Genomic DNA, 72,089 nt, shown 5'->3' with positions numbered 1-72,089 from the left:
TCTTAATTTAAAGCTCCATGTTTTGTGAACAAGGACAAAACAGAGCCTTCCTGGCTGTCCCTTATTTGCAGGGAGGGAGATCACTGTGTTTCTCTAAACTCCCCAGAGGTTCAACTTCAGCCTCTTCAGCTGAAGTGCTGCAGTGTTTAGTGTTTCTCACTAAGGAATTTTGGAGATGAATTTGTTTAACTTCAGCTGCCAAAAAGTAATTTTATTACACCTCTGACTGACAGATCAAAAAGGCCCTTCCCCCAGTGTCTGATATTCTGCCTATTAAGTCACCTTCCAGCTTTTTCTTAGTAAAAGCAGTAAGTTTTCCTTCGTATTAGTGTTTCAGCCCCTGAATCATTTTGAGGATTTCCTTTGAACTCTGTCCATTATTTCCACTTCATTGTTAAAGTATAGAAAGGAAGAAATGTTCTAGGAACAGCTTTACTGTGTGAGGAAAGATCGCTTCTCTCTTTCTCGGCTAATTATCTGAGATGATACCCAACCTTTCTTGGAAACGATACTTTCTAAAACAGCCTTCCAAACTATAGATATCCTTTCTATTACTTTGCACATAACTATATGAAAATGCATTTCGTAGAACTTAAAATATTTGACTCTGCAATTTAACTTCTATATAACAGAAATTTATTCTTATTATTTACTGCCTTGCCAATTTTTTTGTCATTTGCAAACACATAAGCAGTGATTTTATATCCTCTCAATCATATAAATTGCTTTAGATCAAGAACTGACACTCCATTAGCAACTGTCTGGCTAATGGATACCTCTCCATTAATGATTTATTTTCTGACATCTGTCAATGAGCCTGTTTTTTTATTTATGTGATGCACATTTTGTTAGTTCCACATAATGCAAGCTTTTTTGTTAAAATACTATGTTATAGTAATAAAATTGTCTTGGAGAAATTACTTGATACTCTCTTGTCCTAGTTCTCTTTATCAACCTGTTCCATCAAAAAGGACAAGATTCTTTCATCAGATTTACCTTCTGAGAAGCCATGCTGACTGTTCTGAATTATGTTTTCAGTTTTAATTATTTGTTGATAGATTCCTAAATTACTTATTCCATGGTTTGACCTGTAGTGGCAGTCCTCAATTCTTTTGGAATATCTCCATTTTTCCAATTTTTCTGAAATATAACTTCAGTGCTTCAGAGATCCCCTTCCATCCTGAGGATTTTCAGAAAAGAGAATGGTTCTATTAATTTCTAGAACTTTTCAAAACTTGACTGGGCAAGGCTCTGAGCAACCTGAATCTGAATTGAGTGATTTACCTGACACCTTAAGCATTTTAGTATATTTTTTCCACATGTGCAATAGACTTAACATCCCTTGTAGTCTATCAGAAAGGAAAAGTGAAATAAACTGAGAGCAGCTTAAATTAGCCTCTGAGTTGGAAGAGCACATAAGTATTAGAAACTGTAAGTAAATATGGCAGAAAAAACACACTGCACAGCTCATTCCAGCACTTCAGTTCTACAGGAATACTACTATTCTGGCCATACTGACATAGAGATAGCTCTAGTGCTATCCTGCCTGCCATCAGCTGTACCACCCCCTAGGCTCCATTTCCCCTACATTCAGAATTTCAATTATATATTAAACACAATGAATCAATCAGTTTCACTGCTGCTGTATCTGATCAAAGTACTAGGCCTTCTACTTTTAAATGTAGTAACATCAATTTATTGTAGCTAGTACTAAACACTTTCTGAACTTGCTGATTTCTTGGCTAAAGAAAATAACTCATTTGCTCAGAACATGTAGGAGTGTTAGAGAACAAAGTGCATAAAGCCCTGTCATATACTCAAACTCTGCTTTCATTCCTCTCACTCTGTAGCCTTTTTTATATTGATTTCAAGTCTCAGACTCCAGTTGTGTACATATTTGACTCAAGCAGGAGGAGCTGACATGGAGTTAGCCTCTGCACTACAGTTCATCAAAAAATAAGCAGAGTGTGATTTTTATGATGTTTTCACATTCTGTAAGAATACCAGTGTCCCGTGTTGCAAAAATCTCCCCTATTCTGCTAAGACTTCCCAGAGGAGCTATTTCAGAGAGAGCAATTTCATTCTGCACATAATTAATTGCCTAGTTTACTCTTCTAAGCTAAACTGTGTAGGCATGTTTAGCATGAGTTTATTTACAGAAACCATTATTGACAGATTAATTTAATACTTCATATTTGCTATGCCCATTTGCAAGTTCCTGATGAAATGATCTACTAGAGGGATTTAGGTCACTAGTGATGATATTGAATTAACTCCTCAGGCTCCTACAGATAATGCTGCACTGATGGACATGTGGCATCCCAGCCCTATCAGTGAGCTGTAAGATGGCACAAAGGTCTGTAACCATATAGTGAGTTGATTAAAYTGGGCTTTTGCGCTCTAAAAGGTGTTGAGTGCAAAGGGTTAACTCTCTTTGTTTTTTCTTCTCACAGAGCCCCTAACTCATCTCTTGACCTCTTTATCCTATTGGCCATGTTATTCTCTGCATTATCATGTTATTTTGAAGGCAAGATCAGCCTGCAAGACCAAATCTTTCCCTGTTTTATACATGCAGGAAGATGTCTGAAGATATGTTGATTTTAATGTCAGGCATGATCTTTTTTCTTAAATCTAATCAAGCTCTTTTTTCCTTCTTTTACCTGAGTAGATTTTTAATGGGTTATAGGAAATGATTCTTGGATTTGCTGGCTGTGGTCTTTCCAAACATCTGTGTTAACAGTGGGCAGATTGTGTTAGGTAACAATAATGTTATCACTGTTACAAGCCATTTCTCTCTCTTTTTCCCTACCAGAGCAAAATATTGCCAAATATTGTTGATTTTTTTCCAACCTTGAAAATGCTTGAAAAATGGTTTTTCCTTTTTATCCTTACTGCCAAAACGAACACTGCAGCCTCTTCATTATATCTCATGCCTACTCAGCTTAGCAGCATCAAAATCTTCATTCTCTGTACCTCTGATACTATACCTAGCCATGAAATGTGTCTCTGGCTTCCAGCCGCCACAGAGCTCATTTCTTGTCATCCCATTTGATTGCTGTTCACAGTATAGCTTGAGTTAAGAGACAAACCAGCACTTAGGCAGACTTCAGATACCTACATCATAAGCTGTGAACCACAGATCCCCTTCCTTCCCCCCATCCTTCCCCTCTGCTGAAAAGTGCCCTAGTCCTGAAGACACCTAAGGTGACTATGCAGCACCCAGAGGATTCATTACTCTTTTTCAGTTCTGCAAATGCTCTGAATTGCCCCATCTCAGCAGCTCCAGCCTCAGCTTTTGCCTGTCCCCAAAAGGCAGATATTCTTCTATGTAATTTATTTGGAAGGCCTTTGGGATGCTAACAGACCTGGGTCCCTAAGCAAATGCTTTTTAATGGCCTGGATGAAGGGAATAGGAGGTATATCCATTTCTAACTACCATTAAGAGCTTCCCAAACTTTTCTGCCACAACCTCACTTCCAGTTGCAGTATATGACTCAGCTGCTTGCCTAGGAGAAGGAAGGGCTAATGTTTTCCAGCATTTAAGATGGCTAACAGCAACACCCACCACTTCGCAGGATGTGTCCTAACCACAGCCCTGGGTTAGGGAGTCTTCTGTGAACTCCCTCGTTTGGCCTGTGCAATTCATATTCATCACTGAGGAGTGATACAATTTTCACCAAGAAGAGGAGAAAGCAACTTCAACTCCCCCCCCCCCCCAATCAGACAGTTAGGGGAGGCCCTCTGGAGGTCAGAGAGCTGGATTTGACCCCAAATTGTTTGACCTCCACTAACAGTGAAAACAGGTAAGGAAGAGACTGAATCTTTCATTTGCTGGTCATGGTTCAAGCCATTAAACTATTACCAAAATATGGGGACCAATATCTTTCAGACTGTAGTTTTACAGTTCATCAGTCTGAGGAGCTGAACACTCCCCATACTCTATGTCTGGGACTGAGGTAATTTATATTCCCTTCAGGGGTCAGGTATCAAACTGTGTAATCTTCTGTTACCTACCTCCTTTCTTGAACCTACCCCTTCACCCCAATTTCAGCATCGACAAATTTCTGCTTTGTTTCAACTGATGTAATTTAGGGAGTGGGAAGGAAGAATGGCTTTTACTTCATGTTAAACTGGCATTTCACAAAGGGATATGGCAAAATTCCATTTTCCATTATCTAGTTTAGCCATTATCTGACATTTCAGATGGATATGATTTATTGAAATTATATTAGCTCAGCCCTCAGTGGTTACTCACTGCCTTCAATGGGAAATTGTTCAGATAATCCATTGAGACATCATCTGAAAGGGCTGTTTAGAGCACTCGTGCAAGTAAGGCAGGCAGTATTGGATGAGTATGGCTAATGGCACCAAAAGAGAGGCAAAGTTTAGTTGAAAAGGGGTGACAAAGTAACAATTCATTTGAAAGGATTATCAGAAATGCACTGTAGTGTTTTTGAAACTAATCCTGTTGATCCTCCCTTCTTCTGATCTTTCCTATCTTCCTTACGTAAGGCAAGTTGGAGGAATAAAAATGTGCTTCAGGTTCAGCTCCTTCTTACTTGTTACTTCATTTATCTGTATTCTACTGAGTCTCACATAGGAAAGTTAATCTTTTATTTATCTGAAGAATATTTTACAGGTATTATCCCATAGCAGCCTTTTCTACCACTGCAACAGTGAAAGTTCTATCAGCAGTAGCATTATAAACATATTAGTCTGACTTTTAAAAACGTAGTTGCWAAAATATGCTGTGGGCTGAAACTTGATATACAGCTTCTCAACCAGAGGGCAATTGTTTTTTCTTAACAGTATTTTTATGAGGCTACTTTGAGGGGAAGAGGGGAATCAAGTCATGAAGAATTTCAGAAGTAGTGTCACAAAAGAGGAGCTCATACAATAATGCAGAAGATAACAGAACAGAACAGAGAAATCTATAAATATCTAAAATGGGAGCCAGTAGAAAATGTTTAAAGCATCTTCAGATCTACTGAACACAGTATGTTATTGAACTAATAGGAGCTAAATTTAACTTTGAACTTAGAGATCCTTAATATCACCTTTTAGTCCTTCCATATTTTCAGACTCCATAAGGCAAGTGAAATCAGAATTCTCTACTTCCTAAAAGTTTAAATTTGGTGGTCACAACCCGCACAGAGACTGTCTCAGCTTTGAAGGTCTTGCTAAAACACATGCTTTTGCATGTGCATTTCTCAGACTTTTCAGATTCAGGTTTAGGGTGCATGTTTGTTTGTTTTTGAAAGAGCCTTCATCTCCTTATATCCATTATAGGAATTAAAAAATTGTATCAGTGATATTAATCACAAGACAACTATACAACTCCAAGTCTACACGTACTCTAGGTGAGATTTTCATGGAGAATATTGTGAAGTACACATCCAAAAAATTTCTTTGGTGTATTAATAGTATTGATACCACAATTTAAAAATCTTCATAAGCCCCTTCACTTGTCTTTCAGGAGACCCCTTTGCATTACATCATACCATCTGGGAAATATTGCCATGGGGCCAAAACTATGAGCTCTAGAAGAACTGGTCAGTGGTATGCAGGAGCATCACAGTGGTTTCTTTTTGGTCTTAAAATCTATGAAAATGTATAATCAAAGAATGTTCGGGGAAGATTTGGAGGAAACTCTGTATCAGTCCATACTGAGAAAAGAGGAGAGGACTAAACCTTTAATTTTTACGAAATTCCAAATTGCTGTGCTATGTTAATTACTGTTAACACTTAAACAGAAAGTCGGTCTTAAAAACAATTTTTCCTTTCCCAGAAGAAAAAGCATGGTTTTGTGAGAAATAATTACATTGAGGTACATTATTATAACCATTAAAACTGTATATTTATGATGCAGAATAATTGCTTTTTTATATGCTAGTAAAGTATGGTGTACTAAAATAATGTCACATCTTGTAAAACAAAAATTACCATACTGGCTTAATCAGTTTCCTCAAATTTTCATTGAACCTTCCTAGGATATAACTTCGAGGTGTCTCAAGATATGTGTTTTATAACTGCTGCCACTACAACAGCACTGAAGAGCAAATATTGTCCAAGCTAGTATTCAGCTACAGGGGTAGGCTAGTGTAGACCTCGCTGAGGACTGACTGAGAAGCTAGGTACAGCCACAACGAGGTTGTGTGACTTTATTCTTCAACACAAATATATTCTATGTCAGTTGCCTTTTTGGAATGGGCCTCCCTTTAAGTTGGGAAGAGAAGTTCTCTGGTGAAGAGACTTTGGGTGGAAGAAGCAAAGAGGGGAGACCTGCCCAGCATGGTGTCTTGGCAGGGTGTAGGGAGCAGCCCTGGGAAGGAGAGGTGTGAGCAGGAGGACTGGGAAGCTCTGGTTTAAGAAGATGGGGGAGCTGGGTGCTTTGGGGCTAGAAGCCTCGGATCTGGGATGAGGTTAGAAGTTTCTAGCATGGGAGAGGAGGGAACAAGAAATGCTGAGGGATAAAAGAGTTTAAGAAGTCACCATGGGACAAGGCACCTCTAACAAAGAATACAAATGGTGTGCAAGGGCATAAATTCCAAAATGTTTCTCTTTTCTGCCTCTTGCCCCCATTCTCTTTTTTTTTGTTGTCTGACATATGGAAGTCCTATTTTCAGAGGCCTAAATGGTCTTGGAGTAAAGGRTGAACTGATTCTTATGATGATCCCTTAACTTTCAAAAACCTTTTGATGATAGTCCTCATTGACTCCTAGCCATAATAGGTTCTTACTGGCTTAGAGGGAAGACCAGATTTTGACCTAATTAACGACAAGAACAAATGCTCAGATCACAATTGTGAGGAGAATCCTTTGAGGATCAGTGTTGGATTTTGCACTGTTCAACATGTTCAGAATTAACCTGGGGAAAAGGCACTATGAGGGGAGTGAAGGTTTACAGAGGATACAAAATTATTCAGAAGATTCAAAATTAAAGCTGAGTGCAGAATGATACTGCAGAATATCGCAATATTAAATGACAAAATGACAGATGAAATTCAATGGCAGTAAATACAAAGGAATACACATGGGAAAAATAACAATAACTGTGCATTCATAGTGATGGATTATAAATGAGCTGTTACCTCTCAGAAAAGAAAGTTTGAAGCCATTGGGGCAAGCCCTCCTAAGACATTAGCCCATGCTTAGCTATGATTGTAAAGGCACACTGCATATTAGGCATTATTAGGAAAGAATGAAACAGAAAACTTAACCATGATAGTTCCTATCTTGAATTTTTTTATGCATGTCTGGTCATGCCATCTCAAGAACAAAACAGCAAAATGAGACGCATCTACTTGTTAGATGAGCTTCACTACTCATTTGTTCTGAAGATAACAAACCTCCTAATACTGGGAAGGCTACTGCTCCTCTTGTGCAGATGGAAAGAAGCCCTTCTGTCTCTGTGTCTTATGGGAAGGAAGAGCCCATGCAACCTTACCTCCTAGCTGAAGCAAGACCAGAAGGCTTGTTCATGCCATGGAGTAGACAAATATTGAGATGGAAAGTCCGCCCAGAGTTTGGGAAGTTACATTAAAAGCAAGAAAAGATTTCCTCAGTGATTTAGTGTGGTACAGGGGCTCTTGGGAAGCAGGATCTCTTTTCTTCACAGCACCAATGAACCCCCCCCCCAGCCTTGTCGCTCTCCTCCCTCTTCTAAATGGCAGATGGGCTCCACTGCTGTGTAAAGCTCTCCAGACCCCAGCAACAAGACAGTTTCTGTTGGAACTAGGGATTGCCCTAAAGGAAATAATTAACATGAGAACATCTGTAAAGGGAGCAATCCACATGACACACAGTATGTTTTCCTAGGTTCTCCCCCTCCTTATTTTTAGTTTTGGTAGTCACCTATCAAATATGATACTTGATTAAGGTAAAATACTGCCTATACAAAAAGCATTGGTAAAAGTTACAAAGTATTTTTTAAACTTCACAAAAGTAAAAGTAGAAAGTGTAAGGTATTTTTTAAAGATTCAAATTTTCAAGGTCAGGAAGAACTGTGCAGTAAGAACAGAACTGTCTAAAATAAAAATATAGACAGGTATTTTCAAAGTTGGGTAACCCAAACTTGGAAGCCTGTATTGAAAATGTAAGACCATGTTGTTTGCAGATAAAATAACATAAGAGTATCCCTAAAGAGAAAATTCTAAATTACTCTTTCTTCCAGATGATCTCAGGAAAATATGGATTGGCTACAAATTACCCTCATAGTAAATGTGGTCCTTACAGCTGATTGACCATACTGGATGATTCCTTTGGAGATAAGGTTGAAGGATAAAGAAATTGTGTTAGGTTGGAATATCGTTTTACAAAGATTCTGAAGTCACTCATCCATGGCAACCTTATCTACTTGTTTGTACATGCAGCTGAAGCGCTAACAACTCTTGCAATTTTGTCTCAGCTTTCCTGCTGTTTGATAGCTTTCCTAAACTTCAACCTCAGAAGTCATAGGATTATGAAAAAAAATCAACATTCATTAAAAAATATAAATCTTTAAGACTTATGCCTTAAGAGAAAATCCATAAAATACAATCAAAATGTACTTTAAAAATAGCAGAAGGAAAATAAAAAGACTGCAACAATGTCTTATTTGATAGAAGTCCACTAGTTAAATTGATCTTATTATTTTTTGTGGATGACTTGACTTTTAAAGCTTTGGGACTGACAAAAGTCCAAAAGGACAAATTTTGGAAAAAAAAACAGACTTACCTGACTGATTGAGTGACAGAGACTTTCACCAGAGCAGAACCAATTTGTATAAAACTGATTCCTTATCTTGTAGTGGATGCATGAACTGCGTTGCAGAAAATGTATTGCACATGTCAGAACAACGTTTAGGGGAAAGTAACTGATTGAACATGAGATTTCCTAAAGGCAGCTGGGCTAAAAGTAATGCAAGTATTACCATCTCATGGCTGAGGTAACTCAAATTCTTCCACAGTACTAGAATACATGACTACTGTTTGTAACATTTAAAATAAGTTGAATGGACAAAATTCATCCCTAGTTAAAATTCTTGGAAGTCCACATAATTACAGTAGAGGTGATTTGGTTCACCAAGAACACTAAATTACATGAAATGTACTTGCTACACTTCATCTATATTATATACAGCCTATGCCTTTTATTTTACATGTGTAAAACAAAACTGACCCACAAAGTGCCAATTTTAAATACAAACAAGGTGTAGGTGATTTCACTGCAGAAAGCTCTTGCACAGGCCAGTGCAGTATGGATAATATCTCAGTTCTGCAGATACTCTGCAGAAAGTTCTGCAACCAGTTGTGACTCTAATTCCTCTCCTGGGGCTAAGTTTCTACCTCTTTCTTTGTGTCTTGTGACCAGCTATATTATGGATACCCTCTGGGTGATAAACAAGCTCTCTTTTACACAGCTTTTGGTATTATGACTTATGAATACAAAAAAGGTATCAATTTAATATAATATATTCAGTGTGGGGAAACTTTTCCTTGCCAAATGCTGACTAGGCCTTTCAAACACATTGTTAGGCCAAACATTAACCCGCAACTGTCTACCCAATAATAATATGTAAAAGGCATGCAGTCAAACATCTCGCAAAATGAGGCCATGGGCTGCATTCAGTCCCCCAGGCCACAGGTTTTTCTACTCTTGTAATATTTCAAATTTAATTGGGATTTTGTATCAGGCATATATTTTGGCAGATAGAAATTGAAAGTTTAAATTCCATGTCAGATGTAAATTCTATGGTTATGAACCATGGGTACTCTATAGATTTGCTATAGACATAGGCAATAAAATTTTATTGTGATAATATATATGAAACTTTGTTTCCATATTATCTGTCTCACCTTGAAACTGTAAAAATATGAATAGATTAACTGCAAGATTCATGGAAATACTGAAAAATTATGCTAATTTGTTCCTGGAAGCCAGTCTTGTCCAAGAAGGCAGGATTTAGGTTAGTGTATGGCCTGATATTCACTAGCCAATACTCATTTTAAGAGGACATTTTGGGAAAATGTTTGCAGTATTTTTTTTTTCTTACTTTGGCTTTCTTCTTACCTTTTACTTGTTGCAAGGCAGACTCTGTGTTGCTCAACATACATGAGATGATGTGAAACAAAGACACTGGAAATTACATTGAACAAATCACTACATGTTCCTGTAATGCAAAAAATACATCTCTTAAACAAACAAACAAACAAAAAGTTTGTAAGTTCTGGATTGCTTTGCATGCCACTGATCCAAAATAACTCAGTGGAACTTGCCTGTCTGGCATATGAGAAGAAAATAAAACAAAACAAAACAAAATAAAATAAAATCCCAAGAGCACATAGCATGAGATATAGCTGTAATAGCTGAAACACTACGGAATAAATGGGATTTCAGATTTTGAGCCCTCCATCATTGTGGAATTTGCTGGCATTCAATTGTTTCTTGCAATCAGTCTTCCATTACAAAAGTTAAGAGGATTGCACATATCAGTGTAAATGTTCTGCCTATAAGATAAAGACAGAACTGTTTTCTTCCAGAGGGTTTTTGGGGGGACTGAACAGTTCTTAAAATTCTTTAATCTGTGGAACATGCTAATGGAAAACTGAAGAGTGTTAGAATCTCCCCCAAAGCAAAAAAGAAAAATTCATTCATTCTTGGCAATGCTCCCAAATGGTCTCCTTTCAATTTAATCTGTGCTGTCCTTGAGTCTCGCTAGGAATTAGGGACTCACTGATTCCTGTAGACATTAATATCATGAAGGGAGAAATGCCCTCTCCATAAAAGGAAGGAGAAATTATTGCAGCTGAAATATTTAATGCCAAATTCTGTACTTAGTTACCCTTTGGTAGGGTTATTACAGATTAGAGCTGAAAAATGATATGTGGACAATGGCTCATCTTGATTAAATAATGCTGGCCTGATTTTCACTGCTGCAGAGTGTTTTTCAGCTGCAGGCATTTAGTACTTCTGCAAAAGAACCTCTCAGTTCTTCAAAGTATCCTTTCAGTTGGAAATACATCTTTTCCCTTATATTACATCATATTCATTTTCTTCCAAATTCTCTTTTCCTTTGAAGTTTGTTATATGGAAAAATTAAAGCTGCTTAATGAAGTTTTCATTATCTTGGTGCACTTTGCATGGTGAATTTGCGACTGAAAGGCAAATCTGACTTGTCGCTCTAGCAGTCAAGTGTAAATACAGCACACTGCTGTGCCTTTGATCCCAGAGCATCAGCAGTCTCCAGGTGGTACAGCTGACCTTGCCTATAGAAAGGGAATTAGCTGTGATTTAAGGACCTGGACTCTAGCATTAAATGCACTACCCTACATTCAGTGAAATTACAGCACTGAGAATGCCTAGCTGTAGAGTAAGAGGAACAGTAATACTTGCAAAAGATAGGCAGTGTGTGTGTATTTTTCTTGAAACGATGGAACTATTTAAAGTTCTAGGTTTTGAACAGTATTTCAAAATGATGATTTAATAAGGCTTGATGATTTAATATGGCTGTCAAGTTGAAGAGAAGAGCAGCCACTATGGATGGAAGCAAACTGTAGTTAAGATGGATTGTCTTTTCATAGAAATAGGGTTTTCTCTTTAAATGTGGAGGTGGTGTTTCAAGTTGCTATGAGATTTGCAGTATTACACATTTTTGATTTGTGATTTTTTTGAGATCATTCAATAAATCATAGAATCATAAATCCTTGGCTTGAAAGGAACTTGGTGAGGTCATCTAGTCTATCCCTCTCTCCTCACTGATATCTCTATCAAGCCACCTCTAACCATGCGGGCTCCACAAACCTCCCTGGTAGCCCTCATTACTTTTATCATTTGAAAAAAAAAGATTCTAAACGGTTAACATGATTTTTTTTTTTGCTGCAACTTTAGCACATTATTGCTTGCCCTGCTCACTGTGAGCATGGAGAACAGGTTCTTTTCTTCCTTGAAAAAATTTTTTATATTTTCTCTTCTGTAGACTGAACAAGCCCAAACAGCCCATCTTTTTCTCACAGGTCACAAGTTTCTAGACTTTTCATCATTCTCGCTGCTTTTCTCTGGACTGTCTCCAATGAGGGCACRTCTCCAAGTGCAGCAGTCAAACTTTCAGCACAGTTTTCCAGATGAGCCCTTAACCTGCACTGTATTTTTTAGAGGCAAACCTCCTTTTTCAAGCTAGTGCTTGCTTTTCCTGCAATGGCAAGATGCCACTGTCCCATGTGTGAGCCACTAAAATCTCTGTTCCTTTTCCGCAGAACTGCAACACAGCCACATGCTCCCTAATCTGCATTGGTGTAGCTGGTTATTCCTGCTTCAGTCCAGGACCTGAAATTTGTCTTTTGGGTTTACACACACACTTTTCAGGACGTGTTACTGGTGACCTAGGTTGGCTGCTAGTTTTGCTCTTTCCTGGTAGTATGATTACCAAAGCTGCAGAGTTTTGGACATAGCTTTAAAAAAAATGCTTAACAAAAATGCTGTTGCGGGGCAGAAAAGACTATGACAAAAATGTTATCAGAGCAGTTTTATGCTTTTGCTTTATTCAGTTGGATGCTCAAAATCCTCTCTTAAATATTACTTAGCTCTAACAGTATCTCCTTGTCCCTGATGATATTTTATATGTACCTCAGCATAAAGTGCAGACAAAGCATTTCATCTTAACTCTTTTAGTAGGCTTAAATGGAATATTTACTGTAAGATAACACAGGAAACAACATTGGCGCTAAGATAACTATAAATAGTAGTTTAGCTAGTATGGTCAGCCATTAAAAGCATGTTATGCCATTTATCTTTAGCTGGGTTAACAGGAAGTCAGATGCTACGGGATCTCCATAGGTAAGAGGCAAAATGATCTGGGGCTTTCCATGAGCAAAAAACAGAAAACCAGGATGATCACTGAATAGCCAATATATATAAACTTCTCTTATTTTGATTAACCTAAGATTATATTATCCTATCCAATTACATTACATAGATTAAGATAAATTTATATTACTGTTTAAGACCATAAAAGGAAGGTCTAGGACTGATTTTGCAGCTGTGTTCATATAATTATTATCTGCAGATGTTACAAAACCATGAAGTTACATAAGTGAAGTAATATTTTTTGCCCTGATAACATAACACTCTATTAAAATAACCTTTAATTTTGATTTTAAATATTTTTTTCTTCTCACATTTATTCCCATTTCATTAAATATACACAGAGTAACCAACATTTTATAACACGGTATTCTATGCATTTTCTATGCCCTAGCTATATTGCATTGTTCTTCATTTTTTGATTGCACTACACATTTAAAATATGAAATAAAAAGATTTTTATGTATTACCAGGAAAATGTAGTCTTTTGGGATAGATTCCTTGAACTCTCTTGCTTCCTGAATTACATGCAGGGGGTCAACAAAAGGAGGAAGAATGAAAAAAAAAGACAACGAATGAAAAAACAAGATCAGAACTTGTTCAGTGTTAAAAAATAAATACAAATGTTTTAGTAAGTAAAAGACTGATGGGTTTGGGGGAAGAGCAGAGAGTTTCTATTCATACTGAAGCATCTGTGAGTGGCTGCTATCAGAGAACTGTGCTGTAAATGTGCAATTCCTGCAAATGCTGCGTGATGTTCTTTTCAAATCACTCTCCAGGATTTTGCAGTGTTCACCAGATACTGTTAGCCAGCACATCTTAAGTTTCTCATATAATCTCATTTTCAAATATGTGCACACAAATAATTTTAGGTAATGTAAACACTAATTTTCTTTCTCCTATGATGCCTCTATCCCACCTTAGCACAATTCCCTAGAAACACCCTCAGGCTTATCTCCTTGTTCCTCAGATGCCTCCTTAGTGTTACCACATTTACAAACATTTGACAACATTTAATTGTCAATTAACAGCAGCAGAATATCTGCAGCTAGAGTGCTGAGACCTGCTTGCCTAGTTTTCTCTTCTCCTCCATGGAGATCTCAGAGCTTGTTGCCTCAGACTGGCTTTTTGTTCTGTATGTGTAGAGTACGTAAAGCAGTTGGGGCCAGTTGTGTAATTTAGTTCTTAGCCACTATTACATTACAAAAAATAAATGCTAGTAATAATAATAGTGTGTGCTATGGGAACGATGGCATGAGAGTGGCACAGCAGGATCATGCTTTGTGTGTACTCCTACAGAGCTGATATATGCAGTAAATCTCACAGCTATATGTCTCAGTGGCTTTGATTTCCTATGATACACCCAATGAATGCTTCTTCCCAGTGACAATTTGTTGTATTATTTTCTTTCCATTTGAGACAGACACAATATGAGAACTACATTAAATTGCTCTAATTCTGTCCAGCTAGACCCAGGCTTGTCAGAGACAAACTAAAGGCTTTGCTCCAGTGGTGCGAAATAAGCAGAATCAGAGGCAAGTAAATTACCAGTGAGGGATGAAGAAGAAAAGTTAAAAGAAAGCTAAACTTGTGCCATCCTAGTACCATGAACAGGGCACTTAAGTAGTTGAGACAGCATAACTTCAGTATGATTAAATACACTACATAGAAAGTTGACAGATTTCCTGACCTTGAGAATAAATCCACAGGATTGGGTATTTTTCCTGCCAAAAGGAAGTGCTATTTGACTAGCAGTGAACCTATAGCAGTAACAGCAACACCCACCTTGATTTGCTGGTGGAGCATGTTTCTGGTTTATAGCCTCTCTTCTGTAAGCACAAACCACACTAGATTTTTTTTGCTGTTTTTTGTCCTTACTTGAAATATTAGTGGAATCTCTTCTCCACTTGGGGGGGGAGTTTAACATTTGCAAGTATTTTTCACATTTATAAGGCAAAAAGCCACCTTACTAACACATTTCATGCTATAAAGATCACTCCTTTCTGGGCTGCTTTGGGAGTCCAAGGAAATGCTGGATGTCAATAAGTGTAGATTTATACTGATGTATAGCACATCTTACAGTATCTGCAATGTAAAGGCAGACAATTAGAAATATTATCTGTCAGATTCATCTTTGAAAATCTTCCTCATAGGCCCACTTTTTGTCAAAGGCAGCCTCCTAACTAAAATTCTTGGTATGAAGGAGAGTTCTCTATGGAGAATATACAGATATAACTCCACAGAGAATGTAATTAAAATAGGAGCATATAGCATGTTTTTTTAAAGAAATGTCACCATGAAAGAGTGAGAATGAGAGTGCTGGATAAAACAAGTGTTGAAAACACACTTGAAAAAGAAATGCATTTAATGTATTGCTTTTTTAAGAACTCAAGGAGACAATATTTCTACAGCTATACTGGTAACAGTGCCAAGTAACATTCTCATAAGCAGGAGTGTAATTACCCCTGCTGTTAATTTTTTAGAACAGTCTCTAATATAATTTTGGCCTAAATCAATCAGAACTCTTCCAAATAACTTTCAGAAAGGGTCTGAGAGTTGTCCCAGGCTGGGGACCATTCCCAACAGGCAGCTTGCATGTGCTCATGCTGTTTTGGAGGGAGCAGAAAGTATAGTCACCGGCTGCTCCATATCAGCTGGTTCCAACACCASAGAATGGTCCTGGACATGCTTAATTCACTAGTATAGAGACAGTCTGCATATCTGGGATATAACAGGGTTAAATGTAACAATTTACAAAAGTACCTTGGTTACTGAAATATTTTCTATGATGAGTTATATCCAGTGTGTTGTTTCAGAAATAGCTAAGGAGATGAAAAAAMCATCACATTATAATAGCGTTGAGAATCAATCATCCAGCCATGGCCTTGAAGAGACTGTGTTATACTCACCTAAACAGCACAGTAGGAACAGGCCTTCTCCCATGACCACCACCCTTGAAATGGAGAAGACAAGCCAAGGTGGAAAATAATTCCATAAACAAAAGGAAAAGGAGGGATTTTCAAGGACGGATTTTCAGGAAGCACTTAATACTGGCTTAATTTCATCCCCATAAGGCAGCAAGACTTTTTTTCTGAATTGAAAAGTTGCTGGATCAAGCCCTAGGCAATCTCCAGAAGGAGATGTGAACCACCCAGGAGGTCTGTCACAGAGCTCAGGAGCAAATCCAGCTGTTTCATGCTTCTCATAAGATTCATGCTTGAGCAGGCTGTTAAATACTAATTTTCCTAATTTTCAGTGTGCAATTATTTCACAGGTAAAATGGAAGGCCAAATGCAAAAAATATTTTTGAAAACTACAATTTTCCAGTTGATAGGAATACTTCATATCTCAAGAAAGAAAAGTGCAAGACTGGTGCAAAACTTCGTTGGTTTATATTTAAACCAGCCGTGGTATTTAGTGACATCTAGGGACTATCTCGAAGTATTACATTTTCTGGAAACCACATACATCTCTGTCGATCTCCAAACAGCAATCAGAGGTTTGAACTCTAGACCATTACTTCCAGCTGTGGTCGGAAATATTGCAGCCTGCAGACAGACATTTCCATCTTTACAGTGATCGAGAAACGCAATAGGCCACGGTCTGTGGGAATAAATAAATGATTAGGCATTACCTTATATTTAAATGAAACCTGAGTTACTTAAATACTGAAATTTATGACTGGAGTAGAAAATTTTTGCTGTAACTTTGTTTACACCATTTTTTTTCTCCTGTGAAATTACATGCCATTCACCGTTTGTGGATTATTTTCAAAAAAGTGCCGTGATAGTCTCAGGGCATTTTGACAAAGGTCACAGTAGAAATTTTTTTCATTGTGCTGAACATAAAAGCAAATCACTTCTCATAAAACACTGAACTTCTGTGACTGATGAATTATTTTCTTCTGAAGCTAAAACAGCTACTGGAGATTTTAGAATTGCATGGGTATACTGTGGGGTTAAAAATTCATAACCGTAGGAATGCATTATAGGCAAATGTAGGTAGCCAATGTCACTATGAAAAATAACTTATTAAGCCTTGTTCAAGAAACAAGAGGAGTACTAAATTTAATGGTCCTGAGTAAGTTCTATGTTTATGTGTATAGTAATTAATAATATTTAGTTATTTTTTCATATGAATTAAATGTTATTAACTTAGAAATTGTTGCTATATATACACTGATTTTCACAAAAGGTTTGTGCCAGATTGTAAGGATTAATTAGCATTTAGTCTATATTAAAGCTACACAGTTAGGGATACAGAATCATAGAATCACAGAATCGCTGAGGTTGGAAGGGACCTCTGGAGATCATCTAGTCCAACCCCCCTGCTCAAGCAGGGTCACCTAGAGCACGTTGCACAGGATCGCATCCAGGCGCATTTTGAATATCGCCAGAGAAGGAGACTCCACAACCTCTCTGGGCAACCTGTGCCAGTGCGCTGTCATCCTCACAGTGAAAAAGTTTTTCCTCATGTTCAGATGGAACTGCCTGTGTTTCAGTTTGTGCCCATTGCCTCGCGTCCTGTCGCTCGGCACCACTGAAAAGAGTCTGGCCCCATCCTCTCGACACCCTCCCTTCAGATACTTGTACACATTGATAAGATCCCCTCTCAGCCTTCTCTTCTCCAGGCTAAACAGGCCAAGCTCTCTCAGCCTTTCCTCATAAGAGAGATGCTCCAGTCCCCTCATCATCTTTGTAGCCCTTTGCTGGACTTGCTCCAGTAGTGCCACATCCCTCTTGTACTGGGGAGCCCAGAACTGGACACAGTACTGCAGATGTGGCCTCMCCAGGGCTGAGTGGAGGGGGAGGATCACCTCYCTCGACCTGCTGGCAACACTCTTCCTGATGCACCCCAGGAGACCATTGGCCTTCTTGGCCACAAGGGCACATTGCTGCCTCATGCTTAACTTGGTGTCCACCAGCACTCYCAGGTCCTCCTCAGCAGAGCTGCTTTCCAGCAGGTCAACCCCCAACCTGTACTGGTGCATGGGGTTRTTCCTCCCCAGGTGCAGGACCCTGCACTTGCCTTTGTTGAACTTCAGGAGGTTCCTCTCCACCCACCTCTCCAGYCTGTCCAGGTCCCTCTGAATGGCAGCACAGCCCTCYGGTGTATCAGCCGCTCCTCCCGGTTTTGTATCGTCAGCAAACTTGCTGAGGGTGCACTCTGTCCCTTCATCCAGGTCATTGATGAAGAAGTTGAACAAGACTGGACCCAGTACTGACCCCTGGGGGACACCGCTAGCTACAGGCCTCCAACTRGACTCTGTGCCACTGATCACAACCCTCTGAGCTCTGCCATTCAGCCAGTTCTTAATCCACCTCACTGTCCTCTCATCTAAACCACACTTCCTGAGCTCGTCCAAAGAAACAGATTGTTACTCTTAAAAATACTGTGGTTTTTTAAAACCTTATCATGTATTTCTTGGGACCTGACTCCTGTGCTCTAGGAGTGCCGAGTTCCAGTTTAGGTCTGAATAATCTGCTGCCTCATGCTGTACTGCGAGCTGCTGCAGATGGCATTAAAGGCGTTATAATGGGAATTTCAGGGCACGAGGGAACTGAGAGAAGTGTGCTGCTTACCCTGAGCCGCAGGAGGTTACCCAGGGGCTCTCGGCTGTGCTTGTCACAGGATTGTGGCAGCAAGGCATGGGCAGCACTGGTCATGGAGGCCATTAATGCCTTCTGCGAACAGGCTGTTTGCAAGAACCTACAGGGGAACACGGTGCATTTTTTATGTGGTTTGTCACAAACTAAAAGAACTTTAAGAGTTCTAAAAACATCCCTCCTTTCCCTCCCCCTACCCCCACCAAACTGCTTGGGATTGCAGAAATGAAGTTAAAAGGTAAACATCTTTGGTCAAACTGTTCTACGCAAAAAATACTCTGGAATTTAGACCTCATGATAGGGTTCTTTTAAAATCAGAATTAGCTTTTCTAAGAAGCCAGTGGCATTTTAAATGCAAATGTGTTCCTGCTCAAAGGCAGGCCCTAAAGTCTGTTGTGTGGGTAGGAACACCAGAAGGGATTAAATAGCAGAATGAGCCTTGGTGGCATCAGGGGATTTTGCATTGTCAAAGTCATTTTACTACCAGCACATGCAACCCTGGTAATCATACAAGAGACTATCTCTGCTGTTAAGTTTACCAGTTAAGTAGAAGGAAAGGCACAAAAGAACCTTGTAGACTAAGGTCCATAGTAGGTCATACATAAGAGGCGATAGAACCCATATCTATCCCTTTTCCCAGATTTTGTGAGGAGCTTTGGTCAGAGTGTTTCAGTGGTGTTCAGTTCTCTCAGCTGTGAATAAGAGTCTCCTCCAGAACATGATTCAGGTATTTAGTGGGCAGCCCTTCCTTTGGCTGCCTAGGGAGCTGAGGCAAGATGGTATCTAACTTTTGCATCTCAGTCTACAAGAGTGGCACGAATTTTGAACTACATCTTTGGTGTGGCAATCTCAAGAGCTAGTTCTGCTACCAGTTCATTTTCAGTAAGAGGTTCTTTACTGGGGAGTGATGGGGACCAATGGATATACTTGTTTATTTGCTTTATTTTTAAATTAGACGTATTTTCTGAGTGTCACCTGTAACATTGAGCTTCTGGGAGGGTACCCTTTAATCCCTTGAGATTTTCAGGGCTGTGAGGAACAGTCACTCTGGAAAGCATTTACTGCAGATTTCTGACCTTGCAGCCATTAGCGGTATTATGAGTGTACAGCTGATAAAATAATCATGTTCATTTTGAATCCCATATTGCAAAGCTTCACAGGGATTCTCTACATCTCAGTCCACACCAGACAGATGATAGTAATGCCACTGGCACACAGTTCCCTCTCCTAGATTGCTCACCCTAGTAACGTTTCTGCAGAAGGTATTGGTAGTTTAGCCCGGTTGCCCCTCCACGTGGCCTGGGGTGGCTCAGGAGCTGTGTTCCTGCTGTAGAGCGAGCGGTCCCAGCGGATGGGGACTGCACCCTGCCGGCCACAACTCTGTGCCGGTGCAACTCTTGCACCTTCCAGACCAAAGCAGTTTGTGTTTGGTTGACCTGGAATGCAAGAATGCCTGTACCAATCTATGTGCCCTTGCACTGTTATTTGGCGGTTGCCTGAGGTTCCAGTTCTGCCTTCTGCCATCTGCTTCAAATAATCTTTCTCATGTTAATTACTAACCTACTTATTTGCTTATGAATAGGATAAATTATTTTCCTCCCTGGAGAAACCTGTGCCCAAGCTCAACAGAAATAATTGCCTTTGCCGCAGAGTAATGACAAAGAGATAAGCAATCTTTGCAGCATGGCAGTTTAGTGAGTCTGTCGTCTCTTCCTAATGGCTTGATTACAGGCTTTGTGCTCCCGGGCTCTGGAATAGTTTTTATCTCACAGAGAATACAAATAATTGCTAAGAACAAACCATGCTATCACAATCATCATATATTTCTTGGTTGAGTTACCAGCAATAACTTGTCTATTATCCATGGTTTATTGTTTCAGCACCTTTGGGAAGCATACATGAAGCTCAATGAATATAAATCATGTTGTATTTTGACAATATCTTAAGATGTATGGAGAAACTAAAGAGAAAAAAGGACCATTTGTACATTGTAAAGATCACAAAATTATTGATTCTAAAACACTTAGAATGGCCACAAGCTGGCAAAACAATCTGAGCATAAGTTAACTTAACATCCATGGAGTGATATCAGCAACTTGATAATAGTGAGGGATTTTTAAGCAGCTCCATTGAAGTTAATTGGGGAAAAACCTTATTGATTTCAAAAGTCTGTTAGACCAGCAGAGAATGCTTTTGAAAATCCCACCTGCAATTCATACTGTTTAGAGTACATTAACAGTCACAAGGAAGTCTTTTGCATTTGGTCTTCGAGGAAAAATGATCGCCATCAGAACGGGGGGGAACAGCTAAAACGCAGGGGAGCCAGATTCCACCCATGAATCTGTGTTCAACCCAGAGACCTGAAAGCTATAAGGCCACTGCCATTTTCACTGAAAAATATTTAATTTTCAGTCTTTTTTGTACAGACTATTTCCTCCTAGACCTGCAATATGCTTCTGATCATTAAGGTGATTCGCAGACCATGAAAGCGAGTGATCTCATTCCTTATAAACTTTGTTCAACCTATTTGAGTTCTAAGCAAAGACTTCAGCTTCTAATCAGCAAGCAAATACCTTATGATATAAGTAGCTACTTCTGTTGCCCTAACACAATGAAGACAATTTGGCTGTCCGTCCTGCCCTTGGCTGCCTGATCGGCTAGAGGTTCTGGTCTCATTATACCCATCTCTCATGGGAGCATGAATCTGTGTTCTTAAAAAGACACATCTTATCCTGTGACAATCTGCACAGTGTTGCTCCAGTAAGATGGCACTTAGAATGCCACGTTAGTGCATTTTGATGAATAAAAGTTGTGATTCCAACTGAAAAATGCAATTAAGGTACAACATGGATAGTTTGAAACAAATTAAACTGCTTTGGGTTGGATTCATGCCTAGTTTGACTAAAAGTGGATTTAAAAAAATATGCCAACATTTCTACTTCCAAATTAATAATTACTTCAGGCTGACTGTGAACTTTTGTCAATCTGTATTTCAGAGGTCAGTCACTAAACCAAGTTATTAATTGCATATATAGACATACTTCTTAATTTCTAAAATAGTGACAAATTAACCAGAATTCATAAAAAGGAGCAAAATGAAGAGGGCTTGATTAGGAAATTCCTATAACAACTAAAAAAAAAAAAAAGGAAGGAACAAATGTCTTAACTAGGTGATTATTACAGAAAAACCTAATGAAAAATGACAAGTTCATAAGTAAGCAAGAACACAGCTGGAGAAAAATATCTGCATTAACAGGCATGAAAGATTCTTGTGCTAAAGCTCTAATAAAATATCTTCTCTTTTCTGTTCTTCTTCACAAAAACTGATGATCAACAATAGTAAAAGTAACAACATGGATTTCCAGCTGAGCACGCACAGAAGCACATGCATCTACCAAGTATGGTAGATCAAATTCCAGGACAATAACTTGTCCAAAGGCTTTTACATTGCATGAAACCAACAGTTTAGAGATATAAAACCAATGTTCCTTTGAAAAGAGATGAAGATTAATTGTTTAATTTAACATATGATGCAACCAGATCTTTGAACATCAGTGACAGAAGATGCAAGAATTTTCGTTGCTAGTAAAGGACTGTCTTAAACATAAAACATCATTTTGTCTGCTCAGTTGCAGTTCTGTTTACAACTGAATTTCAGTATTTTTCTGACCTCCTAATTCATTATGCAAAGATTCAGGTTCCAAAAGGGACTGAGATTCTTACAAGTGTGAACAGAGATAACAACAACAGATCCCCTGTATTTCAGTCCTAGTTCAACAGTTATGTCAAGTACAGCATACAGCTCTATGCGTTACAAAAATCTAAACAGCTGAATTTCAAATTAACAAGATTACCTGAAACTGAGAAAACAATCAGTACCAGTGAGCTACTCCTCCCATTATTTTATAATCTTTTTTTTTTTTAACAAAAGAGATGTATTATAGAAACAAACATAGCTTATTCAATTTTTCTCATGCTTTTCTTAAAAGGTCCATTTTATATGTAGTATTAAAAATAATGAGGTCCCTGTGAAAAATGCAAAAGGACTCATGTGGCACTCTGCCTATTCCTACACAGGTGAGACAAGCAAACAGTGCTTGGGATAAATAACCCCTCTTCGGGTCTGAGGTAGAACTAGCAAACTTTAAGATAGGAAAGGCTGAGAACAGAACAACTGCTGAGTTATTTTAATTGTTTTAATGAACTAGACAATTAGAAAGAAAGGGGCAGAGCAGGAGAGAATTTTAGAAGAGGAGAGTCAACAAGGTCATTAGTCCCTATGGAGTAAAATTTCGGTATATCAAAAGATATCAGCTCTTTGTACGGATCTTGCCTCTCCTATATCTTTAGACTTTCAGGGCTGCAACAATACAACAACTAAATGAGAAAAAGCTATTTAGTGCTTTATCTTAAAGAGAGCAAACCCAAATATTTTCATGTACAACCACCAACTTTTTTTCTTTTTGCCTAACATAGGCAAAATGAAATGTGATTCCACCTGCATATTAGACTTTAGCCTTTGCAGTAGTTGCACCAAACTGTAGGAGCTTTCTGGCTTGTTTTGCAGCTTGAAATGCACTTACAGAAATTTCTTCTCATATACAACTTGCATGTTATTAGCATAAGCAGAACTAGGAAATTTGTTTTAAGAGTCTGCTAGTCTTTGAAGACTGTTCAAGATTGCAGCTGCTGAATAAAGCTCAGCAAGATGCTTTAGGAGTGGCCTCATGGGGAGAAACTACTTATTGCCTGGTGCTGAGCTTCTAAAAACTTCTGTGCTGTTTAGATCAGACTGATAGCTCTGTCCACTGGCATCTTTTTTGCACTGAAGTCAATGGCAGGCATTAATGTCCTGAATGGGCGCTTTGTTTGTAAGAAGTCTATCATAGTTGGCTCCTACATCTTAAATTGAGGTTATTTGGTACTGCCAGGCATACATCTATATGTATAAACTTATTAGGAAGGACAGCTGTTAGAGAAAATTTCTGAGTAATTGTTATTTTATACTTGGTACTAACAAGACACATTAAAACACATTTTCTAAAGGTAATCTAAATAATTGTTACTACATTCTAAAATTTTTAGTCCTTTTTTGAGAAATTTAAAGACTCAGGGTTTGGAGCTTTTTGTTTGTTTGTTTTTTGTTTTATATAGCTTGTATTGGCTTTATGTCCTCCATTTATCTACTAAATACCTTACCATCCTTCATTTGCTGAGCTCTTCGCATAAACACTAATCTGAAAACACTCAACAGACAGTTATTAACATCTGTAGTATTATATTCACTTTCTAATTCAGCGATATCTATCCCCAAAGATGAAATTGTGGAGATATGCTTGTTTTGCAGTCACTGATGAGCTAGAGTTTACACAGACATTGCATGARTAGAATGTGCATGAGCTAGCAGAAATGTGGCCATCAACCTGGGCTACGAACCCCTTCAGTGAGACCAAGTCCGTGCTTGGCCCCAGGCTACCAAAGCTCATCATGTGCTAATTTGCCCAGAGACCTCATGAGCTGTGGTTTGCATTAGCACCAGCTGGTGCAGCTCACCTGATGCTGCAGCAGCTGTGCAGCTGTGCAGCTGTGCAATCCTCATCAAGCCCTGGACGTATATGCCAGCTGCGCCTGCACCACTTAATTTATGACAAGCACAGGTACATGTACCCAAGTTGCACTGGCTAATAGTCATTGATGTTTAGGCTACACCTTACTCCTGTCTCCCTAGTCTTTTGTCCCAGGTGCAATATTGTGCAGCTTCCAGCCATTCATTCACTTCTTTTCTTCACCCAGCCCACCCTAGCCATCAGGAACATGGAGAAAAGAAAACAGATGATGTTAGGCTGCCTTTGCCAGGTGTTGTCATCACCTTCAGCACCTCACTGTTTCACCAAAGCATTGCAAAGAGGATACAGGTGGAGTGAGGATTTGGCCTTATACATTTTGTCCATTCTTAGAGAATACAATATTTACAATAATCAAAAAAACAAATCTTAATCTAAGACAATCCCATAGATCCTCTGATTGATTTAGGAGAAAAACATATTTGTAATCCATTTCATCAAGCATTTTAGCTGTAATAGCTGCACAGCTATTCACTGAACTCCACACTGTCTATACATCCCATAGAAACTGCACACTTACTTGAATGACCAAATTTCTCTGTTTTTCCATTAAACAGCATTAGAGATCTATGCTGAATTTGAGATAAATGGATAACAAGCTGCACAAGACAATTACATATTTTTCTCTTCTTCCCTTATATTTTAACAAGAAGAGTTTCTTGGAAGGGAAAAAAAAACCATACAGGCATACCTTGGAGATATCGCGAGTTCGGTTCCAGACCATGACAATAAAGTGAATATTGCAATAAAGCGAATCGCACAAATTTTGTTTCCCAATACATATAAAAGATATGTTTATACTATACTGTAGTCTATTAATTGTGCAATAGCATTATGTCTAAAAAAACAATGTACATACCTTAATTAAAAAATACTTTATTGCTAAAAAATGAGAACCATCATCTGAGCCTTCAGAGAGTCGTAATCTTTTTGCTGATGGAGGGTCTTGCCTCGATGTTGATAGCTGCTGACTGATCAGGGTGGTGGTTGCTGAAGGCTGGGGTGGCTGTGGCAATTTCTTAAAATAAGACAGCAGTGAAGTTTGCTGCATCGATTGACTCTTCCTTTCACAAAGGATTTCTCTGTAGCATGAGATGCTGTTTGATAGCATTTTACCCACAATAGAACTTCTTTCAAAATTGGAGTCAATCCTCTCCAACCCTGCCGCTGCTTTATCAAATAAGTGTATGTAATATTCTAAATCCTTTGTTGTCATTTCAACAATGTTCACAGCATCTTCACCCGGAGTAGATTCCATCTCAAGAAACCACTTTCTTTGCTCACTCATAAGAAGCAACTCCTCATCTGTTAAAGTTTTATCATGAGGTTGCAGCAATTCAGTCACATCTTCAGGCTCCACTTCTAATGCTAGTTTGCTTGTTGTCAGTTCTAGTTCTCTTGCTGTCAGCCTGTCCTTTGAAGCTTTGAAGCCAGGCACTGACTGCTCCTCTCTAGCTATGAAAGTCCCAGATGGCATCTTCTTCCAGTAGAAGGCTGTTTTGTCTACATTGAAGATCTGTTGTTTAGTGTAGCCACCTTCATCAATTCTCTTAGCTAGATCTTCTGGATAACTTGCTGCAGCTTCTACATCAGCACTTGCTGCTTCACCTTGTACTTTTATATTATGGAGACAGCTTCTTTCCTTAAACCTCATGAACCAACCTCTGCTAGCTTCAAACTTTTCTTCTGCAGCTTCCTCACCTCTCTCAGCCTTCATAGAATTGAAGAGAGTTAGGGCCTTGCTCTGGATTCGGCTTTGGCTTAAGGGAAAGTTGTGGCTGGTTTGATCTTCTGTCCAGACCACTAAAACTTGCTCCATATCAGCAATAAGGCTGTTTTGCTTTCTTATCATTCGTGTGTTCACTGGAGTAGCACTTTGAATTTCCTTCAAGACCTTTTCCTTTGCATTCACAACGTGGCTGTTTGGCGCCAGAGGCTGAGCTTTCGGCCTATCTCGGCTTTTGACGTGCCTTCCTCACTAAGCTTCATCGTTTCTAGCTTTTGATTTAAAGTGAGAGAKGTGCAACTCTTCCTTTCACTTGAACGCTTAGAGGCCATTGCAGGGTTATTAATTGCCCTAATTTCAATGTTGTTGTGTCTCAGGGAATAGGGAGGCCCGAGGAGAGGGAGAGAGACGGGGGAACAGCTGTTCAGTGGAGCAGTCAGAACACACACAACATTCACTGATTAAGTTCGCCATCTTATACGGGCGCAGTTCGTGGCGCCCCCAAACAATTACAATAGTAACATCAAAGATCACAGGTCACCATAACAGATAGAATAATAATGCAAAAGTTTGAAATATTGCAAGAATTACCAAAATGTGACACAGAGACACAAAGTGAACACATGCTGTTGGAAAAACGGTGCCGATAGACTTGCTTGACACTTGACGCAAACCTTCAATTTGTAAAAAAGCGCAATAAAATGAGGTATGCCTGTACATAGCATTAGTCTGGGTAGGCTACACTGATCTGACACCAATACTTTGTGCTTTTTTTAATCTTATCATAAGATGCAAATATTGAAAATGACACATTTTTGTAAGTAGTTGAAGCCTTTTATTTTCACTAAGCAAATTTCCTTCTTTTATGGAAGTCTTTCTCACATCTTTATTTTCATTAAACTGTGGTCTCAATTCATTCTCCTTAATTTAACCATCAACTGAATTAAGAACCTAATGGCTCAAAGATGGTGTGAAGCTGAAGAACTGCCCTCTAGAGATGTCCACTTCCCTGTGCAGCTGTGGAGGGAATGTGGATGCTCAAGTAGGATGGCTCTGGTCCAAATGTTTTAGTGCTGGAGTTATAGGGAGGAGAACAGGGGAGAGGCTGGATTTTTTTCCCTCTTCTACAACAAAACCTTTCCTTTGAGACTATTGATTAACCCTGCACTTAAGAGCAGACAGTGCTTTCCTTCCATGGGCAATTAAAGTAGTAGATTTCATGTGGGCAGAAAGAGAGCAACTGATACACAACTATTTGTTTTCCTTCACTAACTTTCTAAAACTTGGATTCCCAGACCCTGATGGAAAGGAACAGGGAATGGGGAGGAAGGGAGGAAATTTCAGTTGAAAGGGCATTCTAAAGACTTTTAATGCTCATTGTAACTTGACTCTCTTCAGATTAAATAAAAGAGCTAGTAATTCTGCAATCTGTAGATAAATGTGTTTGCACACCAGCCTGCAAACTGAATCAGATTATGAAAATTGATGTTCACATAACTAAACATTTTCCAAGCCCAATGCCATCAGTAGCTGCTGCCTGCCTTGGCTTTCTGTGCTGGAGGGATATCCATAGGAAGGACTTCAAGAGAAGTTCCCTGTGGCTGAGGAACAGCAATAAATGAACTTTACAGCCTGAAATGTAACTCTGGTGCCTTAGCTCTTTGAAAGGAGGGAACGATGTGGACTCTTCTTTCTCTGTGACCTGCATTTCCCCAAACCCACAAAAGTGCTCTGAGAACAGGAATGCAAGGGAGCCTTGCCATGGTTTTCCTCCCAGGATGGAAGATTTGGGTCTTGTTGCCCAGAACTTCACATTCGGGTTGAGTGTAACTGTTGCCTGTGCTGCCCTGAGTACCCTCTGCTCTCACGAGCTGTTGGTGAAGCATCACCAGAAATACATGTGATGCAGAGGCCCTCCAACATGGTTCTAATGCTTTGGTCCTTCTCTATTTCTGCTGTTTCAGTATACTCCCCATTTCTGCAATGTTCTTGGTTTACATTCCTTGTCCTCAATGAGGGGGGCAGGATAGAAGAACTCAGTATGCAGCTAAATGTCTGAAACAACTGTGCCTTAAGCTGAGGTCTTTTGAGTTAGAACAAAATAAACAAACTAGCGGAGACTACTACTATCTCCTTTATGTGTTGTTTATTTATTTACTGCGTTCCAGTGGTGTAGCTTACACACTATCAAATCTACTTTTGTCAAATGCAGGAAGAAAAGAAAACCATTCTCTCCTGAACAGAGTGYCTAGAAGCCAAGTTTCTGTCTGGAACAGATCTGAAGGGCTGATCCACAGACATCCAGAAATACAAGTTTATAAAGGAAAGGCAGAGTGACTCAATGGCATACACACAAGTGGGGATTGTTATATTGGATTAAAAAAAGTAGAAACCAAAACAAACCAACCAACCAACCAACCAACCAAAAACTCTTACTATTAACTTTTGTTAATAGTGATAATGAGTTTTTAATCTGTTATCTTTGAAGTGGTTCTTTTATTTAAATGAACAGGAATGAGGGAGACCTCACTGTCTTGCTAGTTATCAAGCTTATTCAACTAAAAAGTATTTTCATAAAACTGTGTTAGGGTTCACATATCCTTACAAGTGTAAATATCTTTTCTCTGAAAAGTGTGGTCTTTGGGTAGCAATCTCATATAATTCAATGAAATGAAGTAAGTCAACATAAATTTAGAATTTTATTTTCCCTTTTCTTCTACTCCTAAAATGAAATAACTCATCAGTTTTCAACGGTAAAATTGTATAGAAAATGGGGAGAGATGATTTATGGATATGAACATTATCATATACAAGATGGCAGACAATCTTAAATAATTTACCACAGTTAAGTCTGGGGGATCAGATGATCCCATAGCACTGAAAAAAAATGGAACATGAAGTTGCAAGTCTAGTAGAAACTGTTATAAATACATCCATCACACTGACTGTAGTAGCTTTTGACTAGAGAATAATAAACTTAGTACCTATATTTAATGAAAGAAAAACATGAAGCTGGCATCCACAGACCCATTAGTCAGCACTCATGATTTTAGAACAATTTTGAAAAAAAAAAAAAAAGAAGTGAAAGAAATGCAACAATACTTACCAAATTTGGATTATGCCAGGCTTTTCTGCTAGCTTTCTTGATAAGCTATTCCTGAGTAAGCGTGATGAACCAGACCAATCTATCTGGACTCTGTTAAAGCACCTGATATAACCTTTGATAATTTTCTACATGGGAATTTAATTAAGATGGTGAAGGAAAGTGGAAAGTGATGATCAGGAAAGAATTGCCTAGTAGGGAGACAGATTAGTTATGAGATGGGTCTGATTTAATATTTTAATTAATGGTCTTGGCACACAAAATGGGTACTTATGAACTTTGCTAAAACCCGAAAAGTTGAGAAGCATTATAAGCATAGAGGACGGTCAAGATCTGAGTGATCTTGAGGCCTGAATTTATAGAAACCATGTGAAAGAATTGCACAGTGTGAAAGTTAGTTACAGCACTAGGGGACTATGGATTAGTTTCAGAGGTAATGTCTTTTAAAGATTAAGCAGAGGAAGGTCCCCAAGGTTCTGACTACCAAATAAAAACTTAAGTTAAAAAGTCTGAAGGTACATTTTCTTTCTCGACAAATTGTACTAAAAAATGTGGTTTTGCTACATAAGCTGGGGTTCCATGATGTATTTACCTGCTATTCCACTTTCCTTTTCCAGCAGTGTATTTTTCTGTTTCTCAGCTTCTGAGTGCTTTGAAGCTATTCTCATGAAAATGACTGGAAAAGAAAATAAAAACCATAAATAAGAGGGAAATGCATTTGTGTCTCAAGATAGAAGCAAAAATGAGTGACCTGATCATTGAATTTTCCTTTTCCTTTTGACAGGAGTCTACAGCAGGCAGAAGAGAAAGATCTTTTTAAGAGGTAAGGCAGAAGTTTACTAAAAAAGTAGCTCCTGTGCAGGGTTTCAGACAGCTCAGCAAGGCCATACATTTTCACTGATGTACTAAAAAAAACCTTCAAGATATTTCAGTAAGAAGGGTACTGAAGGATAACGTAGCCAATGAACACTGCTGTGTATGTTCAATTTATAGCTGGGCTTAAACAGCAGATTGTGCAGAGTGAAGTGGGAGAGAAATGTTCTTGCCACATCTTTCAGGTCTGATGAATAACACAGTTCCTGGACCTTGTCTGTGGGAAAACTAGTTATTGGGGATACCCACAGGCGGTCAGGAGGATTACACTAATCAGTGCAGGTGCATGGGACAGGGTCTGAGTAGCTTATTGAAGAGCATGCTCAGGAAGAATCGAGGGAGGTATATTTTTTTTCTTCTGTGGGGATTTTTTCAATGGCAAACTGCCAAGCATTTCAGCAGCTAATTATGTCAGGAGTTTATTTTTTTTAAGTGTTTATAAGTGATCCAAAAAGAGGGAGGTTTGATTCTTCCACTTGACATATGTCAAATATAATTGGAATGATCACACACTGGTCAATCTGTGAACAAATTGGATTTGCAATTTTGGCAATCACCCGGCTTTTAAAAGGCTCTCTGGAAATCAAGAAGGTTTGTTTCATGCAATGTTGACAGTTTGTGYACAAAAAAAAAGAATAGAAAAATAAGCAATTTCTTTCCAGACAAATAAAATCTAGGATGAAGTCTTACTCTTTTGAAGTTGATGGCAAAATTCYCACTGGCCATGATTTCACCCCAAATCTTTCAGCAGTGCTGAACACCTAGTAGTTCCCATGGAATTCCACTGGACCTGGGGAAAAAAACTGCTGTGAAAAGCAATCTGATAAAGTTACCTCTTTCTTTTCTCCTTGCAGACATTCCCAACTGTGAACACTGTGTATGATCAAGCTGACATTGTTCAATCTGTTAAGCTTCATTTACAGAAAGTAAGAGGGAGGATAGTCAGTACTTCCTTTAGGCTGATACCATAATGGCAGTGGAAATATGTAAAAGGACTTAAAACAAAGGCTGGGGACTTTTTCTGTCCTATCTTCAATAGTATCTTCTTGTCCATCCAGTCCCTTAATTTTATCAGCATGTCATTCTGATAGGCTGGCTCACAGTCACTTGTTCTTGTTCATTTCTTTGCTCATACTCCTTACACATTCTTCTGAACCATTTTTATCCTTCCTGTTTTCATAATTCGTGGGGTTTTTTAAGGACCTAGAAAGAGGAATAGGAAGTAAGTAATGATGTCTTGTTCTAAATTTTGCTATTTCTTCTGTTCTCTCTATTTTCTTCTAAAATTTTCTCCTATTTTATTATTTTCCTCATATTTTAATTACAGCTGAAACAAATGCAAGATCAGAAAATTCTACTTTTTTTTTTTATTTTGAAACTACTTCATTTAGACCTTAGTTTATCAAAACACTTAAGTGCCTATAGAATTTAAGCATTTGCTAGAGTCCAGTGTGACTTAAGCACACATTAAATATACTTCCAGAAAGAAATGGAATTTTTCTATATATCTTTGACCTATACAGAATCAGAGTGAGCTTTTAAGACTAACAGTGCTGCTATCCAGCACCCCTCACTTTAGGTTCTCTTACTCTCAATGGGAATAGTCTCTTTGATGTCAATGGGAGCAAGATACATCTCTTTAATAATTGTTCTCTGTGCCAGATATTTGTTAGGACTCAGGACAAAACCCAAAGTTCAAGAAAGGCCATTGACATTTAAAAACCTGGGAAAAATACAACCATCTCTACTCTCAGTGAACCTTTCTCACTAATACATATCTGACTTTGTGACAAAGAGCAAAAGCTCAACATTTTACTAGTCTTTCTAAAAAATGTCATTTATAAATGGTAGGTTAAAAACTAAAGAAAAATTACAAGTGTTTGTTTAAAGAAAATAAAATGAATCCCAAACCAAATATCCTATTGTAAATACAATATATGAATACACAGTCATGAAGATGCGATATTCCTCTCTAATTTAGACTTTCAATTGCAATGATTTAAAGTTTTTGTCAATATAACACTGAATAAAATGCTTTCAGAACTGTTTATTGACTCAACTGGGTAAAAAGAAGCTCCATTTATCAAAAGACAAGTTAGTTATTGCTCTGCTGGCTGCCACTGAGAGATCATAAAGTTTAGACTGTCTGATAACAGGAATCCCACTGAAATGAACTGAGCTATCAGGATTCTGCATTTTTGACTGGCAGCCAAACTATACACAAAATTTCTTTCTCCTATGAAGACTTTATCCTTTTTGTGTATTATTTCCCTGGTAAATTTTATTCCATCTTTTGAAGAACAGATACTCAGTTAATGAGCTGGTGAAGTTCAGAATTTAGAGGCATATTATTACAGTAACCTCACCATTTTGACATCATACAAATTTACCAGAAGGACTACCAAGTCATGTGAATAAATGAATTATCTCAATTTTCAGTAATTATAGTATTATGCAAAATGTGAACATGCAAGCAAAACTAGTTATCTAGGTATATACTGTGTAACCACAATAGTTTCTTGCTCCAGAATTATATAAGAAGAAAAGTAACAATAACAGATTCTTTCCCTCTCGTCTAAAAGAAATTTTTTGATTGACAGGGTATTTTCCATTGATTCTCCAAGGAAGCAAGCAGGTGTASCAGAAGTGACAAAAAAAGAATTCAGGAAACTGAATGTGAAGAAATCATGTTTTTATTTAGTTCTGATGGGCTTTTGAAATCACAGACACACGAAAGCCACAAAGATAACTGCTTCACGGAGATTTGCATGTTCCACTGCTAACACATTTGTTCACAGCTGAATGCTTTCTACTTACTGCTCATTCCATTCTAGCTGGTAGGATTACTCTAACCAGTGCTTAGGACAGCTACTAATAACCTATAGGAGGGAAAGTTTTGCTATCAAAAATTACAAATATCTTACCTGAGACAACATTTGTCTTGAGAAGGCTTCCAAGTTTTAACTGTGTTCCTGGCTTCACAGAATGCTGCTCAGATTTCTATATGCTTTTGGCTTTATGGGAAGGGGATGTTTGATGTCACTGGGAACTTTATAGACCAACAAATTTATCTCCATTTTATCATTAGTTTATGTGAGAGAAAGGACCATTCAGTTCTCCTTTTAGTGTCTTCCTCCTAAGGCTGGAAAACAAATCCCCAAATGAAATGAGGCTTGTACACCATCTGCAAAACATTGGGACCCTATTAAGAACAAAAATGTGTCCATTTTTAGAGTCTTTAAGATAGACCTATTTCTGTGGCTCCTGTTGGCTTTAGCATAAGCCAGGCAGGTGCTCAGGCAATTGGTGATTTTCCAAATAAAATCAGTATGTACATGACAGAATCTTTCATAGAGTTCAGATTGTTGCAAAGGAGTGTTATTAAGTTCACTGTTCTTCCCCTGTTCATGTTCCCACAGTTCTGATGCTTATTTTAAACTTTTTTTTCCTTTCCCACGTTCTCGCTCTTTTTGATAACATACATATAATTATGAAAATATAAAGGGGCCAAAGGGTTGCTTTTGAAGTGATGGATGCTTAGGACAGCTGGGGTTTACCCGAGATGGCAAGTCTTTTCTAAGATACAGCTTTGATTATTTTGTGGGTGTGTAATAATACTATGACTTTGTTACTTTGAAATTAAGGTCCTTGAAAAAATATGGATATTCCAAATGTTGATATAATTGCTGTAGAGTTTTTCATTGCTCTGGTATTTGGAGTACTCTACACTGTTTAATTTGGGCCATTAACATTCCAAATGAAAGTAGCAAGAACTTCACTTTAAGTTTATCTTTCTTTGACTAATCTTAACATGTACCCAAGTCTCTAGCTAACTTTCCAAGAATCACATGGTACAGTTATATTTCACAAGCAGGGATATATCCACCCTGCCTGCTTTAGACATTTTACTTACTCTGTCTAAGTGGCCCCCCTGGAAGCACTTAACTCTCTCCAGTGACTATATAGGGAGTTCAGTCTTCCAAATTTTCTCTTCTGAATCAGAGCAAAATTAGATCTTACAGTAGACTACAGCAAATGATGCCAATGTCTCCGACAGTGTCAAATTAGAGTCTTGATCCTTCAAGCCCTATTCATGCAAGTAAATCAATGGTACTGCATGTGGAGTGGAAGAGAAGCTGTGTTATTAAAGGTCACAGGGTCAGGACTTCAGAATACTGATGGCTTTTACTCCACTCAGCCTTAACATACTCATGCTCAGGCCCTTCCCTCTTTTGCTGTATTTTAGCCAATTTCTAAGTAATATTCCCAGCACAACATAATCCTGAACTTCAAAGCAGGCTCTTACAGTTTCTTGCAGATGTGGTAAAAGCACAGTTATGAAAATAAACATCAGCTAATAATGTAATAATGATGCAAAGAGCAAGATTCAGTATAATCTGATCCAAGAGGTTCAGTCCAGCATTACCTCCTTATCAAAKACTACATATACATACACACAGACACAAAGGAACTAATGAAAAAATCTACCCTTAGCTTATCCAGTCCCCCTTTTATTATGTACTTATGCAGTAAAGCCTTTTGTTGTTGATTTAATAAATGCAATGAATATTTATAAAAGATAGCAAAGAACATGATTTGAAAGAGTCTTTCTCTGGAACTGCAATTTCAGCTGACTTCAGTGTATTTTCCTTTAACACTCAAATCTGACACATCTGAACAGTGGTGCAGAGGGGAAAGTTTGCAGTCTCTTGACTATAGGCAATTACTTGACTGTTGCACTGTCAGAGAAAGAAAAATGATGCCAGGTAAACAGAAAAGGAAGGAAAATATAAAGAGCATATTTAAAGCTTTCTCTATCTCTGATACACACACTCTACTGTAGGGATTTTGATCCCTTTTTATTTAAAAGTAGTTAAGTTTCTTTGCTCCTAAGGTCCCTGAAAGCATAAACAAAAATCTTACAGCATTATGTATGAAAATTACTGAAAGACTATAGAATGACAAAACTGCTTCATAGATGGGAAGCTAAACTTTAAAATGTCATTGAACTAGAAACTGTAGAAGAAAAGTCTCAGGAACCTGGAATAACTGAAATAATCTTGAAGTAAATTTTCCCCATTTTTTTTGAAATTATCCTTCTATCTTTTTTCTACATTTTTGGAAAAAAAAACCTTGTAAACCTAAATGCTTCCTATTTGAGAGTTTAAAAAATGGACAATTCTTGTGAAAGGGAGCATTTCATTAAAAATTCTATTCTGTTGAAAAATGACTTTTGTCAAAAAGAAAAACCACAGCTCTGATTCAAAATGGCTAGAAAAAGAAAACAGTACTATGTTACCAGGAGAGAACACATCCCATATGAGGACCCAGATACTGGAACACTGGCCTTCATACATTTTTCATACATTTTTCATGCATTGTTCTTAATATTTTCAGTTGATAAGACTCTACCTACCTTTCACTGTACTGTGTAAGCAAGTATAAATACAGGTTGAAAAGGATTACTCTACCATGGAAGGTAAAATCTCTATTCAGTTCTTTAGGAACAAAGAAAATACCTGTGTAGGAAGAATACATTTCTGTGGTTCCCTAAAGTGTGAAACTCACAAGTCTTTGAGCAATGCACACGAAAATTGCAGAAAGAAGGTATACACACCTGAAGATCCATTTCCAGGAGGAAATTTGAAAGAAGTCTTGAGGAGAACCTGAAAAGTTTATTTTCTTCCAGAAAATCAATTAAAAAGCAGTCTCCAGCAAGTATTGGAAATAAATAAACTTTGATGTCTTCTGTTGTCCAAAAACCTATCGTGTTTCCACTGAAGTCAATGGCAATGCTCCTGCACATTGCAGTGGATATAGGATCAAAATGTGACTATTGATACAGAAGGTAGTGCTACATAATTCATTTTATGCTTAGGAACATCAGATCAGATTTTAAAGATGTTATAGTTGCTTAGCTGTCATTGAACTAAATATAGACAGGCACTGTAATAATACTCCTTAGAAAAATCTGAACCAGATTAGAGGTCTTAAATCCTAAAGCCATTCTATAAATCCCTATGACCAACTAATACCTCAGATCACTTAAATTGATAACGTTCATATTTTTAATTCAAGCAGCAGCCTCAAAAATACAGTGATTTTTTCATCTAAGATTATGTGTTCTTTATCTATATTTTCTTCGTTTAGCCTTTGCTACCTGCAGAAAACTTTGAAAAACAAACACAGTGAATCTATTGAAGTTATGTGTTTATTTAGACATGTCAGGATTTTAAAGCTTATTATTCTGCTAATTCTACCAAACTTATGCTTATCTCCTAGTCTATGTTGTTAGATAGAAAACCATCTATTCTGGTTTCCACAGCAGCTTACAAAATACTTCCATTAAAAGCCAGAAAGGAACTCTCCATCTATTATGGAGGTGCATGACTTTCTTTAAAAACAACAGCCTAGGCTTTACTAGGGAAGAATAACTTTTTATCTTTGTGACAGAAATCCTGGTTGACAGCCCTGTTTACACTATAGAAAATAATGACTGCTGACAGTCCAAAGGACCACCCAGCGGGTTATTTACATTTGAAACATTTGAAATCAACTCTGTTTAGATAATGTTTCAGTTCTGCATCTGGCTTGCCTGCACATGTTGCTTGTACACTGTTTTAAAGTTAGTACATCTCATTGGAACTGTAATCAATAATGTCCAAGTTTCATACTGTCAGCCAGTATCTATTAATGTGAAACTGCTGAGTTTAATGTTAAATATTTTGTTCATTTGGATTTTGGAGCCCAGTTGTTAATAGAAAACTCTTATGTTTAAAAAAATGGCATTTTTAAAAAGTAAGTGAATAACATTTAGGCTTTTTATTCTAACATCACCCTCAGGAGAGGAATATAAATGTATTTTCATCATATTATACTATGTAAAAGAAAGATCTTCCAGGCTACCTGAGTTCCTCAGGCTTAGAATGTAGACTGCAACTACACTTCAACAATTTTAAGAAATAACATTTTTTCATATCTGTATTTTCTTCAGGTCAGGAAGTTCTCTTTTCAGGTTACTATTTTCTACTTCTTTGTTTGCCAAGAATATTTCTAAACTGAGTAAAAGAAGAATAACCTGAAGGGTGTTCCATTAATCTGAAAGAAAGGTTTGGACACAATTCTCTGAAAAGAAAGAGTGGCCAGTTGGATTGACTTTTTTTAATCTAGCATTTGTCTTAGTACTCTGAAAAAAAAAAGGCAATGACAAAATAAGCAGGTAGTTTGAAGGTGTCTAAACAAGCAATAAAGACTAATATCCTTTATTAATTACTGTTCCTGAAGTAGATATGAATTTATGTTGCTGTTAATTATATCTTTCCTTTTCTTAGGTTTTCCATTCTTCATTCACAGTGGCAGTGATCCACAGCTCCAGTTCATGTTCTAGTTTGGAAACTCTTGTTAATACAATCTGAAACTGGGTCTCCTTGCTTAATTTAATAGGTCATGGAGAAAAAAAACATGCTTATTTCTGAAATGCAAGAACAGAGCGTTCATGTATGGAGATCATCCTGAAGTATTGCCAGATAACTGACATTAGGATGACAGTCTGAAGAAACAAGTTAATCTTCTCTACTACAAACTCCAGAAGGCATTCTGGAAGGCACTTTATGCAACCTACCTCTCTTGACTGACTACTTGGGAAAAAGAGAAATCTAACTTGGAAGGACTCCTAAACCTACAGATACCTAAAAGTAGATGGCAGAAGTCTAGGTATAAAAGAAAATGCTCTTTGGATGATGTGTTGTTTGGTGCTGAATATTCTTCCCATCTAACATATATATTTTTTAATTTTATCAGCAATACATACTAATCTACAGAAGAAATAAATCAGAAGAAAAAGCCCTGCTACAAGAGGAAAATTCTTGACGTCATAAAGGACTCTGACTTAATCTAAGCTAATGTTCCAAGCTGTCAAGAAGGCAAAACAAGGAAATAGCTATAGGATTTTGCTTTTTATTAAGAAAATTCCTTGTACACTATCTATCTAAAGCATAATTGTGATTAGAAAACATGAAAAAGAAACTCTGTCTCCTTTGGCTGTCATGCTCATGTCTTACTCCAAGGGATTTCTAGGAAAAGATGTGGGTAACCTGCAGAGGAATCTGGGAGGAAGGTCAGGGCTGCTTCATGGCTTCAGTTGTTACGGACTTCAAACATGTGAGAGGTACAGGACAGCTTTCTTCATAACACAAGTAACTGATCAGAAGAACACCTAATATGGTAATATGGTAAAATTAAATCTTTAGCACGAACTGAAGAAAATAAATATCTTTTCCACTATGAGTGTGAGCTACTGGAAAGCTAAATTAAGATTRAGGCTTGAGATTATAATGGCCATGCAGAAAATACTGACTGGATGGTTCTCAGAAACATATAAATACATCAATAATCTCCACATTACATTGTAATTTGAGCAGCAGCCTGGTCCTAGTAAAGTCAACAGAGCAACATAGATTTCAAGTAGATGTGGCATCATTTATGCTTACAGTTTACTTCAAAGCTGCCAAAAGAACCCCACTGATTTAAAATCAGCTGGAACAAGCCCAAGTGTTTTCAGCATTGCCACAAGGAAATGAGGAGTTACATCTGAAAAGAATGAAATCAGATAGGCAAAAGAAGTGATCCAAAACACATCAAATACAATTTTAGGCTGTGAAAACTTAGACAGGTTGTCCTTGTTCATATTTGTAAGACTCTGATGGCTGACAAGAAACCAATTAGAGTAAGAGACTGGTGTTATGAATTTCCGCTTTAACTGCGGCCTTAATTTTGACATCAAATATGAAAGAAGGAAATCGGGAGCATTAAAATATAAGACAAGCTAAAGGGAATACCTTAGGCTGAGACTGGTTTTAAAAGGTAATGGGCAGATCTAGTGTCCACAGAAAATGACCACCACAGCACATATAACTTAAATTAATCCCAATATTTTAACACACTTCACCTCTGCTTAAAAAAAGTTCATTCTGGCCTAATTTTCTGCAGTTGATAAAATCTTATAGAATGGCACCTACTTAAGTGACTTGATACTTTATTAATCAAAAATGTCTCCCAAACAGCTGGAATTGTCAATTTATGAAAATACTTTGGTATTCAGATGCTTTATTTTATTCCCCTCATTAGCATTATCTAAATTTCTTGTTAGGCATAACTCATTTAACTGCTTAACAAGAAGAGTCTAAAATGATTTAAAACCCTGGGAGAAAAGGATTTGACTGGCATTTGGAAAATAAAACTCTGCAAGTATAAAAGGCAATACAAATATTGTGAAAACAGTATGTTTAGAAACTCAGAATTCTAACAGTTTCTTATAAGACCATATATCTGACCTAACAGAACAAAAACTTTCTTCATTCGAACAGGTAGGCTGCCAAAGCTACTTATCTAGTCTTTTTTTTTTTTTTTTTGGCAACTAATTAACTATTTAGTGCAGCAGTTAGCATTACTTAAATATTTAGAAGGAGGCCACAGGAAGGTTAGGCCTAACTGAGCTGGACACTGTCAAGCATTCAGCAAGTCAGATACTAAAAGACCATGCATAAGACAGGAATAATACTTCAACTATGATTATTACTTTTGTGAATGGAATTAATTGTATTAAGTAGTTTATAGAAACCCTTCATATATTTAAAATGACCTTCAGGCTCATATTACCACTACAGGCACTGCCTTCCTCAGATTCAACAAGGAAGCAGTTCTCCAGTCTGGATTCTAGGTTCTTTAGACAAATCTTCCATGCGGCAGCCAGCTACCTATAGCTTCTTTAGCACTGCCTATCATACTTTCTATGCCTTTCACATACACTACAGATTCTCGTATAAAGCAAATTCTCAACCTGAAGGCTAGAAAGATGCATTACTGTGCTAGGAGTATTTGCCTTTTCCATAAGGTTAAATGGAATGTGAACTGTGCCAGGTAAAAGGTTCAAGAACCACTGAAGAGAAATTCAAAATTAGTACTACCTGTAAGTTGTTATAAAGGCAGATGCAAACTCTTATCTTAGTGATACAGATGACAGAATTCCTCTGAAGTCTATCAAGTAACAGGAATTTTTATTTCTACTGTTAAAAAAAGACATAGGTAAAGAATAACAGGATGGATGGCAGATAAAAAAGAACATTTGGATATCAATCCAGCATTAGGATTAGCTTGCACTAGTTCATACACCCCTGACATTTATGTAACTATTTGCACTTAATTTTGGATGAAATGAGCTAAAACCTTTTCCAAAGACTTGAAGCTTGTTATTTCCTTTTATTTACTTTCTTACATTAGTTATGGCATGGGAAAAGCCCAAGAGGTTTTCTTTGCAGTATTTCTAATTCAATTAAGAGCAAGAACCAATTAAAAACTCACAAATGGTTTCCCATGAACTTTTAGACTCAAGTGTTGGATAAATTTAGATTCTCAATACCACCAAATTTGATTTCTAAATGTTCTGGCCAAGTTTTTTTTTTTTTTTTTTTTTAACAGATGTCTATAGGTAGGATGCTGTGTCCATATTTAGACAACACAGAAGAAAAGTCTACTTTTCAAAATTTCTGTGCATCCAAGTACTCCCAGTAAATCCACACAAGAAGCTGTAGTTCAACTCCACTTAGATCAGACAGTTTCTCTAAAGATCAGACTAAACCCTTCTGCAGAGGCTACACAGGCATCACTATATTTCTCCTTCTTATGATCACATAGGCGGAAGTTGTGCATAGACTTGATAGAAATGCATGTGATTTGGATTTAAAACCATAGAGTTTGACAAGTTTGGTAAAACCTGGGGTTGAGATTTGTAAAAACATAATCAGAGCTACTGTTGACATTTATTAAGCTAGTTAAAGGAGAAACTGCCATTTTTTAATGAGATGCCAGTACTTAATCCTGAGGAACTTCCAGTTGTCATCCTACTCCCACCTTAGTAAGGAAAATAGAACAGAACATGACTGGAGAAGGCATTCAGTTAGACTGATCTGGTCCTTATTAAAACATGGATCCAAAATAATCCCAGAATGTGTGTGTGTGTGTGTGTGTGTACACACACATACAGAAAGAGTGAAACAGGATAGATAACCATGAAAGACAGGTCTAAGATTTTTTGTGGAAAGTTCACTTTATTGGAGTATTTGGCTTTATAGGAAAACTGAGAAAGGGATAACATATTTATTTGCTGCTGAAGAACAGGAGATATTAGCCACCTGGAAATTTAGGCCTATGCCTAATAAAAGTATTTTCTGGTCAGCAAGGGCCTTCAAGGAAAAAAAGAAGAGAAGAAGAAACTCAGATCAAAAGTTTTGCAGTTATATTCACTGCCGAAGTTAATTTTTAAAATGATAAAAAGCCTATTGGTAATTTTTTTTAATGTTACTAGTAGCAGATATTGCAAAGAATAGAGTTTGAATGCAATGTAATTATGTTTTTGGTCATATACTTAAACATATTAAAAATCAACATAAATGGACAAAATGATGTTCACAGTAAACTGTTAGAGAAGTGTTAGGAAACTAAATATGGTTTACAAAACATATTTTTGAATTGCTGAAAGCAAAGATGTCATTTTAAATAGTATTACAGTTGCATTAATTAAGAATGGATGTGGAAGAAAGATCTTTCCATAGCAGTTACACGCTATTTTTGTCTTAACAACTAGCTGATTAAATGCCTGCAAGAAAAAAAAAAAAGCTTCTTTTGCAAATTGCCCCTTGCTTTTTGTATCTTTGGCTGGTATCAGGATATCAATTTTCTTTTCTAGTATGGGATACTTACTCACTTGGTCCTTCAAACATCTATTCTCCTAGACCCCTACCTAAAATGACTGGGTGCCAGGAACCTAATAACTGGTCTACAGACATATTTAGTACTTTGTGTGGTTTCTGTAACATCTTCTCCAATACCTTCTCTTTGTTCTGATCTGGGTTAGGCATCCTGTAGCAAAGGAACACCTACATGGACTTTCCTTCATAGAAAACATCTCCTACCAAGACATGAGCCTCTTTTGGGAGTCTGTATATCTCTAGGTTTTTTTCCTAGATCTACCACAGAAAGCCTGTTCCTTACATATCTCTTAGTTTACAGAATTGTGCAGACTGCCTTTTACTGCAAAGTCCATACTAACCAAAAATACTTTTGGAATTAGCCTAAGCCCACTGACACAGGTTGAACCAGCATGCATAAAAGGCATGTAGAATCAGGCAGTAGAGTTTTGTAGTGCCACAAGAAGGCTTGTTTTTGACAACCAATGTCACTTCTTCCATTAGGCTAATTCACTACTTCTCTTTCCCATGTAATATTTAGAGGAAGAAAGGAATTTTCCAAGTATGGAGCATGAATTTATTAGTCACTACTATACTGCAGAGTCTACAGACTAGCATGAACACTTAAATTAGACAACCCTCTTTTTTCCCAAACTAAGTCAATCCAAGAAACTGAATTTGCATAAACAATAAAAATATTGTACTGTGGAAGTTCATAAATTCCAACAGTTTCATGGAAACAGACACTTGAGATGAGTTAAGAAGCTTTAACAACCCTATACAAAGGCAAGTATATTGGCTGAAAAAGTAGCCAGTATTCTGGAAATTACTAASAAAGTACTACAGCACAAATCTGCTAGTGGATTCTTAAGCTTGTACTGAATAACTAAACTGAAGCAAAAGGGTATAATAAATGCAAGAGTGATTCTTTATGAATATGTAGCATATCTAGCTTCTGGGTCCATGATATTATTACTATTCCTATTCACTGAGCCTCGATATTGGATGATTCAGTGTTTCTCTGCTTAATAAGTAACAGATGTAGTTCACAAAAGACATGCAAACAGAATTTGCTTTCTTACCTCAAGGTGGTGGATGTTACAACAGTTCTTCAAAAGGCATATATTAATGCTTTCACTGCAGTTATGCAAGCTTATATAACTTTTTCCAAAAGGTTGCAAAATACCTTCTGATAAAAATACGTGCAAACGATACACATCTTTTTTGGTGGTGGTATCTGTCTAAAGACAGATGCATATGTCTGTGTTGTCTATGATACATAGAATCTGAAGGATTTTCTTTGAAAGATGGTAAACACACTTGCCTATGTTTTTAATCTCTTCAGTCTCATTTTTGGTTTTGTCAAAAATATACAGCCCAGTCTGAAAGAACTCCAGAAGCTTTTGCTATTGAGTGGAACTGAATGACTTTCTAACAATGCTAAGTTTTCCTCTATACTAGGCTTAGTCTCGTCATGAAGATAGGTAACTTAGAGACAAACAGCACCTGATAGAAGGAGAAAGTCCGCCTGGTGTACTGCTGTGAGTAGTAGATCATATAACTGCAACTTGGCTGCTGGAGATGTCACACACACTAATTTTTTATGGGATACTCATGGCACTTTTAGGACAAGGACCTACCAAGGACTTAACAAAATACACTTTCAAGTTGGGAAGAGTCCAGACTGAAGAAGCACAATTACCATCTTGGCATTAGTTATGTATAAGTATAAAACTGCACATCCAGCCATGAGAAAGAAACTAAACTGGTTCTCAAGAACTCCAAGTCTCATTCTCAACTCTGCTCTGATGTGTCACACCAACTTTCAAGTCAATAACCGCATCTCTACAGTGAAGCTGATTTACAAAGATACTCGAAATTAAGTTGAACTCTGTGAATTACAGGGTATATAAATGCTACACATTACTACTTCTGCATATATTCTCCAGAAATGTTTTTTCTCTATCTTACTGCTAATAATTTACTCTTTTTTAAGCTAATGTTACTGTTTCCTTAAAGATTAAACAGTAAAAAAAATCTTATATGAGAAGGAGCAGGAGAGTTGTTTAAGTTCATCTGTGAACCAGGCTTGCTTGTTTTCTCAGGCTTGCTTCCTGGCTGTAGAATAAATTCTTACAGGAACCAAGGGACATCATAAACCTATATATTTTCTGGCCGGTATTGATCATGCATTTGATTAAACAAATTTTCAGAAGTGCTTAAATTCTTCAATGATGAGGGCAGCACAAGACAAGCTATTAAAGAAGCTGAACTGCTTAAGTGCTACAGAGTTGCTTTTAAAAAAGTCTTTGTATGCCTGACAAGGAAAAACATTGGGGACCAGACCTAAAGTATTTACTAAGAAAAATTACAATGCTTAAAGTGATTTTTAAAACCAAGTATGAAGGTAATTTCTTCTACCATACATRCGAAAAAAAATACCTGTACATTTAGCAAAAGTAAAAAACTCCAACTCAGAGAYAGTTTGATGCCAGTTTGAGTTTATTACAGAAAGAGACCAAACATTATAACCTAACAGAAACCAGTATTTCCCCACTATGTCTAGTTTCAAATTGTTTGTAATTTTTCCCCCAAATCTATATTGCAAGAGAAAGTTGAAACTAGACACAAATCGGAATAATTTTTTTCAGGCAACCTATTCAAAAATAAAACTTCATCATAAATTATCACCTAATGTTTATTTAAGAAATAAGTTTAGGGTAAAGTTAATGTCATTTAACGCACTTCAGTTTTGTGTTGGAATAGTCTTGATCAGGAATCTCATTTTGATAAATCCAAAAAGTTAAAATACATTTTTGTGTGCAAGTATATTATTGCTTCAACACTTTCTTCTATACAAATTCAGTCATTACTTATGGCAACATAATTGGCTGGAAAGATGCCAGTTTGTCCTCCTATTGTTCCTTCCCACCAATCAAACTGTGAATTTGTTTTGGTTGTGACTGTGATTTTGTCTCCAGCTTTGAAAGATAAGTCACCTGGCTGTTGTCCTTCGAATGAATAAAGTGCTGTCACTTCTGCTGGACTGCTCCAAGAATTACCTGAAATGAAAGAAATTAAATAAAAAGAAAATTACTGACCTTCACATACAGTAAGTCCTTAAATAAAATATCCTTAAATGATAGTAGAGACCAGTGACAAAGGCACCAAAATAATTTATCTGAGTGTATAAACTGCAGACAGAAAAACCATGGCTTCCACTACATTTTTATATAAGTGCCATTTGGATTCTAGTCTATCAGCACAGTATTGTTAACAAAGTAGCACTCTTCTCAAAATAAAGATCAGCAGTTTTCTCTGTATGCCTCAAATTGTTCCACTAGAGACAGTGCGAACAAAATCAGCGTGTTGAAGAAAGCATAACTATTTCCTGATAGACTGCTGAACAGAAGAACTTTTGAGTTTTAGTTCTGGTATGTGTTCTCTGGACACAAACTGCAAAACTTAAAGCAGGGACTTTGATTTTATATCCATGCTTAGGATATAGGATTGTAAAATACAAATGTTCACAGCATTTTCCTTCTCTTTTCATAGTGTTTATTATTTCTAGGATTTTGGGATGTTTTGCCCATCAAACAAAACATACAAAGTTTACTGGTGGAAAGAACGTCTTATGGCTCTACATACTGGAAGGGACTTAGCCTGCATTGAGGTGTTTTACACCACTTACATAAATGATTTTTATTCTCTTTCCATCAGTCTCATACACAACTTTTTCAGTCCTTAACTGCGGTGGGATTCATGCCGTGACTCCTCCAATTTAGTTTTAAAATCACAGAATCACAGAATCGCTGAGGTTGGAAGGGACCTCTGGAGATCATCTAGTCCAACCCCCCTGCTCAAGCAGGGTCACCTAGAGCACATTGCACAGGATTGCATCCAGGCGCGTTTTGAATATCGCCAGAGAAGGAGACTCCRCAACCTCTCTGGGCAACCTGTGCCAGTGCTCTGTCACCCTCACAGTGAAAAAGTTTTTCCTCATGTTCAGATGGAAGCGTCTGTGTTTCAGTTTGTGCCCGTTGCCTCGCGTCCTGTCGCTCGGCACCACTGAAAAGAGTCTGGTCCCATCCTCTCGACACCCTCCCTTCAGATACTTGTACACATTGATAAGATCTCCTCTCAGCCTTCTCTTCTCCAGGCTAAACAGGCCCAGCTCTCTCAGCCTTTCCTCATAAGAGAGATGCTCCAGTCCCCTAACCATCTTTGTAGCCCTTCGCTGGACTTGCTCCAGTAGTGCCACATCCCTCTTGTACTGGGGAGCCCAGAACTGGACGCAGTACTCCAGATGTGGCCTCCCCAGGGCTGAGTRGASGGGGAGAATCACCTCCCTCCACCTGCTGGCAACACTCTTCCTGATGCACCCCAGGAGACCATTGGCCTTCTTGGCCACAAGGGCACGTTGCTGCCTCATGCTTAACTTGGTGTCCACCAGCACTCTCAGGTCCTTCTCGGCAGAGCTGCTTTCCAGCAGGTCAACTCTCAACCTGTACTGGTGCATGGGGTTATTCCTCCCCAGGTGCAGGACCCTGCACTTCCCTTTGTTGAAYTTCAGGAGGTTCCTCTCCACCCACCTCTCCAGCCTGTCCAGGTCTCTCTGAATGGCAGCACAGCCCTCTGGTGTATCCTCCACTCCTCCCAGTTCTGTATCATCAGCAAACTGGCTGAGGGTGCACTCTGTCCCTTCATCCAGGTCATTGATGAAGAAGTTGAACAAGACTGGACCCAGTACTGACCCCTGGGGGACACCGCTAGCTACAGGCCTCCAACTAGACTCTGTGCCACTGACCACAACTCTCTGAGCTCTGCCATTCAGCCAGTTCTCAAKCCACCTCACTGTCCACTCATCCAGCCCACACTTCCTGAGCTTGTCTATGAGGATGTTCTGGGAGACAGTGTCGAAAGCCTTGCTGAAGTCAAGGTAGACAACATCCACTGCTCTCCCCTCATCTACTCAGCCAGTCATTCCATCAGAGAAGGCTATCAGATTGGTTAAGCATGATTTCCCCTTGGTGAAGCCATGCTGACTACTCCTGATCACCTTCTTGTCCTCCACATGCTTGGAGATGGCCTCCAGGATGAGCTGCTCCATCACTTTTCCAGGGATGGAGGTGAGGCTGACTGGCCTGTAGTTCCCTGGGTCCTCCTTCTTGCYTTTTTTTTTTTTTTTTCAAAATCATCTAAAGCCTTGAACATTATTATCCGGTCCCCATTCTTGTTAACATTTTTAGCCAATGTCTAAATATTTAGTATGTTTGATCTTTCAATCTGAGTATCTTTATTTTGCTGATGATCACATTTGCTCTCAATTCTTTTAACACGGTCTGAACTTTATAGAGTAGTTGCCTTTCTTTAAAGTTGGTTTTAAAAATAATTCAATCAAACCAGTGTAATCCCTTGTATGAATGCATCTAAAAGTGGTTCATGCAGATCTGAAAAAAGTACTTTGGTGGTACAATAGACAACTAGTTAAGAGGAAATGATGAACACAGTGAGCTGGAGAGGTTTCAGGATGTATTGCTCATATGGACACAATGACTGCACAAATGCTCAAGCACATAACATGACAGATTTTTAGCATTAGGTGCACCTGCAAGTCATGCCTGCTGCCTGAACTCAGTTGTAAAGGGGAAAACCCATGCTCCTCTTAGTCTACAGATTTCAAGTAGAGCTGGAAAGGATGTGAGAGAAGCACCGCTACTACTTTTTTTAGCAGTCTGTCCTCAATAGCTGATTCTGATAACGGTATAACTTTTCGTCTGGCTGCTTTTATCACCTCAAAAGAAAGAGGAAAAATTCTTTTGCACCCCAAAATACAGACTTTCTAGACAAAAAAGGACAAACAGAGAAGAAGAATGGACTACAAATGTATGTGTAAACAGCACAGATGTCCTTTTCTGGTGTCTGTAAATATATATGTTCACTCCATAGGCTACTTCTTTCCCTTCATGACCTGCATTTGCAACAATGCACTGGATAATCAAAGAATAATGGAAAATTCTGCGGCCATGGGCTGGGAGACTGTTGATCGCAAAGAGGTCAAAGACTGTCTTTCCTAGGTTCATGATCTTAAGTCGCACATCACTATTTCTTTTGATATAAAAAAGAAAACAAAAGAGAAGGTCCATGTATATCAGATCTTTTTCTCCACTAGTTACCCCTACCAAAAAAAGGTAGCAGTAGAACTTTCCTCAATATCCTTTTTACTTTTGCACTTGAAACCTGGACAGATTGAGTATTCAGCAATTGCTTGATCTTCCTCCATGAATTCAAGCATTTGATGCAGTCAGGATGATATGATGTGTTCACATGCATATTTTGATTGAGGAAATCATGCAGAAAAGCACAAAAGTGAAAGATACTTTGACTTTTTATTCCTAATTTTAAATGAAGAAAAGTAAGAAAATATTATGGATCAGCACTCTTCAAGGGCTAAGGCAAGAGAACAGTTCTGACACACTTATGTAAAAAAAAAAAAAAAAAAAAAAGAGGATGGGGTGTGTTTTACTTCTATGCCACATTCAGGCAGTAAGTAGGGGTATCAGTGTATTGCATAAGGTACTATGAAGGCTACAAATTCTCATGTTTTTCTTAATAATACATGTTCCCATCACCTGAATGTGCAGGTAGAGAAGCACTCAAGGAGAATTACAGTTACTAAATATTTATAACTGTCCAAACTATGTTAATACACTTGGAAAAATAAAGATAATTGATGACACGAAAAAAAGACAACAGGAAGTTAATAGTCAAAGTCTCTTTTAACTAAAGTTAATAGAAGTTAATAGAAGAACTGTCACTGCAGCTTTAGTAAGCTGGACTCACAGCAATGGTATTAAACAGCAGTTACCTCCTCCATGGCTGAACTTGAATTAAGAGTAATACTATAATTCCTCTTACATAAACCGTTGAGTATACTGAAATTGGAAAAGTAGAAGTAGGAAGGAAAATGAAGAGAAACTAGACACAAATCAAAGCATGAAAAGGTGAAACAAAAGTACATGTGAGATATGAAAATGTAGGAGTGCAATTGATGCACTACAAACACGTCTCCAACTACTGTTTGCTCTGTCAAATGAACAAGATTGTTTCATGCATTTGCCTTCCCACTTTTGCTCCTCTTCCAGAGGATCATACATCCTTCCAAACATGCAGAAACTTCAAAGTTAGCTGTGATTATGAACACTGCTTTGAGTCCTTGCCCTGTTTGCTACCTATCATTCCAAAGCATTTTCCAACTTTATTATTCTCTCACCTATTTCATAATAATTCCTATTTAATTTTGCCTAGCAGCTCTTTGCCATATTATAGTTTCATTTTATTTCTCATCAAGACTCTTATCTCTGCGCTTTACTAGCACGAACCAGATAAAATACGTATTTATGGTCTCTAGATTGCAGCATCCCATGCCTCATATTTATTAGATTATCCTAACAAAGAAGTATCTTAAATGAATGTACCTTTTTGAAATCTGCCATATATCATATGAAGAGAAGCTATTTCATCTGTTTCCTCATTTCAGTTGCACATAAACTGGGGTGGATACATATTATACTGTATCATGTTATATGTGATATACTACAGATGAAAAAGCATGACTTTTTCTATATGCATTGTAATAACGTCAAATTTTAAAACATTTATTTTAAACAAAATTGTTATAGTCACACATGAAGATTGCTGAATGCCTATCTTGAAACCACATTTGCAGCTCACACAAGATGGTGCTACAGTGCTACATACAGCATATGATACTGAGATCACTGAGATTTATGAGTATGCACACTGGAATAAAAACAAATTACATTGTGGAAAATCCTTAATTAATGAGATTTGAATACACACACAGCACACTTCTACAAACACAGTGGCCAACACAGAAATATAGAAATTTTGGTTGAAGATCTATTAGTGCAGCAGCCAGCATACATATTCAGTGTTCTAATAAACACAGGAATGGCGTATGCTGGTTAACTAACTGCTCTGACCAGTATACCCTTTCATTTTTATTCATCTTTACATACCATAATGCTCTGAATGTTTTGCTTAAGACTACTGCTACAGATAAATGACTTGATGTTGTATTAACTAGAGTGAATTTACAGCCTGTTAGGCACTCTGTGGTACCAGCCCCACAGTAAATATAGAAAGAAATTACAGTATATCTACAACAGAATAAAAGTATTCTCCAGAAAGTTGCTACAGAACAGATACACTGGATACATTTATACTAATACACTGAACAGTGTCAGAGCCTTTTTTTTGACTTTGAGGCCAATGGGGATAGACTAGTCACCTATGTACTAGTAAACTCTCAGCATCCAGACAGGAAAGCCATATCCAAACTACCTACTGGTTTCTAGACTGGAATGACTCCCAAACTGCACCCATAAATTATCTGGGAAAGTGCTAATGACAGCCATGCCAAGGAACGGTCTAACAGTTTAGCCATATAGGTAACTGAGTTCTAGCGCTTAGGCCCATGCCCTCACACTGTTTATATTACCAGTAAATGTAGCCACTAATTACACATTCTAATTTATACCATGATAAAATATCTGTAAACCCATAGCTTGACTCTAAGAGTGTTTTTTTTTAAAGAAGAACAGGCATTTCATGTCACTTTGGATTCGGTTTTATTAAGCTTTTGAAAATCAAAAACAAGTTGAAAAACAGAAGAGTTGCAGTACTGCTGTGGGTCCCAAACTTGTTTTACTGGCAAGGATGTATATCCTCTAGCTATTGAATGTCCAATGTTGAAAAACTTGCAGAGAAATTATGCAAAAACTACAAAGTGCTGCTTTTGCCCATTGGGACACAAAATAAAATTGAAATGAGTTTCATGTGCTTGAGGTTAGTGGCGAGATTGCTAAACACCTACTTAGCAAAATTAGATAATTGTCAGCAATTAGAGAGCTAGCAGGATCTCCATGGAACAACCATGTGTCCAGCTATATGACAGGCTATAAGCAAAGTAAGACAAACTACTAGTGCTGTCTTTGGGCTCACCTGACCCATATTAAGAATCTTGCAGAAAAGGAGACCCGTGACTCACCTGACACTGTGGACATGCCATCTGACCAAGGGCACTGATGACTGATAGGGTAATCCTATTGCAGTTTGCCAGTATCTTATGCACTTTCTTTTAAACCTCTGCTTTGATAAATGGGCTGTGGGTCTGGTTTCTTTTGAAGCTGAAAGGTTGCAACACCAATTCTTTTGGGTTGTAACATACCATACACAAAAGCGGTTGTCCAAGAGATTTATTTTTCCCTGAAATTCAATGTTCCTTCTACCCTGCAATTACTCAAAATTTGTGTACAACCTTTGGAATACAGGGCTAACATTTTTGTTATTTAAAAATCAACCTGAACAAGCAACGTATTCAACATATTAAGCTCTGCTTTCTCTGTATTTTGTAAAAAAGTAGAGAGAAGTGACTGGAATATTATTAATTGCCACACACATTTTAAAGTTAGATGAATCTCCAGCATTAGAGATGACAGAAGTTGCATATAGTGCATAAAATCTTCACCAAAAAGTGTTAGCTTACAGAAAAGCTGCCATAGAGTTCTCATTGGCTAAAACGAATCACGGAAAACTAAACGACCAGATAAACCCTGTTTGTGCAGGAGAAATATGAGAAAATCAGCAAACAGACCAAACGATGGAAAACATTTAATGGTTCTAGGCAGACACAAACACCTATTCTTTTAAAAGTAAATATATCAAATATCAAAAAGGCTCACTGTCACTAGCATAGTGTTCACAGAGATTGGAAGCCTCAGTTATTGCTCACAGGTTTAGGATGAGAGTTGCAGCTAATAGCGGACAGACAGAAACCTTAGTTCTTTCCCTGTTATGGGACACTGTGCTTTTGTTAGGATAGGATTAGTATTGAGTTTAGAATTAGAGTTCAGGAAACAACTCAAAGTGGAGTGAAGAACTAGATTAACTACCGGGTTCTTTTCAGTGGTGCCCAGTCATAGGACAAGAGGCAATGGGCAAAACTGAAACACAGGCAGTGTCTGAACATGAGGAAAAACTTCTTTACTGTGAGGGTGACTGAGCACTGGCACAGGCTGTCCAGAGAGGCTGTGGAGTCTCTATCCTCAGAGATATTCAAAACCCATCTGGACAAGGTCCTGGGCAACCTGCTTTAGGTGACCCTGCTTGATCAGTGGGGTTGGACTAGATGATCTCCAGAGGTCCCTTCCAACTTCAACCGTTGGGTGATTCTGTGATCACAACTGTTGTTTAAGCCAGACAGAACAGCCTCCCCATCCGACACTGTTAGTAGACTGCACCCAGCCAGGGAACTGACAGCATGGTGTGCAACAAGTAGGGATTCACGCCTTGGTGTGCTTGTGYGACCTCACAGGTGGCTTTCTTGCTAGAATCAGTGGGTCATAGGGAGCCTTGCAGGCACACACAGAACTGGAGTAGCCACATCTCCAACAGGAGGCGTGTGTGAATAGAGGAACTCACACTGCCAGAACAGGTGGTGTGTGCTTGTAACCCCTACTGCCTGTGAGAGGGGATGTGTGTGCCTTAATACTTTGTGCACATAACATTTTGTGCACACTCTTGTATGTGCATGCATGTGTGTGTGTGTCTGCATACAATTAAAACTTTGGGGGGAGTAGTTATAGAAGAGCATTTAGAAATTTGTAGGTGTTTATTAACATTTTCTTAGTGTTTAATATTGTGGTTTATTTGCTGTAGTACTGATATTGATCCTGAATGTAGAGTTCACAGATTAACAATTAATTATGTGTCATTAATGAATTAATAAACCACTTTGATCCTGATTTTGGTTTAAATTACATGAAGTGAGCAGTTTTTCCCTGTGACAGTTCTTAAATGAATCTCTGCTCCTACAGTGAACACTAGGGTTCAGGCTGAATGGCTCAGCCTCAATTAATACTTATAATTAAAGAGTTTTACTACCAGTCTAATAAAAGGTTTTAGAAGGTTGGCAAGTATAGGCTGTGAAGATAAAGTGAGACYGGAGGCAGGAATTCAAATAAGCAATAAAAAGCTAAGCTTGCTACAAGTTCCATGAGAAGCTAGGGTGGATTTTTTTTTTTTTTTTGCATAAACAAATCAGTTTAATTACCCTAGGACTGACAGAGTGACTGGACTACTGTTAGGGTTAAGATTAGGACAGGAGTTAAAGAAAGTACGGGTTGAGGAGAATTTATTGGTGGACAAGCAATATCAAGGCTGAGATGAGGCCTGCCTTAAATGGCAAAAGTAAATAGTTTATTGCTATTTCTGGATTTGCTGTGCTCACCAAGCTATAGGGCTAGATCCAGAGATTAACCCTGCAGGTGCAGGAGGGAGGGAAAACAACATATGAATTATGATTCATTCTGAGGTGGATATGAGTTTCTGCATTACAGTCAGTTAGTTTTAAGGATAGAATTAGAATTTGGGTAGAGGATCCAGTCAGCAAACAAAGTTATGCAACCTCTAGATTCACTGTTAACAGGGGTTTGAATAGGTCAAGTTCTTACAGTGATTAATGCTGCTCCCTCCTTCATATTTTGAGACTTTAAGCTTCCCAAGCTATATTTTGGATAGTTTTTGCACAGAAACTGCAAAACTAGAGATACATTTTCTGCTGGATCCAGCACACCATGCATTATAATAAGGAAGGCAGGGTTAGGCAAAGGAAATAGCATGTAGTAAATTCTGAGGGCATCAGGGTCACCACTAATGACAGGAACAGGTTTTGGATTAGGGTTAAGGCTCAGGATGGTAGGAACTAAAGATCTAAAATTTTGACTTGAAGGATCCAGCAGCATTGGGCTATGATGAGGCCTGAAGACAGAGAAATAGCTTATGGTTAATTCTGAGGTAAGAGGTAAACCACTAAGTTCAATCTGTAATACTCACAAGAATGAGATGACAACCAGAACTGGTAGAGAGCTTTTTTGGTTCTTTTTGAACTCAAAGATAAAACTTAACCAGAGAGGTTTGGGTATAGTTCAGGATACCATTTGCCAAGAGCTAAATTTATTACTTTACGGCATAAGGCCACAGTTATAAGTGCTTTTGATCAGTCTTAGTATTAAGCAAACTATAGCTAAATCTGAGTTTACAATAATGATTAGGTTTCTGCAGAACAGTAGACAAAAAGATTTTTTGCTATATCCTACAAATCCTATGGGGCTAGGATAGATATAAAGGAGGAAATGGTTTATTGTGAGCAAGGTATGAGCCTCTGAATTTAGTTGAAGTTTCAGTTAATAATGGAAATAAATATCTACCATCTTGAGTCTTAACTCTAAGAGTTATGTTTACTGTAATTCTTATAACATCTGCACACAATTTATCTCTAAGATATAGATTCTTCTGACATGAATAAGTTCATAAGAAAGCACCCGGACAACTTTCCTTCAGATTAGAAAAAGTCATACGAGTTGAACTGTTCTATAACACCACTACCCAAAATATCCGATGACCAAAAAAATAATTTTTTTCTAGCATAGAAATATATTGGCAGCACTGCTTCTCTTCACACTGACCACAAAAATTGCTTTCTATATAGAAAGAACATAGAGAAAGGGGAACGAAATGCTTTCCACTGCAAATGCACACAGTGATGGAGCCTGGCAGAGAAAGTGGTCTGGCATCCATATCTGTAAGAGTCTTATTTTTTGGAGACTGCTCTCAACAGTTATGAGGTCCAGTAAGATCCACACAACAACGAACAGATTACTGCTGGCTGCAGGTTGAATGTTTTACAGTCTCAAGTCATTCAGGCTCACTCAACTATGATTAAAACTTTGGTTAGAGTTCAAGGCAGAAGAGACTAAGTTGTAGGTCTATAGCTAGTTCCTGCAATGCCTGCAAAACCAGGATGTAGTTTGGATTCTGAAAGGTTGCTTTTAATGTGAATGAGACTCCATGATAAACACTTAACCCTAAGGTTAAGACTGACGCCATTGTTTGCAATGTGTTTCTTAGACAGGAAGAGATTAATTAACAGTTCCCTGAAAGGTGGGATGGAGGTCTGTTTGCTTAAGCTGAATCCAAAGGTTAGATGTGTGTGTGTGTGTGTGGGTGCGTGCGTGTGCGTGTGTGTGTGTGAGGAGAATGATTGCTTATGACATTCTTGTGGCAAATTTGGTAATGGACAAGACAATAAGCTACAGTGGTTTTGAAACATATTTGCTGTGATTTCAATACAACTTTTCTACGTAAACTAGAAAATCTAGTCTTTTAGGATAGGATTCATCTGACAACTTTTAGATGTGTAATCACTCTATGCTTCCTTTATAATCAAAGAAGAAAAAAAAAAGGCAATTTAAGGGTAGTTCATCTTATCCTAACATAGATGACTGAGATAAATTGCCCTTTTGGGGTGATTTTTTCCTACTAGAGTACATTAGCTTAGATCTAGATGATGAACTTTCATATTACTAGACTAGAAGAGAAATTTCACACTTAATTTGTTTTCTTAGACATATTGTGCCAAACCCAAAAACCTCAAGAAATCTCTAGATGCTCTAGCTCTACCTGGGAAGATTATTTTGCAAATATAATACTTACCAAATAATGAGAAAACATAATGGTGTACATTTGAAAACCTAGTTAGTGGTGGAAACTATAATCAGCTACAGAATGAGAGATGATACTGGGTATAAGGCGATAGGCTGTAGATGTACTTAAGAAAGGGGAAGTGAGTAGCTAAATGTCCTGATTCAACTGAAAAAGGAGAGTCAGTGGAGGAATGTGATGGAGGTTGATATGGGCAAAGTGATGGGGCAGGAAATTAACTTTGAAGCAAGAGCTGAGTAAAAGAGAGTAAAAGAATATCGAATTTGCAAAGGTCAGAGAGAAGGATGTTGGAATAATTGAATCATAAGATGACAAAAGCCTGAACAAAAGTGCAGACTGAAAGAAATGGCTCTCCCTCTGAAATGGTCTTCAGAGAAAAATCTATAGGACTTGCACATTGCTCAGAAGGTGAGAACTTCTGAAGAAATTTGACTTGAAGATGACACATGGTCTGCAGTGATCAGCAACAGGCAGTTTCAGATTATATTAAAAACTATTTGGATAACTTATTAGTAACTCAACCTAAAAATTAACAAAGAAGTACTACAGTTAGACAGAAAGAGATGGATCTGGAACAGAGGTAGTAATGAGGTATCTGCAGAGAGATGGTATCCGGCAAATGGAAAAGGACCAAGGACAGTGAGCTGGCAAACCTTAAGAGGAAATTGGAGGACTGACGAGGAGGCTTTCTCAGAAACACACTGAAAGTATAGATGTAAAGGCAACTACACAGCTAGTCCAGCAATGGAATGGAGAGAGCACAAATATTCCTAAAGAAAATGGAAGATCACAATTAACATGACCATCAGGTTAAGGGAGAATGGAATACAATTTCTAATACTTGGTTATGAAGAGGTTGCTAAAGACTTGGAAATAACAGTTACATTTACTGTAAATGGAACAGTATCATGGCTGAATCTGTGGCCCTAATGCCAACTGACAGTCTAGCTTTGTTCATGCTATTAAACTGTGCCTCCAAATCAGGGTAGCTTTATTTGAATTGCCTATCGGGAACGGTCTCTGGCACAGGCTAACCTCTAGGCTACTGAGGAATCATTTGAGAGTCCACTATATTGCCCAGGTCAAAATGAGGCCAGGGACCTGCTAACAACTTAAGAGAACAAATAATAAAGTTGCAGTGCCCAATAATATTCCCTGGCAATATTTCATTTATCAGCATAGATGAAGCCAATGGTTTCAGCCAGGTGCAAGAGGAGACACTGCTTTAGAGAGGGTCCACTAATAATACTGAAGAAGATTAGGTAACAACAATATGGTCAACTATAGGCTTTGTAAGATGAAAGAGGATGAAATGTTAATACTGGGAAGAAATAGGGCTTGATGTGATTGAGAGTTTAAGGGAGAAAAAGAAGCGACAAGCTAGGATGGACCTGGGGCAAATAGAGAGAGAGAAGACAAAACAATGAGAATCTTCTTCATCTGTGAAAGCTATAAGGTTTACAGAAAATATGAGCTGAGGGAGAGTACAACCATCAGACTTGTAACAGTCTCTTCCTGAAAGATAGACAGTGCAGATCGAGAAGAGGGGACAGACATTGGGGAGGACCTGAAGAATGATCCAATAATGCAAAACTTCCATACAGATGGGACTGGGAGCATGTGATTAAATAAAGCACACTCTCAGGCTTAGATCAGAGCCTGGTCTGTTGCTAGACATTAAACCAGTTTTTTGGTCACTCCTCTTTTTGTTCTCATTACTCTTATGGGAAGGCTACTTTGGAACCCTACTCCTCTGTTTTTTGAGGTATCTTTCTTAACATCCAGCTTCAAGTGATTCACTACTAGTTTATATCTTTTTCTTGTTTGTCAACATTGGCCTTTGGTTTAAACCTTTCTTTCTCCGTATTTACCTTTCTTATGCTTTTCTAGCCAAAAAAACGTATTCCTCAAACCTTCAGATTGTTATACTAAACAAACTGATTTAGTTACCTCTCATTTCAGTGACTCCTCACTTCACTCATCCTACTTATTCTTCTCTGCATCCTTTCAATTTTACTTCATCTTTCCTGAAAATGAGTAACCCAAATACTACCACATTCCAGGTAAGGCAAATTCCAAGTTTAGTTATCATTTCCCTACCTCTACAGTATGAGCCCATAGGCAACTGACTTCTCACCCTGTACCATTAAGAGCAGAGTTGTTTAAATAGAAGGGAGACAAAACTGAAGGAACAGAGAATTTGTTTTGTGAATATCATGGATTTCTTTCTGACTGTGAAAAGAAAAAATATTTGGGGTGAATCAACACAGTAGATTGTCAGAACAGACCTTTTATGAGGAGATAAAGCCAAGAATAAAGAAATCAGTGTACACAAAGGAAAAGAAGGGGAGGAATGGAGAGGAGAGAACACTAGGGGAACTGGAAGTCACTGAAAGCTGAGGTATGAGAGCAGGAGAAGTATTAGTGACATAGCGGAGCCTCTCTTTCAGTGAAAGGCTGAGCTCAACCAAGGCTGCAGAATAAATGACAAAGGCAGACAACACCAAGCTAAGGGGTCAAATGAAAGAACGATAATGAAGTTACAAAAGCTAGTACTGGGGATTGAGAGAAATCAAGACAAAAAGGGGATGTGTGTACATACTTTAGAGAAACATCAGTACATATAGAGGCACAGACTTTGAATATTAATAGATGTATTCCAAACCCCAGATCTCTAAACCCAGAGCCATACGAGAATTCAGCATAATATAATATTGAACACACGTTATTCATTTGATGATTGTCAATCCAACAGATAGTTATCAGTTCCATAAAGTGTTTTAATATAAGTAGGTTTTGAAAGAAGAGTCTTGGTATACATTAATGGAAGCTGTTCCAAGGTTTTAGAGGAGAAAAAAAATGAAGGTAGCAAACAGGAGACTAGAGAGATGCAAGATTAAGAGTGAAAGGAAACATTTTGTTCTTAGTGCCTTTACCTGCTACCTGATCATAAGAAGAAATACCAAGAAGTGGATTTAAATGGTGTAGTTACTTCAAAGAGAGTAAGAAAATGGGCATAAAACTAACCTGTTGATATTAATTTTTAAACTAGTATGATAACAGCACTAATCAGGTCGAAGTCAAAGTACTACTTGGTTGGTAGGCCATCAATATGGAGAGAGAAATTGGATTGCCTGTTGTCTAATATAATGCTAATGCTTCAACTTCATGATACTTTGGAGAAAGGAGAGATAAAACTTCAATAATAGTCTCAGAGACAGCACCTTTTTCAGAAATGTGAGGCAAATCTGAGGTCCTGGTTATGCATGGTCAGTTATACTGGGGAATACCTACTTTTCAATAAATCTAAACTTATCCTCTTGGTTTCCATTGTATTTTACCTCTAGTCCTGAACTATTATATAAAACAGAAGCTATGTAAGTAAAGATATGAAATCAAGCTATGAACATAAGGAAATTCATGCCCTACAGAGATTTCAGTTCTGAGATGAATTGCATCAGAGGATAGTCAAAATAGCATTGGAATGGAGCTGAGAGGGAAAATGAGAAAGAAAGATGTAAGAATTAGTGCTGGATGTTGAAGAAACCATTAATTACTACAATATGCTTGTTTCCTGCAAGCTGTTCAGTTCTGTAATTTTAAGTATCGCATACCTTAGGTCACAATAAATTCTGTAATTGTTTTTAAGAGTTCAAACCAGAACAAATACAGATTTTGAACTCAAGTTATGGGAATTAACAGTGGTTTTGATCATAACAAATACATATCCTAATACACGTTTGATCAAAGAAATGGTTCAAGACGACAAATTTTGATAATATTTAAAAAGATAATCTTAGGAATACTTCAGTTATTGAAAGCATACACGTATAACCTTAAATTTAGCTCCCTAGAAGCAAAACAATGGAAACTATTTTATCTCTTATGTTATGACAACTGCCAAAAATGTATAACACAGGAAAAGATACTGTAGGGTGTAAGGAAAGAAAGCTACACAAGTATGCAATCGTACATTTAATACTAACATTTAATACAGCTGTTAAATCAGCTGCAATAGAAAACTATTCTTTTACTTAAGTAGAAAAGGTATGGCTTGCAGGTGATATGATTATCAGTTTCAAGTTTGAGCGAATACTCAGAACCTCTTGCATATATTATGTAATTCCTCTCTATAAAAAAAAAGGACCGGCTTATTTGGTTGCTAGGATGCAAACAAAGAAAAAAAATAGTATGTCCACAGTCAGGTTATAGAACATTGAAACAACCGCCTCAAATAAAATGCCTGCTTTATGATCACATGCAATAATAGAAAGACATAGTATCTTTTTTCATGTGATTATTGGGGAAAAAAAAAGCATCTTAGAGAGTAAGACCTCATTAAGCAAAGTTGACTGGATGCACTTCATTTTCCCTATTCATAGAGCATATCTTTCAATCTTWAACCTAGAAGTAGAGTATTAGATGAGTCCCTAAAGCAGAACAGACATATACATAATTATAAATTCCACTTTAGTTATTTCTGGACAAATTATAAACCAAGTATCTGTAAGGGTATTCAGGATGAGGATCTGAGCCAGGTGTTGGAAGCCAGGAATCTTACGTCCTGTTCACTTTCAATGGCTAACCTCCTTAAAAGGGTTTTCTTTATTTTTCCTCCCCCCTCTCCACACTCTCCTGAAAAACCCTCAGCATACAGAAAACAATAACCTCATATCTCACTGAACAGATGTTTGAGAAGGCCTAATATGCACAGTGGATTTGACATTTTATATTCTCAGGTACTAATCCGCTATAATCAGATATACATACAAATCTTTCAGTACAGACACTTGAAATATGTCATATGCCACCATTGATCCAATTAATCTCCAACAATGCTCATCTGATCAAAGGTCAGGAGCCATGCTATTCACTAAAAGACTCTCAAAACAAATAAAGTCTCTTGTCTTAGCTGCTGTTTTACTACTTAGCTCTGTCTTGTTTGGGGTAAGTAACAAAAATACTAGTGCTTTTCTACTTTCTGATAAAAAGCTCAAGATGCTCAAAGTGTTAACATTCAACATTGAAATCCTTCTTAATAACTGAGGAAACAAACAAAACCATTGCAAAGTATTAGTTTTACTTGTTCTGTAGAGTTGGCTTGCATGTATTTCTGGTACTAGAGTGGACTACTCAAGGTAACTGAGCTTCACTCACACTGCAGAAAAGCAATACCCTGTAATGTCCACACAAATGCTTTTTGCACAAATGATTCTGTGCCAACAGTTATACAGATCTGCTCTGAAGAGGGAGGACAGGCCACAGTTGCTTTATTCTCTTCTGCTTTACAACCACTTATGGGCAAAAAAGTCTTGTATCCAGAGGACCTGATGTCTGTCTTGTTACACCAGCTGAAGATTTGAGGTAGTTTGGATTATGTCAAGGGAAGGCCTGTATCATTCCAGGAACTATACTGTATAATACCTCTCAGCACTAAATGTACACCCCAGTACCGGCAAGGAGCACAAAACCAAATTGCTTTGTGTTCAGCCCTTTTGTCTTCCACTTACATGGGAACTGTCTCAGCAATGTCTATTTTCTGAACTACTTGCAGAGTACTTTATGTACTACCTTAAGTTGATACTTCGTCTAGGTTTTCAGTGCCCTTCCTGGCTACAAAACCCTCAGACTGATTTCTGGAATAACATAACTATGTTCTCCATCAACAAAGAAGTGGTGGATGGAAAAATTCATTCAGGTTTAAAAATGGATGTGGAAGACAGAACAAAGCAAAGTTAGGTACAGATGTAGCCTTCAAGGTACACTATCCTCAGTTTTGTCCAATGAAGAGATAGAAATTCAACAACAGATGCAAATCCTTATGCATAGAACAGAGGTAATATACTATTTTTTTTCTGTTGACTCACAAAAAGAAGAAAAAAACTCAAGTGTTTTTGACCTCTTCCACATAAGCTGGAAATGGACCATTTCAAAGCAGCTTCCACGTCACCAACTTGTGTCACTACTAAACAATGTCACATCTGACAAACAAAACCAATAGTTTCATTGGTGGCCAAAGCAGACCTGACTAAATTTAAAGTTTAAGTTACTGTGCAAATTAAGCTCATTCAGTATGAAACACGCTTCACTGGTTTTGAGTCTCTGGCCTACTAGAGAACATGCTGGCTCATCATCTTCATCTGCTGATGGAATGTGTTCTATCTTTGTTTCAGCACACTCAGCTTTTGCGTTAAAGAAGTGCCTTTTTTGTCAAGCATCTGTGGATGTATTTGGTATTTAGGAGATTTAAAAAAAACACCTCCTGCTTGTAAGAGTCAATTCCACAACAAGTACTGCTGTCGATTACTTTCTGGATTTTTCTGCCTTTTCAAAAAGCATTTGAATTTCCCTTCAAGCTGAAATGGTCACATAAACGATACTGATGCCAAGGTCCTTATGATGTTCAAGACTACATTACTGCAAAATAGTGCCTCTACTGAAATCATACTGCAAGAGATGAGATTTGATGCTAAGCATAATGATCATATTCTGAAAAGTACAGTATAGAAAGGACAACTGAGCACTATTTTACTGAGGCCAATTAGACTATTCAGGAATTATCTGCAGATCTTTTATTATGTTGACAAGCTACTCCATGTTTCCTCTACACATACTGAGTCAACCCAACCTGAACACATCATCTCTGCATTTTGCTTCTCAAGTCTCTCTACAGTCTGATTAGAAAATTCTGCTAACATGGTATTAGCATGTGAACTAGTTCATTTGATATAAATCTTCACTTTCATCCCAGATTGGAAAACAACTTGCAGCCTGCCTCCCCCCCCCCAAAAAAGAAGAAAAAGTAGTAAGCCCAATTTTATTCTATATAGTTCTGCACAGTCACTACAGTAATGCTCTATGAAATACTGATTGGAAAAAAGTTTCAAACTGGTATAGAGAAAAACTCTTCTGGAGTGGTTAGAAAACAGCGGTTAAAATAATAAAATTATATGAGGCAAAGAGGTACCTCATATGAAAACATATAAAATAATATTACTGTACAAGCCTTCATCTGAACTACTGCTGACAACCCTCATCAGTAATGTTCAAACTGCATGAGGAACAGGATGGTCAGGAACAGAAAAACTGTTTTTGCAAGGGGAGGCAAAGATTAGCTTCACAGAATAAAACTTAGATGAAAAAGATTACTACTTTCAGACAAACGAATAAAGCAGAAAAGGTATTTTAGCTAAGGAACATGAAAGCATGAGACTAAACTGATTTAATCTTGCTAAGAATAAATTTAGATGAAAAATAAGTCTCAGAAAGAAGTTTCAAGTCATTAAAAAAGAAAGATTCAGAAACAGCTTTCAGTAGAAATAGCTGGGCAAAATCTACCTATTTTTAATATGAAGTCTACTGCTTTCATGATAATACAATCATGTGGATCTACGCAACACGCAGAAAGCTCTTATTAACTTAAGTTGGGTTAAGGAGCTCAAAGCTTGCTGTGATATATGCTATATACATTATTGCTACAATTACTAGCTTCCATTGCTGTTATGTTATTATACTACCACTATAGCCATTAACTCTATCTAATTCCAAGGGTTCACCTTATAACTTCAAAAGGTATTTAACAGATATTCCCTTCCTCTGTCACCTGGTGACCCAAGCAATTGTACTTCCACTTACAATATCCTATGGCACAATCTTGTATCATTTAATAATAGTGCAAATCAGTAGAAGAAAAGCAGATAACTACCTAATCACAGCACAACTTCAGTAAGAGCTAGAAACAGCTCAAAACCACAGAAACTAAAGTCAAAACTGGTTAAACTCTGCAAATAACAGCACCCAGCTTCATAAGGATGAAACATCTTGGATAGCCACCATCATGAAACCCATATTTACATTTCACTTCCCAGGCTAGCCCAGCCTATCTTCACTGAATACTCATTACATCAGACTGGCCAAGAAGTAGGCAGTTATGATAAAGCTCATGAAATGAAACAGCAAAGTTTTTCAATTTTCATTTACAACTGAAGAATGGTATTTACAGTATTCTTTATACTTTTATGAACATGATGCAATGCTAAATGTACTTTCAGGTCAAGTAAAATATTAGATATCTAGTTACTTCTGATAACAACCTTACAGTAGCTAAAGCAGTGAAAGAAAAATGATAATTTTAGATCAAGAATGAGGAATCTCTGGCTTGCAGACTGGATTCAGTCACTAACTCCAATTTGTCCAACATGTAGCAAACTCAGACAACCCTCTACCCCACCTCTTGCTCTGCGGCTTCTTTTACCAGTAATCAGGTGGAGTTGATTATTCTATTTACTCCAAAGTTCTCTTACCCACATTAAAGAATAGACTTAAAAAAAGTGTACAGCCTAATGCATATGAAAATGACTTAGGGCTAACATTTCAGAAATATCATCTGGTCTTGGTGACATTAAGAGAAACAAATCATGTTTCCATAGATTATTTAATTTCCATTTCAAAAAACAAACTGCATTTTTCCCCTCATTACTAACCATGGAGTCTTCCTCCATCCTTAAAAAGGACAAGTTCTGCATTCTTTCTCTTCTTCAAATCTTTGTAGATAATGTGGTACAAAAATATTTTATAATCTTCCTGTCTAGTTAAAAAGTTTTGATACATGTTTACTAGGATTCAAGTTGGCAAATGAACCTGCAGAATGATGCCACCATTTTAAAGTGTCTTGATCCAGAACAGAAAAGAATAAGAAAAAAAAGTCATTCTGACTAAATGCTAGAAAGACAGACTTTAAGCATATATATGCTTTCTGAGAACAAAGGAAAAGTAAAATTTCAGGTATTACACAGAGAAAAAGTGAACCTGAGACCACAGTCTCTGATTTTTTTTTTGGTTCCAAAATGGTGAAACACTTCTGCTTTGCTACAATGGTACTTAGCTGTAATTGCAATAAAAATGTCCAAGTCATGAGTAGCTCATGAACCAGAAAGATTTGGGCGCGCTTGAATTTCTCTTATAATGTAGTTGTTAGTTTTTTTGTCAATGGGTATTTCTAAATGTGGAACTGCATAACTGATATATATAGCTGTATGCTAGATTTCCAGTTAAATATGAGTTGTTCCAAAATATTACTAGTTTTGTTAAATCTAAGTTAAAAGAATATCAGAAAAACAAAATGATTGTTTCAATATGTACTTAGCAAGGCAAGCCAATGTTAAAGTTGTAGGCACATTGAGAAAGTGATGCTCTCTTTCAGCAGGTCTAACTAAAGATTCCATTATTTCACTGCACTGATTTTAACCAAGCTCACCAGTAACACATAATTAGAGGTACTAATGCAGAGAAAACTAGAGTGGTGTCAAAGTCACACATTATATTTTGTCTTCTCCCTGAGTTTGATTGAGATCATCCTATAAAGTAGTAGTTCTAAAAATAGCAGGACCATAAGTGAGATGGAAACTGAACTGCAGAATAGGCATGCGAGTACAATAAGTGAACAGAAGGTGAAGTGACAAGGAAAAAAAAAAAAAAGTGGGGGGAAGCTACTGCCCTCAGAGTGCTGCAAAATTGAAAGGTTTTTAATTTTTTTTTTAAAGCTTTATACCTCAGAAGCAGTCTATGAACTCATAGCCAATTTAATTTTGTTGGCTTAGTGAACACCAACTTTTGTAACTGGCCACAGAGAACCTCATACTACTAACCTCGTACTACCAAAACAAAAAACTGTGCATACAGCCCCTAAATGTATCTTGCCAAGGAATATTTAAGGAGGCATAAAGGTGTTCCTTGAAATTCTCACAGCAAACAAATTTTCATATATGTACTGAACCATCTGGCACTCAAGAGATTATTGAAAGAAACATYGAGATCACAGAAGGCATTCTGGCACCTCCAAAATTATAGAGAATCAGACCAGACACGATTCTTGGAGAACTGTAACCATGGAAAGATGCAACTCTGAGAAGGATTTAGTAAGCATAAGCTGAGTTTACCACAAACCCTTGGTACTGCCTGGTCAAAAAGGGTTAATATTGTCCAAACTGTTCTAACAGGGAATAGCAAATTGAGTAAGGAGTGGAGTTTGGTCCAAATTCACAATGTTTTTTAAGAGCCCAAATCCTACTGATCTCAGGGAGTTCACGTCTCAGAATTTGCTATCTGTAACATTATTTAAAATTTGAGAGGAAAAGAAAATGTCTTACGCAAGACTGAAGGAACTCAATCTGTTTAGCAATCAAAACGAAGATCAAGAAAGATCAAGAGGTGATTTGATTACAACATGTAAGTGTCTCAAAGGGAATGGGAGGGGGAACCTTTGGGTAAGACAGGGCTCTTCAGTCTAGTGAAGAAAGCCATAACAACCATCAATGTCCAAAGCTGCAGACAAATTCATATGGGAAAGCATGAATTTTTAATAATGGGGCTGACAAATTACTCAAACTATCATCGAAAAAAGCAAATTTTTCAGCTTCTTAAAAAGGTTGTAAATTTCTGTCTATTTCAGCTTCTCTTCATCAGTAGGTTTTGTATAGCACTTCTTTCAGTATATAAGAATACAAATACATGCTTAATGATGCAGTGAGGATCCGTTAATATTTTCATAGTATCCTCAAAATGTAAAGTTTCACATGAAAAAAAAGTTATAGTTTAGATTCTTATTCTTTCAAAGTTTACTCAAATTGAGTTTATCTGTAATGATTTTCTGCATAACAATCTTAAGAATTCAATGCCTGCAGATAGATAACTTTAATCAGTTCCCAAGTCAAAAAGAAGAGGGCACACATTTTCCCTAGGATAAAATTAATTTAAAAAAATTAGGTTTAAGTACGTATGGAAGGTAAGAAAGCCAGTGTTTCTTAGAGAAACAAAAAAATCTGAACATTTAGGCTTTATAAGCACAAGTTCTTATGGGTTTCTTAAGCAAACTGTATGACAGCTTAAAAGATGTAAACAGCATCATTAATATTTTCAAATTATGACACAAAATCATACTGTTATGAAGATAAATGCTTACATGTCTGGGGACAGTGTTTTGTCTTATAGTATTGTACCCATAGACCCACTCTCTTATTTGTAAATAATCCTGAAAGGCAACATGTTACTGAGCGGAGGCAGAAAAACACTAGCAAGCATGCATTTTCAAGGCCAGAGAACAAGACTCAGAAAGGTGATATACCTGTCAAGCTTTTTGCACAGAAAACATTGAAAGGGCTACTACAACTGAACAGTGCTTTCTGTAGAATCTTTTGGAAACTATTTTTTAGTATTTCAGCTTAAGACAGTTCTCTCAGGGACAAGAGTAGCAATCAAAAGCCTACATTAAATACCTTAAAGCCATTAAACATCCAATGTTTAATACAAACAGCTCTCTTCTACAGTCACAGTCCTCCTGAAATGATCACAGTAGTAACAGGAAAGGAAGGAAAAAATATCAAGTCCATGAACTGCTTGGTAATAATTTTTGAGTATTGTGAATAAACAGCATGTGGAAGGAAAAGATTTTTTACATTTTCAACCCCATTCCTCCCTCAAGTTTGTTTTCCAATTGTTTCAGCATCTTGACAGTTTCAAATGCTTCTTTTCCAAACACACAAACCAATCTTTTTCAGATTGGCTGAAGAAAAGCTGAAAAAATCTGACTTCTGACCCCAAACTAACTGTCCATTAATGATTCAGTTCTCCCAAACATTCACTTTAACCCAGCTCTTACAGCTTATAAATGAACCAAATCTAGGAGCATAACTTTTACTAGCAGATGGCTATTTACTGCTGCTACCAGTTGAGCTGAGAAAGCACATCACTAAAGTACTTCCAGAATTGTACAGTATTCAGCAACCTGTTAGGACAATAGCCAGGAACCATTTATTCTACAGTTTTGGTTGCTTGCTGCTCTATGGCAGAACTCCAAGCAAAAATAATTAGAAAACACTCTGATAAACTAAGATCTAGGATTATGTATCATTCTAGTTTGACAAGGTTGATAGCTTGTCAAGCTTGTAAAGCATCTGAAGACATGTTCTAGTAAAACAAACTTTTATCATGAGGTTACAATGCTCAAGTAGTCTTCTAAAAAGCCACGGGTCATTTAGATTAGCGATGTGGCAGAACACCCTGCAGAAACCTTCTAATCAGATAAAGTAATGGTAATAAAGCTTGGAAAGATGAGTCAGTCCTTTTATATATGACATACAGGTTGTATATATAATTTTGTATGGTGACAAGTACAAAAATTAAGTTGCAAATCCCTAATTCTAGTAGGGGAGGAGGCATGGGCTATCATACTTGCAAGCAAATCCAATTTCTTTATCTGAACAGTCTCTTAAAAAATCTCCACTACTGTAGAAACTTCATACTGCAATATCTTGCTGAAAAATCCATTTTCAATGTATCCAGTCTGGATAAAAGTGTCAGGTTTCCTATAGCATGTATAATGCTTCATGAGACATGCCTGAAATTGGAGCCTGTGGGATCATTCTTCCAGTATTAACTGGCCACTAATTTTGCTTCCTGGCAGCTTGACTTGACATGACACACTATTTTAGTATAGCTTCTTCTACAAGGTAAAAAGACGAATAGCCAAAATGATATTTTTTGTAAAAAGAAGATATAGAAAGAATAAGCTATTCAAAGCTTTCTTCCTGATTTCCATATGTAGAACTGGTTATTTCTGAAAGTTATCACATATGTTGGTATTGGAAGGTTCAAAGAAACCTTAAAGATTTCAGTTTCCCCAAATCCTTTACACTCCACTGAATCACAGTAACCTATCAGCTGTTTTCAGAATTGTAAAAGGTCTCTCCCTTAAAAAAAACAACCCCCCCCCAAAAAAAAACCCTGAAATTTGTGTTATTTTCAAGTTTCTGGAAATATATAAAAATGTTACTGAACATCATTTTAAAACTAAATGCATTACCTTAAGTATTACTCAGTTACATAAAAAAGCTCTACTTGCATCAGAGTCAAGTATCACAATATCAGTTTAGAAAAACATGGTTTTCATTTTACATTTTTCTTGTGCTTGAAATGGGTTATATTACATTTCTCATCTAGATAATTCAAGTCTACATAAAATATAATTAAAAATGTTTCATCTGCAAGTCTTGCTTTTCTTCCACCTAATGAAAAGAATCAACGTTTCAACCCTCCTGCTACTTTTATAACTGCAAAATCAAAAACTTGTAACAAAAACCCAAAATAAAGAACCCTTAACTCCTTACTATTGGCATCACAGACAAGTTTGTTACTAAATATTAAAACCTACCCCTGCACTGGCAGCTATATCTAAAATGTAGCTTTCTGAAGATCAGTTTTATGCAGTTTTTGGTTAGTTTTCCAATAACTGTCTTTTTTTTTGTTTTTTTTTTTTTTAACTGGAAAGAACCAAGAAGTGCTGAATGGTTTTTTTCAGGTCATTGTAGACTATTAGTCGCAGCAACTAATCCTGCAATAAAAATTGGCTAGTACAAGTTTTAATTGCTAGGCTCTCTCGAAATCAGCTGGACTATAAACAGGCAGAAAGAGATTACTGACAGGAACCTTAAGGTTACTTCTCTGCCACGACCCAGCACAAGAACAAACTCTAGTACTGATGAGAAAGGGGCTGTAACTCTGTTCCAGTATCCCGTCAACATGCACATAGGCAATGGTGCTAGCAGACATGCAAGAGAACTGACTTGAACCTTTTCTTGGAAAAGAACAACTATTTAGTCTTTAGAGACACATAGCACTTCTATGGGTACAGACAGTATGCGAAGTGTTACTATGGAAATACAACCTGCAATGCAAGGCAAAATACCCCATTTTAAGTTTGTAAGGTAAATGAAAATTTACTGTAAGAGAACATTTCTTTCAGGAGATCCTACTGCATCTTGTTCTCTTGTGTATTTCTAGAAATCTTTAAGAATCCACATATAACTTATCTTACATTTTTAGTGAAAATCTCTAATTGCATGAATCAAGCTATGAAAGATACATTTATGAGTTTGGCCTTTTCCAGCCATTATGAGTTTCTGTTTGAGACAATGGAAGTTAAATACTATGTTAAATCATAGCATTCAGTAAGCCTGATTTAGACTTTTATTGTAATCAATTATCAAGCTTCATTTTAACTCAATCTTTAAAAATAAAGAGATCTTTTGTGATATTTTCAAATTGTGTAAATGATAAAATGTGTGTACATATCCAAATATATATTCATATTTATACACAAAAATCTTACACACACATTTTGAAAGACAAGACACTTTTTTAATGGAAAAAAACACGACGGAAGCTAAATGAACACAGCCACTCGATCATAACATTTTTTCTAACGGACACCCTAAGTTTCCAGATGATGGGACCCACAATCCCAGAGTTATACTGTGAATACTACAGAATCAGATTCTATATTAATTAGAGGTAAAACTGAAATTGCCTGTTTTTTCTTTAAGCTCAAAAGAGAGTCAGAATAGAACACTGAACAAGCAATAGCTTTTTGGTATAATGCAGAGTTATCTCAGTTCAGTACAAAAAAAACCAGGAAGGGTAAAAMTGAAATGGAAATCTATGTTTATGCCAGTAATCAGATACGACCTGTGGAGGTACTTTTTAATTAAAACAGGAGTTATCATACCTTGCATAAGGAATTGGACACAAGCTTGTTATATCAGCTTTCTTTTTTACTTCAATTAGGTTGAAAAGTGAAATACTGTTTTACTACTTTCAGTGCTCTTTTAGAGCACACTGAATAAAGAAAAAGGACTTTTGCCATTCAAAAAAAGAACACAGGACTCATCTTTGATGGAATGTAAAGCCAGGGAATAAGAATCACTTTTATGAAATATTTTCGGGAGAGTATACAACAAAGGAATCTTATTTTAACACACGGATAATAAAGAAAAATACCCATGCACAGATGTTAGATGTTTTCCAAATTACTTACAGGACTTCTCAGATTATTAATAAAATTAATTAATAATTAATAATTAATTAATAAAATAGGCATAAGCTCAGTACTTACCTGCAGAGCCATAATCATTTGGAAGTTCAGGATAAAGTTTGTTTGAATTCTTTTTAGCTGTAAGAGAAGATTTAATAGCAAGTTACATGATATGCCAACATACACTGTTATATTTTGTACACTGCTTTTCAAATATATGTTTAATAGTTAAAAAATGATTGAAGTTATCTAAGGAGCAGTACTGGTGAAAGAAATAAGGACTGTGCTTCATATCCTTGTCCAGAGAAATACATCAAATTAACAACAGGAACTGCAGTAAAGCCTCACTTCTGATGAGAAAACTCTGGCAAAGAAATTGTTATGGAGACAAAACTCTGCCCCCCCTGCTCAACTATTAGAACTCCATCCATCTATTCAAATATAACGACAAACTAGAATGGAACCTAGTTTTCTATAAGCCAAAAGTTTTTAGTAGGATTATTCTTTTTGCTAAGAAGTTTCATTGTACTAGAGGAGCTTTTATGTGTACAATAAACATTAATGCTCCCTTTGAGCTATTATATATTTTTGTAACTACACAAACACTGTTTCTGTAGCAAAACTGTCAGATAGAAAAGGTTTGTTATAGATATCTGCTATAGAAATGTCCACACTATCATTAGAAACCAGATTAATAAATTTACCAAAAGGTGAAGAAAAAATAAAGCACAAACTCTACCCTTTCTCACTCATGGAACTATCCCAACCTGTGTTTGTCCAAGGAAGAGTATTAAAAAAACCCTGAATATAGACAGCTACTACTGTAAGAATAGTATAATGTTCATCAGTTTTAATGCTCTGTTTTTATATACAGCAATAAACTAATCCTTATCAAAAGATCTTCTAACCTGGTGGCGTTGGCCTAACAGAGGGCTTATGTGGCTCTGGTCTTGATGATGGTCTAGCAGGTGGGTTATTTACCTAAAATATACAAATTTTAAAATAAGTTGCATCACGCCTGGAAGTACACTGCAACTTCAAAGTGTACAGGTATGTCAAGTTACACTAAAAATTACTCTTTTTGCACTGAAATTGTGTGAATTCGAGAAGAAAACTACAAAATTAATATTTATAGATAACTGTAGTATAATTCACTGTGAAGTTAACAAAGATGAAAGTACAAGATAGACTATCAGTAACATCAACCCTGCAGAAAAAAAATCATGTTCTATAGTTCTTAGCATTATATTTATCTTAAATACGATTGTTCTAAGTTTGAATAGGAGACTGAAAAAGTAGAAAAAGTTAAAAGAGTATTCACATCAAATCTGGTATGCTCATTATTTACAGATTAACTTGATTAAGAATACTTGGAAAAAACTTTTCTAATCAAATCTCAGATTTGGTTATGCACTGATCTAAAAACAAGGACATATATAGTTTAGAGGATGCAAAGCAAGAAGAGCAACATCCTCATCCAGAAAAGGCTACTATGACAATAGTGAAGAGTATACTTGAATGAACATGTTAAGCACATGAAGTTTCTGCTATGAGTTACATTTGTAGGCATCCAATAGAGATCCTAGGAATGCCACAGAAATAGCAACATTATCATTACAACTGACTATAAACAGTTCGACAACAGAAAAAGCCTATATGGAGAAAGAGACAGACAAACCCTTCTTTGTTCTCTTACAGCTTTTCCTGGATTATTCTTTTGCTCTTCATTTTCATAATCTTCAGTGAAGGATGCTAGAGTTTCATAAAGATCTTCTGCTTGAGCAGGAAAAGGCACATCACCAAATAAGATTGCACTAGCACGAATATCCTGCCCATAAAACCTGATACAAAACAAAAGATACCAAATATTTCATTGCCATCACATTTCAGTATCTAGATAACTTCATTTGGTGCAAATGGAGCGCAGCTAACAGAGGCAGCGAACAGACGCAGCAGTTTGCGCAGCAGTTCGCGCAGAAGGGCGCGCGAAGGAACCTTTGTTTCTGTTCCCTGTGGTGTACGCTTCCTCAGGTATGGTTGTGACACGCCGTACAGCACGTTCCCCAGTAGCTGTTGGAGTTGCTGTGTCAGAGGCTGGGACCCAGACTGACCCTCTGACAG

General features: G+C 37.3%; 1 protein-coding gene across 1 annotated transcript; it reads right to left on the bottom strand.

Moving 5' to 3' along the window:
• Nucleotides 1-44,010: 44,010 nt before the first annotated feature.
• LOC112960791 (SH3 domain-containing YSC84-like protein 1) lies at nt 44,011-71,809 on the bottom strand (the record flags this gene model as incomplete). The annotated part of the gene is made up of 4 exons (XM_026055364.1): nt 44,011-44,577; nt 70,050-70,106; nt 70,877-70,949; nt 71,665-71,809. Coding segments are annotated over 4 exons (475 nt in total), but the record flags the coding sequence as incomplete, so codon positions are not given.
• Nucleotides 71,810-72,089: the final 280 nt, after the last annotated feature.

The sequence above is a fragment of the Apteryx rowi genome, unplaced genomic scaffold (genome assembly GCF_003343035.1).
Source record: "Apteryx rowi isolate R43461 unplaced genomic scaffold, aptRow1 scaffold_992, whole genome shotgun sequence".
Taxonomy (NCBI): domain Eukaryota; kingdom Metazoa; phylum Chordata; class Aves; order Apterygiformes; family Apterygidae; genus Apteryx; species Apteryx rowi.
This window is presented reverse-complemented; position numbering and strand designations above follow the sequence as displayed.